This window comes from Coregonus clupeaformis, chromosome 17, assembly GCF_020615455.1.
Source record: "Coregonus clupeaformis isolate EN_2021a chromosome 17, ASM2061545v1, whole genome shotgun sequence".
Lineage (NCBI taxonomy): Eukaryota > Metazoa > Chordata > Actinopteri > Salmoniformes > Salmonidae > Coregonus > Coregonus clupeaformis.
Window position 1 is genome coordinate 66480689 of NC_059208.1, and position 72089 is coordinate 66552777.

Sequence of the window (72089 nt, forward strand, 5' to 3'; positions counted from 1 at the left end):
GTTATTTGGCCACTTTAGTTGTGATACAAACCTTATTAAAAACATATAGGCCTATCGGTCTAGGCTACATGAGGTGTGCGACTATGATTAGAAAAAGTCGCAAAAAAAAGGCATTGTTTCTTATACTGGGCATCATTCACAAGCGATAATATATAATTCACAAGTGATAGACTAATATTCACCCGTCAGACTATTCTTGATTTAATCTTATCTTTACATACAGTGAGGGAAAAAAAGTATTTAATCCCCTGCTGATTTTGTACGTTTGCCCACTGACAAAGAAATGATCAGTCAAAAAAACAAAAAAATCCAGAAACAAGCATGTCAAAAATGGTATAAATTGATTTGCATTTTAAATGAGGGAAATAAGTATTTGACCCCCCCTCAATCAGAAAGATTTCTGGTTCCCAGGTGTCTTTTATACAGGTAACGAGCAGAGATTAGGAGCACACTCTTAAAGGGAGTGCTCCTAATCTCAGCTTGTTACCTGTATAAAAGACACCTGTCCACAGAAGCAATCAATCAATCAGATTCCAAACTCTCCACCATGGCCAAGACCAAAGAGCTCTCCAAGGATGTCAGGGACAAGATTGTAGATCTACAAGACCATCGCCAAGCAGCTTGGTGAGAAGGTGACAACAGCTGGTGCGATTATTCGCAAATGGAAGATACACAGAAGAACTGTCAATCTACCTCGGCCTGGGGCTCCATGCATGATCTCACCTCGTGGAGTTGCAATGTTCATGAGAATGGTGAGAAATCAGCCCAGAACTACACGGGAGGATCTTGTCAATGATCTCAAGGCAACTGGGACCATAGTCACCAAGAAAACAATTGGTAACACACTATGCCGTGAAGAACTGAAATCCTGCAGTGCCCGCAAGGTCCCCCTGCTCAAGAAAGCACATATACAGGCCGGTCTGAAGTTTGCCAACGAACATTTGAATGATTCAGAGGAGAACTGGGTTAAAGTGTTGTGGTCAGATGAGACCAAAATCGAGCTCTTTGGCATCAACTCAACTCGCCGTGTTTGGAAGAGGAGGAATGCTGCCTATGACCCCAAGAACACCATCCCCACCGTCAAACATTGAGGTGGAAACATTATGCTTTAGGGGTGTTTTTCTGCTAAGGGGACAGGACAAATTCACTGCATCAAAGAGACGATGGACGGCGCCATGTACCGTCAAATCTTGGGTGAGAACCTCCTTCCCTCAGCCAGGGCATTGAAAATGGGTCGTGGATGGGTATTCCAGCATGACAATGACCCAAAACACACAGCCAAGGCAACAAAGGAGTGGCTCAAGAAGAAGCACATTAAGGTCCTGGAGTGGCCTAGCCAGTCTCCAGACCTTAATCCCATAGAAAATCTGTGGAGGGAGCTGAAGGTTCGAGTTGCCAAACGTCAGGCTCGAAACCTTAATCACTTGGAGAAGATCTGCAAAGAGGAGTGGGACAAAATCCCTCCTGAGATGTGTGCAAACCTGGTGGCCAACTACAAGAAATGTCTGACCTCTGTGATTGCCAACAAGGCTTTTGCCACCAAGTACTAAGTCATGTTTTGCAGAGGGGACAAATACTTATTTCCCTCATTAAAATGCAAATCAATTTATAACATTTTTGACATGCGTTTTTCTGGATTTTTTTGTTGTTATTCTGTCTCTCACTGTTCAAATAAACCTACCTGTCACGATCGTCTTGAAGCGAAGTAGACCAATGCGCAGCGTGTTGAGCGAACATGATACTTTATTATATTAAAGCACAAAACAAAACAATAAACGATTCGTGAAGTCCACGGTGACAAAGACCGACAAGGAACAAAAACCCACAAACACAAAGTGAAACACAGACAGTTAAATATGGCTCCCAATCAGAGACAACCAGCAAACAGCTGACACTCGTTGCCTCTGATTGGGAGTCACTCAGTCAAACATAGAAAATGACGAACTAGAAACACCCAACATAGAATGAACACACCCTGGCTCAACAAATAGAGTCCCAGAGCCAGGGTGTGACAGTACCCCCCCCCTAAAGGCGCGGACTGCGACCGCGCCTCAAATAAAGCAAAACAGGGGAGGGCTGGGCGGGCATACCTCCTCGGCGGCGGTTCTGCCTCCGGCCTTGACCACCACCCTCCAATAAACCCCCCATAGCGCCCCTGGTCCAGTCTGGCTCCGCTGGCTGGAGCTGACCTGGACGTAGCAGGAGCGGCTAGCTTCAGCTCCGTTGGGGAGCAATAAAGCGGTACCTGATCTGGCACCGATGACCCAGGCACGGGTTGTGCCGGACTGACGACGCGCACCCCAGGCTTGGTGCGTGAGGCAGGAAAGGACCGGACCTGGCTGTCGATGCGCACCCCTGGCTTGGTGCGTGGAGCAGCAACGGGCCGGACCGGGCTGACGATGCGCACCCCTGGCTTGGTGCGTGGAGCCGGAACGGGCCTCACCGGGCTGACGACTCGCACCCCTGGCTTGGTGCGTGGAGCAGCGACGGGCCTTGCCAGGCTGACGACTCGCACCCCTGGCTTGGTGCGAGTAGCAGGAACGGGCTGGACCAGGCTGACGACTCGCACCCCTGGCTTGGTGCGAGTGGCAGGAACGGGCTGGACCAGGCTGACGACTCGCACCCCTGGCTTGGTGCGAGTGGCAGGAACAGGCCGGGCCGGGCTGGCGACGCGCACCGTAGGCTTGGTGCGTGGAGCAGGGACAGGCCGGGCTGGGCTGGCGACGCACACCGTAGGCTTGGTGCGTGGAGCAGGGACAGGCCGGACAGGGCTGGCGACGCACACCGTAGGCTTGGTGCGTGGAGCAGGGACAGGCCGGACAGGGCTGGCGACGCACACCGTAGGCTTGGTGCGTGGAACAGGGACAGGCCGGGCTGGGCTGGCGACGCACACCGTAGGCTTGGTGCGTGGAGCAGGGACAGGCCGGACAGGGCTGGCGACGCACACCGTAGGCTTGGTGCGTGGAACAGGGACAGGCCGGGCTGGGCTGGCGACGCACACCGTAGGCTTGGTGCGTGGAGCAGGGACAGGCCGGACAGGGCTGGCGACGCACACCGTAGGCTTGGTGCGTGGAACAGGGACAGGCCGGGCTGGGCTGGCGACGCACACCGTAGGCTTGGTGCGTGGAGCAGGGACAGGCCGGGCTGGGCTGGCGACGCACACCGTAGGCTTGGTGCGTGGAACAGGGACAGGCCGGACTGGGCTGGCGACGCACATCGTAGGCTTGGTGCGAGGGGCAGGAACATGCCGGGCTGGGCTGGCGGCGTGCACCTTACACTTAGTGCGGGAAGCAGGAACGGGCCGGACCGGACTGGTGACGCACACCACTTGCTTGGTGTGAGGAGCGGGACTGGGTTTCGTCATAACCCCCGCTCCCTCAGCTGCCTACCGAGTTCCTCTCGCCGTGCCTCCTTTCTCACCATTTCCCTTATCGCCTCCAAATGCTCCATCCTCTGCAACACTACCTCCTGCTCCCTCGTCGCCCCTGCCGTGTGCCCCCCCCTAAAAATGTTTTGGGGTTGCCTCTCGCCTGTCCGACGTTGACCCTGCTGACGCCGCTGCTCCTCTCTCCGTCGCCTCTCCACCGTCTCACTCCATGGCCGGCGATCCATCCCGGCCAGGATTTCCTCCCAGGTCCAGGACCCTTTCCCGTCTAATATCTCCTCCCATGACCAGGCTGCCTGCTCCTGGACACGCTGCTTGGTCCTTTTATGGTGGGTTTTTCTGTCACGATCGTCTTGAAGCGAAGTAGACCAATGCGCAGCGTGTTGAGCGAACATGATACTTTATTATATTAAAGCACAAAACAAAACAATAAACGATTCGTGAAGTCCACGGTGACAAAGACCGACAAGGAACAAAAACCCACAAACACAAAGTGAAACACAGACAGTTAAATATGGCTCCCAATCAGAGACAACCAGCAAACAGCTGACACTCGTTGCCTCTGATTGGGAGTCACTCAGTCAAACATAGAAAATGACGAACTAGAAACACCCAACATAGAAACAGAACACATAGAATGAACACACCCTGGCTCAACAAATAGAGTCCCAGAGCCAGGGTGTGACACTACCATTAAAATTATAGACTGATCATGTCTTTGTCAGTGGGCAAACGTACAAAATCAGCAGGGGATCAAATACTTTTTTCCCTCACTGCATACTAAATAATATACAGTATCAGTCAAAAGTTTGGACACAACTAATCATTCAAGGGTTTTTCTTTATTTTTTATATTTTCTACATTGGTTTGGGATGAGTTGGAACGCAGAGTGAAGGAAAAGCAGCCAACAAGTGCTCAGCATATGTTGGAACTCCTTCAAGACTGTTGGAAAAGCATTCCAGGTGACTACCTCATGAAGCTGGTTGAGAGAATGCCAAGAGTGTGCAACGCTGTCATCAAGGCAAAGGGTGGCTACTTTAAAAAATCTCATATGAAATATATTTTGATTTGTTTAACACTTTCTTGGTTACTATATGATTCCATATGTGTTATTTCATAGTTTTGATGTCTTCACAATTATTCTACAATGTAGAAAATAGTACAAATAAAAAAAAAACCTGGAATGAGTAGGTGTGTCCAAACTTTTGACTGGTACTGTATATGTGACATTTGTTTTGATTTAGAATGGACCATTATCATGCACCTGTATCGAAACAGGGGCAGCGGGAAAAAATACATGTCGTCTATGCACTTAAATAGCGAATGGAGGACGCTTTTCCCCATGATTTATTTTCATGCTAGCCAGGTAGGCTATACTCCTGTTTTAAATATAAGCAATGTGCTTAATATTAGGAAAGTTGAGAAATAAATATAGTAGGCCTAGCCTATAGAAAGCTGATGGGATCCTCCTCTTTTTATTAGCGGCCATCACTCTGTTTTCTCCCGCAATTGCATAGCCTATAGAAATGTTGCGCAACATGAGCTCATGGGCTCTCATGAAGTGTTTGATTGGAGTTTTGACAACAGAGTGCTGAGTACCAGGCAGTTAGCAAGTTTGGTAGGCTACTAATGACCAGCAGCAGCATCAGAGCTTGGAGAAGCCTAATTACCGTGACTAAACGGTCATGTGGAATTTGACTGACTTCATGACTTGTGACCGCTGGTGTGGCAGTAATACGGTCACCGCAACAGCCCTACTAGGATCTCTGTGCAGGGGGTCTTGCTTAAATGAGTCAAAAGGTCTTACCAAATCTCTTGATGAAAAGGTTAAATCAATCATTCTAAAATGTATCTCATGTGTTGCAAATGTCAAGGGTTGTATCACTATTACTCTGTATCTGCCATTCCCTTGGGCTACCAATGATATTTCCACAGTATCTGTGACAAAGGCAGGTGTATACGGTGTCCATATTAGGACATAGTAACACATTCATAGAAGTTGTCCTAATATGGACACTGTGCTCATGGAATAAACCTTCAGTTAAAACAATCATTTAAAAATGAATTTAAGGGTACATTTTGTCTTTCACTGTTTCTGCTTTACTCTCTTTTTTCTCCCTCTGGCATTCAGATTTCCATGCCACATTGGTTTAGTCCTATAAATATTTATCAGACCAGAGCTGTTTTCCGACATACCTGACAAGCGTTAAGATTCCCAGTCTGATCCTCTGAAAAGCCCTCTCTCAGACATCTCCTGTGTGGTGAAGAGTTGGAAGTCCAACTAACCTGGGCCTGTGTTGACATTGCACAGACACTACAACCTGGTCCAATGTGCTTAACTCATCTACTTTTTGGGTTCATTGTCAGTGGCGTGTCCAGAAACTGTTTTATGGAGTGGCCAACATGGGGCACAGACCCAGTTTAGGGGGGGGCCATAACATTTTGAACCTTAATTGATGCAAGGTGGATTTTTTCAATATACAGTAATTATGATGGTTCAACGCATTTAATGCTTCAGCTTAGGTTTGGTACATTTCCTTTTCAAATAAATCAATTCCAAAAGCCTTGTTACAGTGTTCGCATTCAACCTGTGGTCCTCTATAGCTCAGCTGGTAGAGCACGGCGCTTGTAACGCTAAGGTAGTGGGTTCGATCCCCGGGACCACCCATACACAAAAAAAAATGTATGCACGCATGACTGTAAGTCGCTTTGGATAAAAGCGTCTGCTAAATGGCATATTATTATTATTATTAAAACCTCAGGATTGTATATAAGGGTATTAGCATACAGCAGTAAATTCATTTGAAAGTGCCACCTGAGTGTAAATTATACCGTGACATTCGGGGGGTCTCTATTTATTTTACGGGACCTCCAATCATTTTTTTAGGGCCTTTATAGTAAAGACATGTAATTTAACTGTCAAAATGTATTACCTTTAAATGTGTCATGAACACAACCAGTCATAATGTTTTCATCTGATTGTCAAACTAATCACTTCAAAAAGTAGGTTAAAGTTGTACTATGCAGAAATCGTTCCGCCATTTCGCCTAATTTCAGTGTATGTGACAAAATGAGATAGTACAGCGTAGAGAATCATTGCACCATCTAAACCGCTGTGAAATATATTTTCCATAACCAAAATTATTGTATTTTCAGCTATGTGAACTGGTGTACAAAACCGAAAGTAAAAGATGCCGAAACAAAACTTAAGAACGGGAAGCATAGAAATAGTGCACATAGAACAGATCTACCGCTTCTTAGACTTTCTTTCAAGTAGAATGATAGATCTTTAACTCACATTTCTATGTGAATTTGGTTGGGTCACCCAAAAAGTTACATATTGCCACTTTAAGTAGGTTCCCAGCGCACATTAATCTACTCCAAATTAAGTCCAGAATCCAAACAGTGCACTGTCCACCCGCCATTTGAATGTAAGTGGTGTGTATTCATGGATGCCAAGGGAAGCCAGGCTTCCCCAAAACAATTTACAACTAAAAAAAATTACAAACGTATAAAATATTTCTCATTCGTGTCTATCCGTGTTTCATAACTTTTCTTCAATTTGCAAGAGGTTGAGCTGAGTTGGCCAATCAGATTTCAGGGGGTGCAGTGGCCACTGCTCATTGTCTCTTCTTCACGTTTGCATTGTTAAAGCAAACTCGTCATTTGAGTCACTTCAAATCAAATCAAATGTTATTTGTCACATGCGCAGAATACAACAGGTGTAGACCTTACCGTGAAATGCTTACTTACAAGCCCTTAACCAACAATGCAGTTCAAGAAATAGAGTTTTCCAAATAAACTAAAGTAAAAAATTAAATAAAAAGTAATACAATAAAATAACAATAACAAGGCTATATACAGGGGGTACCGGTACCGAGTCAATGTGAGGGGGTACAGGTTAGTCGAGGTAATTTGTACATGTAGGTAGGGGTAAAGTGACTATGCATAGATAATAAACAGCGAGTAGCAGCAGTGTAAAAACAAAGGGGAGGGGTGGTCAATGTAAATAGTCCGGGTGGCCATTTGATTCATTGTTCAGCAGTCTTATGGCTTGGGGGTAGAAGCTGTTAAGGAACCTTTTGGACCTAGACTTGGCGCTCCGGTACCGCTTTCCGTGCGGTAGCAGAGAGAACAGTCTATGACTTGGGTGACTGGAGTCTTTGACACCGCCTAGTATATAGGTTCTTGTGATGGCTTTGGTACTGACATAGGTGACATGCAAATGAGGTATAGTTCCTTGCATCCTTATAGGATGGTTCAAATTATCTATGTTGGGGAAAATAAAACACCTGACAACCTCCGATATTCGGATAGGCCTCTATTGGATGTCATAAGCACCATAACGTTTTAGTAGGATCTTGAGGAGTCATGGCGAGACATACAACAAAATAAACAAATCCATAAAACATATTCTTGGAAACCTTTACTGCACTGCTTTTCTGGAGGGTATCTGAAAATGAAACGGGATTTAGAAGTATGAGACCATCTTGGAATCTCGGCTGCGGCCAACTTGTTAGTTCACCAGCCCTATTCGTGTCTGTTTATGATCAATGAGGTCTTGCTGTTATGGTTGTCTGAGCCTTCATCAAAAAAAAATATGTTCCACCAACTAATATAGATCATCCGCTTGTGCCTCTGCCAAGCACTACTGCAGGTTTATGGTACTGGTTTTCAAGGCCGGCTTCACCTTAGGATGCCTTTGCCCTCACGATGGAGGCACTGGTGCAGTGAAATGAGGACAAACACTAACACTGCACTGCATTGCATTCCCAGTGCTTCATACCATGTGAGGTCATTCATCTTCCTCCTTTACTAAACATGTGAATGTGTCAGAAAAGAGAGTCATGACCAACGATCTTACAAACAAATTAATTCCCTTAGAGGCTGATGTTGTGAATGTAACAACACAGTTTAAGGAAAGAACCTCAACCACAACCCTTAATGTGAATTGTCACGTCAGAACCACAAAAACCTGCAGTAGTGCTCGGCTTCTATAATGCAGACCTACACCATATTTAGCCAGACTACACCATCTACTTAGCTGAGGTCAAGGGGAGGTTGCATACAGTGTCTAACCCACTTAAACATCTGGGCCCTATGGACATCTGCTCTGGTCAGGTTCTCTGCCTTGTATGTTCGCTAACCTTAAATACCTTCTGGCTCCCACACTTGTTCCAATATCATGGTTTATGTCTTTGCTGCACTGTACTGTCTTTCACCTGGTCTGGGCTGTAACCTTGGCCTTTGAATCCGAAAATACAACTTAAGCTTTAACTCAATTAAAATGATGTAAATTCGAATTGCTGAAAGGTATTTAGAACCCTTTGTATGGGGAAGATTGAATTTGTACCTAATTGCTTTGAGGTTTTTCAGTTTATACCATGGCATTGTTGAATACTTGTTTCTGATTGGCTTGAAGGGCATTCTAGAGCGTGCATTATTTCCCTATAACGCACAGTATATTTTCACTGTAGAATTCAATGGCTATAGTTAATTCTTACATGTTCTGTTTGAGCTGCTTTTGAAAGCAAAAGTCCAAAGAAAAGATTATTGGCATTGTTGATTTCGATTGTCATAATAGCAAGCTAGGACTGATGGTTTGGTTAGCGAAATTAGCATGTCTGTTTGTTTGATTACCACAGCAACTACTGTAGCTATCTAGTAAACTTGCTAGCAACTTCAGTGGATGTTGAACACATTTCTACCAGCAAATGAACACATTTCTTGCGGCAATGTGTCAAATTATAGCCATGGTATAAAAGGGATAATCAACTCGGGGCTCTATGCATTCTCTGGTAATAATGCACCTCTGTGGAAGGTCACGCCGATCATTATTTTACATAGAATGCATAGCCCCTTGTTGATTATCCCCTTGCATGTCTTGTCTGTCTCTTGTATACTGTCACTCTTCTCCTTAACATCACAATAACACAAAGATTACCTTTTCCCATGCTGGGGATTTTATGAGACAAAGAGCCCTCAGGTGATGAGTGTGAGAGATAGATCACATGCTTTTCGGCAGAGAAGAGGGTGGCGTTTGCCAAAACCTATTGAACTGAATTGATTACCTGTGAGAGACTGTAGATCTCTGTAGAAGGTGTCATACCTATTTAGCGTCTCTGGCACAATTCTGTCTGCGGGTGGTATAGGATAGTCCGCTTCCTACATCCTTATGACGAAACTACTGGCACAGATGCATGAAATTAAGGTGATATTCTGCCTGTTCTTATGAGGACCAATATGGCAAACACATGTTGGCAGCTGCAAATGTTCTGGGCACATTGTTTCCAATGTGATCAATCGTTAGTTTGAAGCAGTGGGAAGAGTTTCAAAGGAAAGCTTCCCATAACATTCTTGTGTTCCACATACATCTATTCAGATGACAGGATAGCTTTTATTTGAGTGTTCTCGATAGAAATGAATAAATTGGCTTGATATTACTGTTTGGGCTTGTGTTCATTGCAGGTGGTTACAGAGTGATTCCTCACGAAACCCATAAACAAAAGACCATGATTTGGGGGATTTTCACAAAATGTAATCCGTAGAATAGTCCTTTGGAGGAATGATTGTTGACATATTTGACATTTGTATCTAAAAGCATAATTGAGAAATAATTTAGCAAAGTTGGCATATTTATGAAATGTTGGCCTTAACCAGGCCTCCTTTAAGACTCCATGTTTAATCTGTAGATGCTACAAAGCAAAAATGTGTATCATATGAAGCTTTACCACTTGCTCTGTAATATGAGTGGTATTTTGATTTCAAATAAAACAATTTTTACTTTAAATTATAAATATTGAAAAATATAAAACATGAATATTGAAAATATTAAATGTTTGATTTGGCAAATGTTTCTATATATTGTTAAATATAATATACTCTATGGTAAGGTTGAAAATCATACCGTCTGTACTTCAAGATACCCCGGTATACGGTATATACAGTATACAGTGAGGGAAAAAAGTATTTGATCCCCTGCTGATTTTGTTTGCCCACTGACAAATAAATTATCAGTCTATAATTTTTATGGTAGGTTTATTTGAACAGTGAGAGACAGAATAACAACAAAAATCCAGAAAAACGCCTCCTTCCCTCAGCCAGGGCATTGAAAATGGGTCGTGGATGGGTATTCCAGCATGACAATGACCCAAAACACACGGCCAAGGTAACAAAGGAGTGGCTCAAGAAGAAGCACATTAAGGTCCTGGAGTGGCCTAGCCAGTCTCCAGACCTTAATCCCATAGAAAATCTGTGGAGGGAGCTGAAGGTTCGAGTTGCCAAACGTCAGCCTCGAAACCTTAATGACGTGGAGAAGATCTGTAAAGAGGAGTGGGACAAAATCCCTCCTGAGATGTGTGCAAACCTGGTGGCCAACTACAAGAAACGTCTGACCTCTGTGATTTCCAACAAGCGTTTTGCCACCAAGTACTAAGTCATGTTTTGCAGAGGGGTCAAATACTTATTTCCCTCATTAAAATGCAAATCAATTTATAAAATTTTTGACATGCGTTTTTCTGGATTTTTTTGTTGTTATTCTGTATCTCACTGTTCAAATAAACCTACCATTAAAATTATAGACTGATCATGTCTGTCAGTGGGCAAACGTACAAAATCAGCAGGGGATCAAATACTTTTTTCCCCTCACTGTACAGGCCAAGCCTACTCTAAGGGCAGAGCAACGTTCCAGAGTGGGATCTCTGCTTGTTTTAAAGTTACGGCCCATTTTATACAGAGGAATTGGCATAGTAAGAAATGTAACCAATCACAGCCCTCCTTTTACTTCTATCATTGCACATCCTGCAAATCACCAGCAGAGGGCGACCATTTTGAATGCCAGCAGTAACATAATGACAGGTATGTTTGGAAAATAATTATCTGGGATATTTTGTACGTTACACATTTTCAGGGAGAATTGGAGCATAGAGATCAATGTATGCCATCTAAATAGCTGAATATGACATATCACAAAAGAATGTGATCATATGTGAATTAGTCACCTTTTGATGGAAGTCATGTAACTTTATACTTGAGATCATGCTAATGTCTTTGGTAAAAACCATAGCGTAATCCCGGCAAGTCTGAGAAACTGATTCATTTGTGGGAAGTGTGGATTGCAGATTAAATACATATGGGTTGAGTCAACATAATACTATTTGTTGATGTCATGCCAAAGGTGTGCACTATATACCATCCATCATAAAGGCTTGGACGTGGGGAATAGGAAGAGATCCATCAACACTAACTCCCTTGAATCATCACCCTCCAACTCTCTCCAGCATTACTAAGTGAAACTTGCCTGTGACCAGATTTTTGTCTCCGTAGCTCTATGAATTAGGTAATGGACCGAAGTGTTCCTGTTTAGGGGGAGGGGGTATGGGAAGAAAAAAAAAGATTAACTTTTCTGCAAATGCTGCAGACCTCGGTTGATCTACTAACGCCACTGTAGACAATGTGCATGCCCCCGGGGGATTAGGGTGTCTGCATCACACCCTGTTTGGGACACTATGCCATTCAGGACAATGTCAGCCCATTCAGGGCTGCAGAAACAGTCAAGGGGGGGCTGGAAGACAGGGCCTGTACTCACAAAGAGTCTCAAGTGCTGATATAGCATCAGTTTTAGCTTTTAGATCAAAATGAATAATATTATATGGACAGGGGGGACCTGATCCTAGATCAGTACTCTTACCCTGAGACACTTTTTGAATATGAGCCCTCGGCCCTGGTCACAGAATCAACGGCAAGCAGTCTTCCACACAGAATGGAAGATGTCCTCTCCATATTCGATTATAGCAGGGTACACTGTGTCAGCACAGACACAATTATTCCTCTCTGTGTCAGATTCAGACATCAAAGCTTTCTGAGCCTGTTGTTTCAAAATAGTAGAGACTGAATTCCATAATAGTATTATTTTTGCAAATCCATAATTATACGACTTCAATTATGTATAATATTCTGGCAAAGTAGTCATGCTGAGATGGCTGCAGAAAAAAAGAACATGACAAAATATAGACCAGCTGATTCATTTTTCATCAGTCACACAACGTTTGTTTTGTCTTTTTTAAGCTCCCCAACATTGTACATGGTGTCCTTCACTCCTTTCTATTCACTTATAGCCCTGCACCTCCTTTCATTCTTTTCATGACCAAATATGATATTGGGCTGTGGAAGGAAGGAAGGAAGGAAGGAAGGAAGGAAGGAAGGAAGGAAGGAAGGAAGGAAGGAAGGAAGGAAGGAAGGAAGGAAGGAAGGAAAGCAACTTTAGGACTCGATAAGATTATGAGGAAGAAGAAAAATACAAACTAATTATGCGGGTACTCGTGAAGATAAACAGACAGCCTAGGAGTCGAGAAGGGGAAAAAGAAACCAATGATACTGTAGCCAAACTGGTCTAGTGCTCGGCTCTAATAAAAAGGCATTTTATGGACTCACTGGAGAGCCATTCAGAGATTCAATTAGATGGATATCTCAATAATTTTTTTGCCTAAAACACCAGTAGTCTGGCTCCCTTTCTATCTCTAGGTAAATCAGATATGCAGGAAGTGCATTGGCATCTCTGACTCACAGACACAAACACTGTGCACCTGTCCAAGTGGACCTGTCTGCTTCAATACACCTAGGCAGGAATTCAATCTGAGGTGCGCTATAGAGCAGCGCACTATAACATACTTTTAAAGGTAATTTATGCTTCAGCAGGAATGCACAGTGTGAATGAAACTCTGCCCTAGTCACAAAGGTCACTGTAGAATTGTTGTTTACTGATCAATGTCGAGATTTGTTTAATCAAATCTATCTAGTCATGTATAAACAAATCCATCACTGAAACCCAATTGATTATATGCTCATTAGTTCATTGCTCAAGCAAACATGTTTTTTTCCCAATCCACACAATAGCCAGCATCTGCCCTGCACAATCACACCTTTCTTTAAAATAGCAAGCGGTGTAAATAGGCTGTACTGTGAGAACGAGAACCTTCTCTCCTACAAAGCCCATGGCAATGCCAGTGTACAGTGCAGAGGTTAAGCCATCCATTAGTGTCTAAACCTGCCAGATTAGCACTGCATCGGTGTAATTCAAAGTGAGCATGGCAACTGAGCTACAGTTTGTGTGCACTCCAGATATGATAACATGGGGTCATGTGGATTTCTGCACAGATGACTGGGCAGATAGCTAGCTAGCTTCACAGTAAGCCTTAGCTGTAGTTTTGTCTGTAAATACGAGACATAAGCAAAACATTTATTACTGACAAAAGAATGTTGATCTCTTGGGAAGAATATAAGGGACCTACATTCATGAAGGTACAGTGCCTTGCAAAAGTATTCATCCCCCTTGGCGTTTTTCCTATTTTGTTGCATTACAACCTGTAAGTTAAATGGATTTTTATTTGGATTTCATGTAATGGACATACACAAAATAGTCCAAATTGGTGCTGAGCTGAGCTTTATGGAAAAGTGGCCAGAAAAAAGCCATTGCTTAAAGAAAAATATAAGCAAACACATTTGGTGTTCGCAAAAAGGCATGTGGGAGACTCCCCAAACATATGGAAGAAGGTACTCTGGTCAGATGAGACTAAAATTGAGCTTTGTGGCCATCAAGGAAAACGCTATGTCTGGCACAAACCAAACACCTCTCATCACCTCGAGAACACCATCCCCACAGTGAAGCATGGTGGTGGCAGCATCATGCTGTGGGGATGTTTTTCATCGGCAGGAACTGGGAAACTGGTCAGAATTGAAGGAATGATGGATGGCGCTAAATACAGGGAAATTCTTGAGGGAAACCTGTTTCAGTCTTCCAGAGATTTGAGACTGGGACAGAGGTTCACCTTCCAGCAGGGCAATGGCCCTAAGCATACTGCTAAAGCAACACTTGAGTGGTTTAAGGGGAAACATTTAAATGTCTTGGAATGGCCTAGTCAAAGCCCAGACCTCAATCCAATTGAGAATCTGTGGTATGACTTAAAGATTGATGTACACCAGCGGAACCCATCCAACTTGAAGGAGCTGGAGCAGTTTTGCCTTGAAGAATGGGCAAAACTCCCAGTGGCTAGATGTGCCAAGCTTATAGAGACATACCCCAAGAGACTTGCAGCTGTAACTGCTGCAAAAGGTGGCTCTACAAAGTATTGACTTTGGGGGGGTGAATAGTTATGCACGTTCAAGTTCTGTTTTTCTGTATTATTTGTTGTTTGTTTCACAATAAAACATATTTTGCATCTTCAAAGTGGTAGGCATGTTGTGTAAATCAAATGATACAAACCCCCAAAAAATCAATTTTAATTCCAGGTTGTAAGGCAACAAAATAGTAAAAATGCCAAGGGGGGTGAATACTTTCGCAAGTCACTGTACATTTAACACTTTGCCAGCCAAATGCAGAAAAACATCACACATGTGGGTAAACCTGTCAAACTCATGTGCCACGTTGGAGGGTACAGTGTAGGCTAAGGTACTATGGCAAAATGGTAGCAGCTCTGAAGGAGTTAAATAATGTATCCAGTCAAGCATACACTCATGTGGATGGATGAGCTACTAGGATATTAAACAGGGTTGGCAAGAAGTGCGAGCTAGAATTAGACTTTTGAAGAGACGTGCATGTTTGCATTACTTATGCTTTAGAATGGTCCCCATTCTCAATAAATTGCCTAGTGCATTGTCTACGATTTTTATCCAAGCTGTCTTTGTCGCAGTTTGATATGTTTCCCAGCCAACACAAACCCTCTAAGCTCCAGCAGCAGTAGGTGTGATGTCACCTACCGTGGGGAGTTGATAGCCCAGTTTGTGTCTGATTGAATGAGAGCTGTGTGTTCATTGCATGCGGTAGTGGAAAAGCACATAACTCATTTCAGAGGGCCTTGAGCAAATTTAAAGTGTCTGCAAGTGTAGTAAGTGTGGCTGACTGAGATAAAAGACTCCACTAAACTGATTAGAAATTCTGGAAGATACCATTTAAGTAAATACTTTATCCAAAAACACTTTTCCCCCCACCCAATTAAAAACCTCACAAGTTCTTCCCAATTATCTTGACTTCCACCTAAATTGTTAACTGCTGAATACAATTGCAGCCAACATAAACTTCAGATGTTCTAACTTATTGAGCAACGTCTCATTCCCAGCTAGTCCCATCTATTCTTTTTAAAGTGCTCATGATCAAGCAAGGCTTTGTCCATGCCCAAAAGGTTAAAGTATTTATGTTAGTACAATAGTCTGAGAACGGCTGTTCTTATATTGTGCATGCTAGGAACTAGGCATGTTTTTGCTATTACGAGGGTGAACAACAGGGATTGTGCTTTATTTCATTTCATTATTTTTTCTCTCTCTTTTTGGCAACTTAAGTTGATATTATTTTCCTTTGTGTGTGATGGATTTGAAGCACACTGATATATTTTATTTTGACATTCACGTCCCGCTGTTCCGAACAGTCCGATTTTGGAGTCATAAACCTATCATTAGACATCATTAATCCCCAGGCCCCTCCTTAAAATGGCCCTGCTGCACTCTACCCTGGAGGTATTACGACGACCTTAACTACCGTTGGCTGATAGACTATGACAGAAATTATGACCTTAATAAAGTCTATTTTGTAATCTTTGCATGCGTAAAAATCTTATATCTGACACCAAAAAGACTGTCTGACTCGGCTTTAGGGCTCCCTCAGGACGTCTCTTGGCAGGCGGAGCGATATGTGGCACTCCAACTTCGAGACGGATTGCTTTGGATGTGCGTATGATTAAACGACCATTACGGTCGTTAACAGCGACTTAGAAAGTGCTTAGGGATCTCCGGTCAAACTGGCCCCATCACACATGGTTTGTGCTACTTGTTATTTGCTCTCTTTTTCTGTTATAATGTGAAAATAACAGTGTTAACTGTCGAAAGTGGTAACATTCCTTCTGATGCTCCAACTGAGATTTTAAACATAGGGCTTATAGAGCCTCTGCGGTCACCAAATGTAGTGTTCAAGCAAAACACTGTGGTCACATCAAGAATCTATAGACATCCGGGTTGGTGGGTTCAAATGATGGCATTAACTTTTTCTAATATTTGACATGTTACAATTTCACATAGAAGGTGCCAAATTATAGTAAAATGAAAAGTTGGCTTTGAATATGTCTGAATAAACAATATGAAGCTGATCAAGATGGTTGTTTCTTATTAGTGCTCTGCTATACAGTGTCAATATGTATGCTTTTGTACATAATAGATTCACCTATTACAAAAACAGGCAAACTAAAATCAAAGGACTTGTGAATAAGGTCCAAAAAGCCATAGGCATTCCATTTAGGACCAAATGTATGTAAATTGAAGAATTATTTAATTTTTCTCCCAAGGCTCCTAATAATGCCCCCAACTTGTGCCTCGGAATGTGTACAGAGTTCTCGTTTTCCAAATTGAGACGTTTAATAGAACAACTGTAAAGAAAGTACAACAATAAAGCTAGGCTATGACGCTGTAAAACAGAACATGAGGGTGCCCCATGCTGTATATTACATTAGAGAAGTTACAGGCAACTGAAGTTGAGTACCAAGCCAAAACAATAGCAATAACAAAAGCACACTTAAATCTGATCTGTCAACAAGTAAATCCATGGACATGCAATCATAAAAAGGGTTATAAACCAAACAAATTGCCCAGCATGTTGTGAAGACACACTACTGTAACTCATATCTAGTCCATGAATTAAACAGACTTGCATCATCTTCAACTAGTGTCTGCATCCAAAACATATAAGTCACGACTCTGAACAAATGTGTGGCAGACAGTACATACAATCAATCTACTTCATGGCCGATCATTGGTCGTCACCACAATGCATATTGTCCCTACCACATGATAATCCCCCTTGTAACTAAAGCTCAGCTCATTATGGTTTATATACTGAGGGAAGGAAGACAAGCCAAGCAGAGGCCCGATGATAAACATGCATAGATGCTCCCTCAAACTCAAACCACATGTCACAAATCACAAATAAGCAAAGCTCACTCTGAATATTAGATTGTGCTCACCGTTTTTGATATTTCAAACTGATTGCCCCAAATGTATTTGCAACTGTACTTTCTATATCATTGACCTGTTGCAATACTACCATGTGCCTCTCCATCTACTTTTGTGTTTACCCTCTTGAAATGATGTGCAGGACACATTAATAAAGCGATGGCTAGTGGGGAAGATGACTGTATTAAAGTTGTCCTTGGGGAGAGTGTTGCTGTTACTTTATAAAGCTGCAATATATAACTTTTTGGGCGACCCGACCAAATTCGCATAGAAATGTGCATTATAGATCTGTCATTCTCATTGAAAGCAAGTCTAAGAAGCGGTAGATCTGTTCTATGTGCACTGTTTCTAGGCTTCCTTTTCTTAAGTTTAGTTTTTGTGTCTTTTACTTTTGGTTTTGTACACCAGCTTCAAATAGCTGAAATTACAATATTTTTGGTTATTGAAAATATATTTCACAGCAGTTTAGATGGTACAATGATTCTCTACACTATTGCTTGTTTTGTCACATTGACTGAAATTAGGTGAACTATTAGAATTCAAGCAACCAGGAAATAGCGGAGCGATTTCTGCATAATGCACCTTTAATGTTTTGTGCAAGGCCTCTTTTATTGGTTATAAAGCAATTATTCTGTTTGGCATCAGTTCAGCTTTTGAACTCCAGTCTTCTCTCAGACAACATGAAGGGTCACTACTATCTGGCAGCAACTGTGAATACCATTAATATGCAAACTCATGCTGTAGGAAAACCATATGTTCCTCAACATAATAATGGCCACTGTTGCTTCCCCTTGAATATATAATGGCTGGGTGACAACACTCTTTTTTCAGAAAGCATTGGATTAAACACCTGGGGGGTGGTTTCAGTAATAACAGGGCGGCAGGTAGCTTAGTGGTTAAGAGCGTTGTGCCAGTAACCGAAAGGTCGCTGGTTCTAATCCCCGAGCCGACTAGGTGAAAAATCTGTCCATGTGCCCTTGAGCAAGGCACTTAACCCTAATTGCTTCTGTAAGTCACTCTGGATAAGAGCGTCTGCTAAATGAGGTAAATGTAAAATAACAGATTATTAATTTCCTAATAACTGAAAAGAACAGCCTGGTCCACTGAGTAAAACTAGAGGAGAAAATGACACTTTCTTCAGATCTGCAAGAGTCATTACCGTGTGCAGTTCTTATACAAAACGGTATTAAAAGAAGATTCCTCTTTTCGAACTGAGACCATTTTTCAAGCACTGTTGTATGAGTTGGAATTGCCTCATAAGAAGTTAAATCACCTCTGTTCGCTTCTTCAAAGACTGCTCCCCTTATTGGGATCTCTCCAGGCTTTATTACTGAATTTTCAGGGATAAAAGTCAGTCTATTCAACAGCATTTATTTATTTATTTCAAACTTTTACCCTCACTTGTCAATACACTGGCCTGTCTGTTAAGCAGGCATTGCTAAGTGAATTTGAACAAGGAAACAACTTACGAAGAACACCTTCTGTCAATGTTTCTCTATACCAAGCTTATCGCTGTTTTAGAGGTCATTGTGTTATGTTTTTTTTTTAGGTCTGCAATAACCTGGTGGTGATTGGAAAATGCTCAAGACAATCTTGCTAAAGTTCATTATCAACATGATATTTTCATTAATAAACATTCCCCTGTAGCTCAGTTGGTAGAGCATGGCGCTTGCAACGCCAGGGTTGTGGGTTTGTTTCCCACGGGGGGGGGCAGTATGAAAAATGTATGCACTCACTAACTGTAAGTCGCTCTGGATAAGAGCGTCTGCTAAATGACTAAAATGTAAATGTAATGATGATGACATGTACTAGTAGTATCCTGCAAAGTTTTAGCAAATTGAAATATTAGGAAAATACAATAAAGGGTCTTTGAAAGTCTGAATTAGAGATATATCTTACAGTTATTTTAATCGCTTTGGTGCAGTTTTCACAAGTATATAGTACATTTTCAAAACTCTTAGTACAAAACTCAAAACAGATAATCAAAAAGGCAGTTGTTTCAAAACTCTAAGCGCATTTTCAATTGATTAAGTACAACACACAAAATCATACAGTCACTTTTTAGCCAAACTTGCACATTGCAATACATGTTTCACATTGCAATACATGTTCATATAAAGTAATTGCCTTTCACAATGCAATGCTCACATTACTTTTGATATGATCCTCTTCTATTTTATTAAAATGCATTTTATTATTACTTAATCCAACTGCTCTTATTGATGATCACTTAAACATTTGGTAAACCTATATATTTTACACGTAAACTTGTTTGTCTACTACAGATTTTGAGAACTACAGTCGTGGTCAAAAGTTGAGAATGACACAAATATTAATTTTCACAAAGTCTGCTGCCTCAGTTTTTATGATGCCAATTTGCATATACTCCAGAATGTTATGAAGAGTGATCAGATTAATTGCAATTAATTGCAAAATGTTGTCATGAAAATGTACTTAATCCCCCAAAAAAACATTTCCACTGCATTTCAGCCCTGCCACAAAAGGACCAGCTGACATCATGTCAGTGATTCTCTCGTTAACACAGGTGAGAGTGTTGACAAGGCTGGAGATCACTCTGTCATGCTGATTGAGTTAGAATAACAGACTGGAAGCTTTAAAAGGAAGGTGAAATCATTGTTCTTCCTCTGTTAACTATGGTTACCGTGCAAGGAAACACGTGCCGTCATCATTGCTTTACACAAAAAGGGCTTCACAGGCAAGGATATTGCTGCTAGTAAGATTGCACCTAAATCAACCATTTATCAGATCATCAAGAACTTCAAGGAAAAAGGTTCAATTGTTGCGAAGAAGGCTTCAGGGCGCCCAAGAAAGTCCAGCAAGCGCCAGGACTGTCTCCTAAAGTTGATTCAGCTGCGGGATCAGGGCACCACCAGTGCAGAGCTTGCTCAGGAATGGCAGCAGGCAGGTGTGAGTGCATCTGCACGCACAGTGAGGCGAAGACTTTTGGAGGATGGCCTGGTGTCAAGAAGGGCAGCGAGGAAGCCACTTCTCTCTATGAAAAACATCAGGGACAGACTGATATTCTGCAAAAGGTACAGGGATTGGACTGCTGAGGACTGGGGTAAAGTCATTTTGTCTGATGAATCCCCTTTCCGATTGTTTGGGGTATCCGGAAAAAAGCTTGTCCGGAGAAGACAAGGTGAGCGCTACCATCAGTCCTGTGCCATGCCAACAGTAAAGCATCCTGAGACCATGCATGTGTGGGGTTGCTTCTCAGCCAAGGGAATGGGCTCACTCACAATTTTGCCTAAGAACACAGCCATGAATAAAGAATGGTACCAACACATCCTCCGAGAGCAACTTCTCCCAACCATCCAAGAACAGTTTGGTGACGAACAATACCTTTTCCAGCATGATGGAGCACCTTGCCATAAGGCAAAAGTGATAACTAAGTGGCTCGGGGAACAAAACATTGACATTTTGGGTCCATGGCCAGGAAACTCCCCAGACCTTAATCCCATTGAGAACTTGTGGTCAATCCTCAAGAGGGGGGTGGACAAACAAAACCCACAAATTCTGACAAACTCCAAGCATTGATTATGCAAGAATGGGCTGCCATCAATCATGATGTGGCCCAGAAGTTAATTGACAGCATGCCAGGTCAACACTGCAAATATTGACTCTTTGCATAAACTTAATGTCATTGTCAATAAAAGCCTTTGACACTTATGGAATGCTTGTATACCATAGTAAGATCCGACAAAAATATCTAAAAACACTGAAGCAGCAAACTTTGTGAAGACCAATACTTGTGTCATTCAAAACTTTTGACCACGACTGTACATAATGAAAATGTATACCTGTAAAGTAGACACAGATTCGCACATTTCACAACAGGTGCAGCTAAATGCTTTTGTTTCTTGCTCCTACAGTGCAGTAATACAATATCAATACAATATGCAAATAATCCAGAAAGTCCAAAACAAGACTAAAATTGCATTGGCTAATACAGTACTGTAATACCGTAATATATATGCAATTTACAGAGCAGACACTTTTATCCAAAGTGACAACAATCCACACATTTTGGTATGTGACCCCAGTGGGAATCAAACCCCCAACTCTGGTGTTGCTAGTGCCATGCTCTTATGAACTGAGCCACGTACAGGACCACTACGATACATAAGTACAATACAATACTGTAAATTACAATACACGATTCTATATCCAATTGTTTGCTCTTTGGGGTTTTAGGCTCGGTTTCTGTATAAACACTGTGACAACTGCTGATGTAAAAAGGGCTGTAAATGTAAAAATGTAACTGTAAAAATGTAAAAAATTTGATTGATTGATTGATTACAATACAGGTGGAAAATGTATGATTGCCATCCCCATGAGCGTACCACCCTCCTTTAGGCCATAGATGAGGCATAAAATGATTTCATTCCAGACCTATGTTAGGCTTGGATGCGCCATGCCAAAAGGTTTTTCGCCAGGTGCATGAACAATGAGGATATTTACTGCAATTTCGATGAGAACCTATGGCCAAACGCTAAAGACAGGCTTGATGCAAACTAGTGCCTGATAATTATTACGCTTCTTTCATTTGATGATAATGTGAAAGATGTCTTCAATGATCACACATTTGATAGAAATTATGGAAATGTGATGTTCAGTCAATTTTTATGGGTAGTGCAAGTGTATTGCCTAATGTGCAATTTTGAAACATAATTTAATTTTTTTGCTATTGGATTAACTGGTTGTTAAAATAGCTACATTGAGAAGATATCATTATGTTGTGTTTTGGTGATTAAACCAATGTACTCATTATATTTCACAGTAAACATATTTTGGATCAATGGTTGTGTGGTGAAAGATGTCTACAAACAAAATGAAAGCACAATGAAAGGTTTTGAATGTAAGACTGGCTGTGTTACAAGTTTGACATTTTGTACTTAGAGTTTTAAAAATTCACCACAATAGTACCAAAGCGATTTATAAACTGCAAGTTGTCTCACATATTGTGGTTTGAGTGCCAACGAAAAGCTAGAGGAGACTGGGAACCTCTCTCCCAAAATTCACAGTTTACAAGGATCACTGCTCTGAAGAATCTCCAGTAATTGCTGTTTATGGCCCCCTGTTGGATTATGAGGAAATGGAAACTGTTTTGAGATTGATGATAATTTAACATACACTGAGTGTACAAAACATTAAGAATACCTGCTCTTTCCATGACATAGACTGACCAGGTGTATCCAGGTGAATGCTATGATCCCTTATTGATCTCACTTGTTAAATTTACTTCAATCATTGTAGATGAAGGGGAGGAGAAAGGTTAAAGAAGGATTTTTAAGCCTTGAGACAATTGAGACATGGATTGTGTGTGCGCCTTTCAGAGGGTGAATGGGCAATTCAAAAGATTGAAGTGCCTTTGAACAGGGTATGGTAGTAGGTGCCAGGCGCATCGGTTTGTGTCAAGAACTGCAACGCTGCTGGGTTATTCACACTCAACAGTTTCCCGTATCAAGAATGGTCCACCACCCAAAGGACATCCAGCCAACTTGACACAACTGTGGGAAACATTGGAGTCAACATGGGGGGCAACTCAATATTTGGAAGGTGTTCTTTATGTTTTCTGTATATAGTCAGTGCAGAAGCTTACTAAGCTTGTCATTTCTCTCTTTATTCTATTGGCACAAATACTCTGGTTGATTTGATGGGTATCTAAACAATTTTGGTATCTAAACATTCTGCAACACTTAAGTAAGAGAAACAAGTGTGCTAACTGTTATTCATCACTGGGAAAGGGAAAGAGAGAGGGAGAACGAGAGAGATTGATGGAACTATGTGTTTGTTATTACTAAACAACACTTTAAGCATGATCATTCCATGTCATGCAAGATTGGTTTATATGAGGCCAGAGCTGGTGTAAATAATACATCATCTCTTTTAGGTTGATTGGTGGACCAAAACTCATTAGAAAACTTTCCTGCTCCTTATTAGTGAACGGCACGCACTCTCGACCTTGCCCCTCTGCAAAATGGAGTGCTGGTAGAAAGGAGATGTGTGGGGAGCGTTAAGAGATACATGACCGAAGTACACCATATTTAGTTTAAAAGGGCCCAGGGTTTATGGGGTAAATATAATATTTGCATATTTTCTGTCAAAATTGTGTTTATTTTGCTCTCTGACTTGATTCATTATTGTTCATGGCAATAAGTGCAACATTTCGGGAATTCAGTGGCTTATACAACAACTTGCCTACACAGCATAGCCTACATTCAATAATGCCCCTTCTGTCACAGTTCTATAACCTTATGCAAAACAGATGGTTTTAAGTAAATTATTGAACATTAGAAAAGGTAGTACTTTTATACCATATAATAAAGGGCAGATAATTTGAATAGTCGATCAATTGAGACAAATGAACTAACCTTGCTCTTCATGCCCATGTAGCAGTTGCTTCCATCCCTCTCCTTGCCTTTGTTTCTACCTAAAGACAAGGCCAGTTTATTTAAAATAATGATTGGCAATCAATATTACTTTAGCAAAACTGGACACTTCAAAACAATCAAACATACTTCGATTTATAAAAGACAACATTTGTTTGGCATTTCTGCCTTGTTCGCACATGGCGCCAAAACGTCCAGTTATCGGGCTCTTCTTTTGCACACCTGGCGGCAAGCACCTGTCAAAGAGAGTTGCGTCAATTAGTGTTATCAGCTACTGCAAATAAAATGACAGATGCACAGCCACCATGGACGATATATTTTGGCTACTATCCTAGATAATAAAGGAAAGGTAACACTCTCGGTAAGTGACAACTTTTGTATCCTGTATAGCCTATAGGCTATGAGTAGAAAACGTTGCCCCTCAAAGTCATACAGTATGTCTAGTAGGATGATACGATAGGATGGTAATGGCATAGCTTACCTAGTAACCAAACGTTTTACCTCAAGTCAATACTATACATGATGGCCGACAGGTAAGGGTATTTTTTTCGTGCTTCATTACAACACAGATTAGAACTAATTATATTTACCAAGACTTGTTGATATAAACAAACAGCACACTCCAACTGTGTTCCACCTCTGGTTTTTCGTCTCGCAGTCTGTGTGCGTTTGAGGGGTGGGGCCAATTTAACTTCATGAATGGCGAGACTGCTGCACTAGATGGGGTTGGATGCAAATACCCCAGGATTGTTAGTGACTTGTCTGAGTTGGAAGGTTTCCGACGCTTAAAAGTGGATTTATGTGGAAATTGCATTAAGAGAGTGACTTACTAGCAAGAGCCTTCTTATAAATACCTGCGCTGACTGAAATAAATATCAAAAGATATTCAAACATTTTTCAGTGGATTGCATTTGAAAGATTAGTTTCTCATTTTATTTTAAATGAGTTGCAGATTTTTGAATTGCCATAAATAATGCTTCCGGAGAGTCCAAATGTCTGATGTTGGCAACATAAATTGCCAACTGATAAAATACAACATAGTGAATGATTTGTCTCTCTATAATGATAGCATTTTTCTATCTCTTTACCATCTCATGTGGAGGTGTCATGTAGGAGGAGTTCTTTGAAACCAAACAAGTTACGAATCTTCCCTTATAAAAAAGGAAATTGAGACCCGACAACTCACTGGATCGCACCATAAGAGGTTCGCAATGCACAGGTAGGTGGAATATTCCAAGCTGTTATTCTGCTGTGGATTATGTATGACTGGAAACTGATCATGAATTTTGGAATAGTTTAGATCTCTGTAATTCTCGTTTTAGTAAAATGGGAAATAAAGTATATCAACATATACATTACTTATTTATTAGGCTAGCCTATTAGCTTACTATGGCTTAATTATATTTTAATTAATTATGAATAATAGGCATACCTCTAATACACAACCCTAATTTAATTGTCAAAATGAAAGTATTTTTGAAGTATTATTATCATTATGTTTTTTCATTATGGCAATCATTTTAGTATTCAACTTTTTAAATGTCAGTGACATTGAATTTGATCTTGTTTTATTTTGTGAAATGCAACACTATGGAATTTTCTGTTATTATGCAGAACCAGGTCAGTGTCAGGAAAAAGTGTGTTTGTCTGAACAATATATTACTGTCATTAACACTAAAAAATGGATGTCGGAAGAAGACTCATCTCATTTTCAGTAACCCATGATATTTAATACAACATATTTATCTCTCTTTTTCTGGAAAAAAACCTGAAATTTGAGACATCCTAAATGCCTCCATTTGTATCCATTAGGGGTGCCCTGATTGTATCAAGGCATGCTTTTGGTTCGGCTGGTCGATTTTCAAGCATATTTAGGGAACAGAGTGCGCAGAAATTGAGCATTTATTTTGGCACTCCACATGTGGCAGCAGCAATTTGGCAGTTAATTAAAACAGCACTGGCTCCATTTATCTCTCCCTCTCTCCTTCTCGCTCACTCTCCTTCTTGCTCTGTCGTTCCCTCTCTCTCTTTCTTTCTCTCCGTCTTTCTGTCTCTGACTTTATCTGTCTGTCTTTGTCTGCTTCTCCACCAGTCTTAAATAAACACTGACCTCTTGAGTTCCGCTTAGGGCTGTGGCTGTCACAATTTCGTCAGCAGGTGATTGTCAAGCAAATAACTGTAGGTCTCACGGTAATTGACGGTTATTTAACATAAACACATTTAGCATCTCCTGGCTTCCACACATAGCCTACAAGCCTAATAAATATTGTAATATAACCTTCACAATAAATCCATGATTTATTTTAGACAGGTCTAAAGAAGCATGATATGAAGAAAATGTAGTCTATTTCAGAAGAAAATAATCGCATACTCTGAGTTGTCCTGATGTGGCTATGCCATATGGCTGTGGGCTACACTAGTTCATTTAGCAGACAAGATTTGCTTATAATTCTGTGGCATTATTTTATATTATTTTATAGTATGAAGAATACAATTAAACAATAAATCTTTTCTCCAAACGATTTGAGGGAGTGCGCACATGCGGCTATTCTGTGTTGAGTGGTTAACAAAGAAATAGGTACTCCTATATGCTTAATTTAGAGTTATTAATGTAACTTTAGTTGTTCTACAAATGTTCGGCTATATGTTTTGATTTTTAATACATTGTAAGGCTGCATGATGAGACTAATGATGTTTTGAAAAAAGTTGCTTGAAAGGCATTAGCTCTGCTTTGTTCTTTGTGCAGGCTGTACACACTCCAATAGTCTCTCATTCTCAATTTGACAAGCATTTCACTGCGGCATCCCCTTTGTGGCCGTAATGCACCCTAAAAAATCCATGCCTTTAGCTGCCCGGAGTGCTGCGTTGTGCCCTTCTCCCTGAGTGTGCTGCATAATCCGACTCGCCTCTCACTCACATGGCTCTCCGTCACATGATCGGGTCTTTCTCACAGGCTACAAGTGAAGACAGACACATCGAGGACGCAACTGCGCGCGTCCTTATCCAATTCCGAGGTGCATATTGAAGATACTGGAAGAACTGTCCACATTTACTTTTCGTCAGCCAACAAGATGAGTAGGCCTAACGAACAGCAAAAGCACTAGCTTATGTCAATCTCCCCCATAGTACAAAAGTTGACCTATTCTGTGCAATAAATAAATATTCCAAACATGTTGTGGGATGCGATAGATCCCAAATTAATACAACCACTAGCATCAAAAAAACTTTTTTATGCAATGTGGCTGATGCAACAGATCAGAACGTTTAGCTTAAAATGTTGATAAACTATTAGGCTATTTCTTCACATTATAAGCGCAGAAATGCGCACATGGTAGTAGGCTATAAGCGCAAATGTTCCATTAGCGGAAAACACCATTATCAAAAGTGACTGCAAATGCAATTATACATGTAATGCTTTTATTATAAAGGTGCATTTTTATGGTGAAAATGATCTTTCCCTAACTTGAAACTAGCCTCTACACCCCTTGTAAAGCGAATGAATGTTTTTAATTTTATAAAGTTATTTGGCCACATAGTTGTGATACAAACCTTATTAAAGCATATAGGGCTATGGGCTAGGCTACATGAGGTGTGCGACAGATTAGAAAAAGTCGCAAAAAAAGGCTTTGTTTCTTATGCTGGGCATCATTCACAAGTGATAATATAGAATTCACAATTGATAGGCTAATATTGTCACCCATCAGACTATTCTTGATTTAATCTTTAAATATACTAAATAATATATGTGACATTTGTTTTGATTTAGAATGGACCATTATCATGCACCTGTATCGAAACATGGGCAGCGGGAAAAAAAATCCATGTCATCTATGCACTTAAATAGTGAATGGAGGACACTTTTCCCCGTCGTTTATTTTCATGCCAGCCAGGTAGGCTATACTCCTGTTGTAAATATAAGCAATGTGCTTAATATTAGGAAAGTTGAGAAATAAATATAGTAGGCCTAGCTTATAGAAAGCTGATGGGATCTACTACAAAACCATGGTGCTTGCCTACGAAGCTGTGAGGGGAACGGCACCTCCTTACCTTTAGGCTCTGATCAGACCCTACACACAAACGAGGGCACTACGTTCATCCACCTCTGGCCTGCTAGCCCCCCTACCTCTACGGAAGCACAGTTCCCGCTCAGCCCAGTCAAAGCTATTCGCTGCTCTGGCACCCCAATGGTGGAACAAGCTCCCCCACGACGCCAGGACAGCGGAGTCACTGACCACCTTCCGGAGACACTTGAAACCCTATCTCTTTAAGGAATACCTGGAATAGTATAATAGCAATCCTTCTACCCCCCCTTTACTACCACTGTCTTTTGTCTAAACTAACACCTGACTTAATTCACCTGCTAGAACTGACTTGTTGAAAGAAATGTAGTTGTCCCTGATTGCACTGACTTTGCTCACAGCTGCTTGTTTGAAGAAGTGTACTTACTGTGATCAAGATGTGGTTGTCCCACTGGCTATCCTAAGTTGAATGCACCAATTTGTAAGTCACTCTGGATAAGAGCGTCTGCTAAATGACTTAAATGTAATCCTTGCCTTTTTATTAGTTTTCTCCCGCAATTGCATAGCCTATAGAAATGTTGCGCCACCTGACCTCAAGTGTTTGACTAGATTTTCGAATACATTTGCATGGATGTCAGAGTGATTTACAGGGACAATAGAGTGCTGAGTATCAGACAGTTAGCAAGTTTGGTAGGCTGCTAATGACCAGCAGCATCAGAGTTTGGAGAAGGCTAATTGGAATGTGGAATTTGACTGCCTTCGTGACTTGTGACCGCTGGTGTGGCAGTTATACGGTCACCGCAACAGCCCTAGTTCCGCTTCAAAAAGAGATTGGGAGACAGACAATTGGAGAGAGATGCTGAAGTGGACTGGGGCAGGTGGAGATCTCCAATAGATTTTCCTTTTCCTTCAGAAGACCAATGTAGGCAGCTGTAAGTCAGCATGGTGTGCTAGCATGTGCAGCATGCAGACACACAGCGTGGCTAACCCTGACTGCTGGCACCCCATAGACTCCAGCTCCAGGGGTGCGTTTCAAAGAGCAGGGTGGTGCTGGTAACACAGAGCAATTCTCCTCCTTGTAGAACCCAGTGGGAGAGACCAGACAAGGAGGTGGAGGAGGAAGGAAGGAAGGAAGGAGAGAGATGTATTGTAGTCTACATCTGTAGCACATTTTACCCAGCTTTCCCTGCACAGGAAGTGATTACCCAAATGGGCTGTGGCGGCTCCTGAAGCATTCCAGTGGCAGAGCCAGGTGTTTTTCGGCACACACAGATGCCCTGCATGGTGCTGCTACTACCTGCTCCTTTAGATTAGAGAGTGAAGATGGTGCTGAGCAGCCTATGGGGCCTAGAACATGAAGGAGAGTGACTACTGATAACACCTTCCTACCACCTATTTCCTTACTGTTATTGCCTCTCTCCCTCTTTCTACCTTTCTCTCTACTTTCCTCACTCACTCACTAACGCTCTCAATTAAATTAAATTCAAAGGGCTTTATTGGCATGGGAAACATATGTTTATATTGCCAAAGCAAGTGAAATAGATAAACAAAAGTGAAATAAACAATCAAAAATGAACAGTAAACATTACACTCACAAGTTTCAAAGGAATAGAGACATTGCAAAGGTAATATTATGGCTATATACAGTGTTGTAATGATGTGCAAATAGTTAAAGTACAAAAGGGAAAATAAATCAACATAAATATGGGTTGTATTTACAATGGTGTTTGTTCTTCACTGGTTGCCCCTTTCTTGTGGCAACAGGTCACAAAGCTTGCTGCTGTGATGGCACACTGTGGTATTTCACCCAATAGATATGGGAGTTTATCAAAATTGGATTAGTTTTTTAATTCTTTGTGGGTCTGTGTAATCTGAGGGAAATATGTGTCTAATATGGTCATACATTTGACAAGTGCAGCTCAGTGTCCACCTCATTTTATGGGCAGTGTGCATTGAGTTCAGGGATTCTGCCACTTTACTCTCTGTTTAGGGCCAAATAGCATTCTAGTTTGCTCTGCTTTTTGGTAAATTCTTTCCAATGTGTCAAGTAATTTTTATTTTTTATTTTTCATGATTCGGTTGGGTTTAATTGTGTTGCTGTCCTGGGGCTCTGTGTGGTCTGTTTGTGAACAGAGCCCCTGGACCAGCTTGCTTAGGGGACTCTTCTCTACATTAATCTCTCTGTAGGTGATGGCTTTGTTATGGAAGGTTTGGGAATCACTTCCTTTTAGGTGGTTGTAGAATTTAATGGCTCTTTCTGGATTTTGATAATTAGCGGTTATTGGCCTAATTCTACTCTGCATGCATTATTTTGTGTTTTATGTTGTACACGGAGGATGTTTCTGGAGAATTTTGCATGCAAAATCTCATTTTGTGAATTCTTGGTTGGTGAGCGGACCCCAGACCTCACAACCATAAAGGGCAATGGGTTCTATAAGTATTTTTTGCCAGATCCTTATTGGGATGTCGAATTGTATGTTCCTTTTGATGGTGTAGAAGGCCCTTCTTGCCTTGTCTCTCAGATCATTCACAGCTTTGTGGAAGTTACCTGTGGTGCTGATGTTTAGGCCGAGGTAGGTATATATTTTTTGTGTGCTCTAGGGCGACGGTCCTCTGTAGCTCAATTGGTAGAGCATGGCGCTTGTAACGCCAGGGTAGTGGGTTCGATCCCCGGGACCACACATACGTAAAAATGTATGCACACATGACTGTAAGTCGCTTTGGATAAAAGCGTCTGCTAAATGGCTTATTATTATTATTATTATTATTATTATTAGATGGAATTTGTATTTGTGGTCCTGGCAATTATTTTTGTCTTACTGAGATTTACTGTCAGAGGCCAGGTCTGACAGAATCTGTGCAGAAGATCTATGTGCTGCTGTAGGCCCTCTTTGGTTGGGGACAGAAGCACCAGATCATCAGCAAACAGTAAACTCTCTTCTCTCTCTCTACCCCCCTCTGTTTATGCTGGGTTGTTGTCTCGTGGCAGCTGGCCATCGTGTTTGTCTCCCCTACCATCGACCTGTGGGCGTGTTTGGCTAACGCGACGAGTGCTTACAGCTCAGAGGCAGAGATGGGAGTATAAGAAAATAAAAGTAAATCAAACATTGATGTATTGTATGCCAGGGTGAAAGTGCACAAAACATCCCTGTTTCTTCGCTGCCTGCAGTTGTTGAACCAAATAATCTGGTTCTGAATCCTAAGAAAAAGGCTGTTAAAAGCCCTTACACTGGTGGTCTAAGGCACTGCATTGCAGTGCTAGCTGTGCCACTAGATATCCTGGTTCGAGTCCAGGCTCTGTTGCAGCTGGCCGCGACTGGGAGACCCATGGGGCGGCGCACAATTGGCCCAGCGTCCTCCAGGTTAGGGGAGGGTTTGGCCAGCAGGGATGTTATTGTCCCATCGCGCACTAGCGACTCCTGTGGCGGGCCGGGCGCAGTGCACGCTGACTCGGTCGCCAGGTGGACGGTGTTTCCTCCGACACATTGGTGCGGCTGGCTTCCGGGTTAAGCGGGCATTGTGTCAAGAAGCAGTGCGGCTCGGTTGGGTTGTGTTTCGGAGGACGCACGGCTCTCGACCTTTGCCTCTCCCGTGTCCGTACGGGTGTTGCAGCGATGGGACAAGACTGTAACTACCAATTGGATACCACAAAATTGGGGAGAAAAAGGGGGTAAAATTCCCTAATTTCAGTTTGTGACAAAACAAGCAAGTATGGTGTAGATAATCATTGTACCATCTAAACATCTGTGAAATATATATTTTCCATAACCAAAAATATTGTATTTTTAGGTATGTGAAGCTGGTGTACAAAACCGAAAGTAAAAGATGCAAAAATGAAACTTAAGAACGGGAAGCATGGAAATGGCGCACATAGAACAGATCCACCGCTTCTTAGACTTGCTTTCAATGAGAATGATCGCTATAACTCATATTTCTATGTGAATTTGGTTGGGTGGCCTAAAAAGTTACATATTGCAGTTTTAAAATGGCAAAATACGATAGAGAGCTAAAGACAGCTTGTTGAAATATTGCTGGATTTAGTTGCAGTTTAGGGAGATATATTTTTTTTACATAGAAGTTGAAAGTGGAGATGGCTGATTTGCCTTAATGATTCTACAGTATAAGCAGTGCTTGATTTGGGCAGGAGCTCACTGCACCTGTTATAGAACAATATTATTAGCTCAAAAGTACTGCTGAGTTCCTGCACCTAATTCAGTCCAATTTATTTGCAAATTATGGTGGAAAATAAGTATTTGGTCACCTACAAACAAGCAAGATTTCTGGCTCTCACAGACCTGTAACTTCTTCTTTAAGAGGCTCCTCTGTCCTCTACTCGTTACCTGTATTAATGGCACCTGTTTGAACTTGTTATCAGTATAAAAGACACCTGTCCACAACCTCAAACAGTCACACTCCAAACTCCACTATGGTCAAGACCAAAGAGCTGTCAAAGGACACCAGAAACAAAATTGTAGACCTGCACCAGGCTGGGAAGACTGAATCTGCAATAGGTAAGCAGCTTGGTTTGAAGAAATCAACTGTGGGAGCAATTATTAGGAAATGGAAGACATACAAGACCACTGATAATCTCCCTCGATCTGGGGCTCCACGCAAGATCTCACCCCGTGGGGTCAAAATGATCACAAGAACGGTGAGCAAAAATCCCAGAACCACACGGGGGGGACCTAGTGAATGACCTGCAGAGAGCTGGGACCAAAGTAACAAAGCCTACCATCAGTAACACACTACGCCGCCAGGGACTCAAATCCTGCATTGCCAGACGTGTCCCCCTGCTTAAGCCAGTACATGTCCAGGCCCGTCTGAAGTTTGCTAGAGTGCATTTGGATGATCCAGAAGAGGATTGGGAGAATGTCATATGGTCAGATGAAACCAAAATAGAACTTTTTGGTAAAAACTCAACTCATCGTGTTTGGAGGACAAAGAATGCTGAGTTGCATCCAAAGAACACCATACCTACTGTGAAGCATGGGGGTGGAAACTTCATGCTTTGGGGCTGTTTTTCTGCAAAGGGACCAGGACGACTGATCCGTGTAAAGGAAAGAATGAATGGGGCCATGTATCGTGAGATTTTGAGTGAAAACCTCCTTCCATCAGCAAGGGCATTGAAGATGAAACGTGGCTGGGTCTTTTAGCATGACAATGATCCCAAACACACCTCCCGGGCAACGAAGGAGTGGCTTCGTAAGAAGCATTTCAAGGTCCTGGAGTGGCCTAGCCAGTCTCCAGATCTCAACCCCATAGAAAATCTTTGGAGGGAGTTGAAAGTCCGTGTTGCCCAGCGACAGCCCCAAAACATCACTGCTCTAGAGGAGATCTGCATGGAGGAATGGGCCAAAATACCAGCAACAGTGTGTGAAAACCTTGTGAAGACTTACAGAAAACGTTTGACCTGTGTCATTGCCAACAAGGGGTATATAACAAAGTATTGAGAAACTTTTTTGTTATTGACCAAATACTTATTTTCCACCATAATTTGCAAATAAATTCATAAAAAATTTGACGTGTACCTATGATGAAAATTACAGGCCTCTCATCTTTTTAAGTGGGAGAACTTGCACAATTGGTGGCTGACTAAATACTTTTTTTCTCCACTGTACATCGGTAGGCTAGGTTTCTGACTCTGAGCGCTGTGTAGTGGCACTTTCTCAGTTTCAACAAATTCCCAGAGCGGGAGCTCCCTTTCACTGGAGCCTGCCTGATTTAATAATTGATACATCAAAAGGACTTACAAAGAGGGGCAATTGAATCTCCTGACTATTTGATGAGGTGATTCAGTTCCATTCAGGTGAATGGAGCCGGCAGTGAAGAAGGGGACACAGTGCTCGTGTCTGTTTTAATGGATGAGGGAAAAGAGACAGAGAACATAGAAAACTGTCAAGAAGTGCCACAGTGGCCCCAGAGTAGCTCAGTGAGATGTTCCTCATATCCAGAGGACAGGTCAGCTGTCATGTGGAAGGATGACACTTATGTTGTGAGTTTTGTGCCCATCAAGGTCTTGATCTGTCTTACCTTCTTATCACTAGACATATTTTCAACAATTTTTTCTTTCTTCATCATATGTCTCTCGCTCTCACTCAATGCACTCTCTTTATATCTCTCTCTCCTCTCTAGCCCCCCCTCTCTCACTATTTGAGTATCAGTAGTCAATAGCCGCTTCTAGTCTTATCTCCACACTGTAATATAAAGGTCAGATATGGATGGATGGGACAGTGTGGGCTACATTGGCAGGTAGTGAGGAGTCGTAGGCAGAGTGTGGTGTGAAACCGTCTCTGACACCTAAATGACTCAGCCCTGGTCTGGACGGGTTGTTCTAGGTTGTTCATTCCCATGGTCCAGGGCGATGGCATGTCCCCCTCACTCTTCAAGCATCCCTGTAAATATAGAGGGAGTTGTTGAAGAAATGTGTCTAATATTCACTTCAAAAGGCAAATAAACCCGGGCAGCAGCAGGGGAGAAAGCTGGTGTGCGGGTGTTTTTGGAGATATTTAAAAAATCCTCTTAAGCTGGTAAACTGAGATCTTTGACATGGCTTGGCAAGGCAGTCTGCCTATAGGAATATTTATCGTGTCAAACTGTTTGTGCGTATGCATGTGGACCACAGTGTACAATAGCCTACATACTGTATGCTGCTGTGGTGTGTTAGTGTGTGTGCTTGTTGTTGTTCTGTTTCAGTTTCTTTACTCTGTGTGTGTGTGTGTGTGTGTGTGTGTGTGTGTGTGTGTGGTTTATTAGTCGTATGCAGTTGTGATCTGTGTGTGTAGCATGAATGTGTGTGTGGATGTGACTTCTTCACATACTAACTCGCCGCAACAGAGGGACCCAGTCACTCCCCTTAAACTCAGGAGAGACTCCCCTCCGAGATACACTCTTATTCAGCATGATGGACGAGAACCCATAATGAAATACTGTCCCTGCTCACATTAATATTCATTTTCTGCCGTGTAGTTAATGACGTTTGGATGTATGCTTTATTATTTTTCATTCCATTCCTTAGTTTATTACAGAGTTCACTGGATTACTCTCTGTTTTTTAAATTCATCTGGATTCTTTGCACAGCCACTTGAGTTTAGGGTCAGATTTGGATGCTGAACTGCTTGGCGGGTTGTGGCAGTAATATAAGAAGAGCATGGTAAGATCTAGCTGGGATTCTTTCAGGTTTGATTCAAGCTTTCTTTAGGGACGCTATAGTGCGTTTTAGGGACATTATAGTGCATTGTAGGGACATTATAGGGCCTTTTGGAATGTTAATGGTTGATTGCACTTCCTGATTTGCCCTCGTTTTAGATTTGGTTCATTAAGAAATGCTAGCGGCCATGACTGAATTAAAACGTGAGTTGGTTTTCGAGGTGTAGTTTGATGTGCATGTCTCGTTTGTTCGCAGGTGGGAAGAGATAGCTAAATTATTTTGCCAATTAGCTTGAGAGGATCTGCAGAGAAGAATGGGAGAAACTCCCCAAATACAGGTGTGCCAAGCTTGTAGTGTCATACCCATGAAGACTCAAGGCTGTAATCGCTGCCAAAGGTGCTTCAACAAAGTACTGAGTAAAGGGTCTGAATACTTATGTAAATGTGATATTTCCGTTTTTATTTTTTAATAAATGTACAAAATAAATGTAAAAAACTGTTTTTGCTTTGTCATTATGTTGTATGGTGTGTAGATTGATGAGGATTATACAGTGAGGGGAAAAAAGTATTTGATCCCCTGCTGATTTTGTACGTTTGCCCACTGACAAAGAAATGATCAGTCTATAATTTTAATGGTAGGTTTATTTGAACAGTGAGAGACAGAATAACAACCAAAAAATCCAGAAAAACGCATGTAAAAAATGTTATATTGATTTGCATTTTAATGAGGGAAATAAGTATTTGACCCCTCTGCAAAACATGACTTAGTACTTGGTGGCAAAACCCTTGTTGGCAATCACAGAGGTCAGACATTTCTTGTAGTTGGCCACCAGGTTTGCACACATCTCAGGAGGGATTTTGTCCCACTCTTCTTTGCAGATCTTCTCCAAGTCATTAAGGTTTCGAGGCTGACTTTTGGCAACTCGAACCTTCAGCTCCCTCCACAGATTTTCTATGGGATTAAGGTCTGGAGACTGGCTAGGCCACTCCAGGACCTTAATGTGCTTCTTCTTGAGCCACTCCTTTGTTGCCTTGGCCGTGTGTTTTGGGTCATTTTCATGCTGGAATACCCATCCACGACCCATTTTCAATGCCCTGGCTGAGGGAAGGAGGTTCTCACCCAAGATCGTCACTTTGATACGGTGAAGTTGTCCTGTCCCCTTAGCAGAAAAACACCCCCAAAGCATAATGTTTCCACCTCCATGTTTGACGGTGGGGATGGTGTTCTTAGGGTCATAGGCAGCATTCCTCCTCCTCCAAACACGGCGAGTTGAGTTGATGCCAAAGAGCTCGATTTTGGTCTCATCTGACCACAACACTTTCACCCAGTTCTCCTCTGAATCATTCAGATGTTCACTGGCAAACTTCAGACGGGCCTGTATATGTGCTTTCTTGAGCAGGGGGACCTTGCGGGCGCTGCAGGATTTCAGTACCTTCACGGCATAGTGTGTTACCAATTGTTTTCTTGGTGACTATGGTCCCAGCTGCCTTGAGATCATTGACAAAATCCTCCCGTGTAGTTCTGGGCTGATTCCTCACCGTTCTCATGATCATTGCAACTCCACGAGGTGAGATCTTGCATGGAGCCGCAGGCCGACGGAGATTGACAGTTATTTTGTGTTTCTTCCATTTGCGAATAATCGCACCAACTGTTGTCACCTTCTCACCAAGCTGCTTGGCGACGGTCTTGTAGCCCATTCCAGCCTTGTGTAGGTCTACAATCTTGTCCCTGACATCCTTGGAGAGCTCTTTGGTCTTGGCCATGGTGGAGAGTTTGGAATCTGATTGATTGCTTCTGTGGACAGGTGTCTTTTATACAGGTAACGAGCTGAGATTAGGAGCACACTCTTAAAGGGAGTGCTCCAAATCTCAGCTTGTTACATGTATAAAAGACACCTGGGAGCCAGAAATCTTTCTGATTGAGAGGGGTTCAAATACGTATTTCCCTCATTAAAATGCAAATCAATTTATAACATTTTTGACATGCGTTTTACTCTGGATTTTTTTGTTGTTATTCTGTCTCTCACTGTTCAAATAAACCTACCATTAAAATTATAGACTGATAATTTCTTTGTCAGTGGGCAAATGTACAAAATCAGCAGGGGATCAAATACTTTTTTTCCCTCACTGTATATATATATATATATATATATATATATATATATATATATATATATATATATATATATATATATATATATATTTAATCCATTTTAGAATAAGGCTGTAACGTAACAAAATGTGGAAAAAGTAAAGGGGTCTGAATATTTTCCGAATGCACTGTACATTGTGTAATTTACCTGATGGTCCCTAACTAGCCCCATAGGGATATCCAAAGTAAACCCAAATTGACCACAGTCATTACGATCGGGTCGCATGCAGTTGCACTCCGAATTGATGAATACTTGTGTGCTGCCAGCTGTCGACATGTGACCAGGATTGAAACAAATCCAACTTTAATTTACATTGTGATGCAGTCACGGCCACAAGTAAAAAAAAAAAAAAACTATGTTTTGGTCGAGACTGACTATGACCAAAGTTATCCTATTTACACTTTGTAGTACATTTTGACGGTATAATAAATGTTTCTGACTCATTTCGATGCCACATTGGCTGTTTTCTAAATGAGAAGTTGTTTTTTAGGGGCAGCTGCTCTTTTAAGAACTCACCCAAATGTCTTTGTAGGCCTACTCTGTATGATTCACAAGCCACAATAAGGACAACAGCCAAATATGGCCCTGTTTTGCTGTTTCACCCTTGGGGTAGGACACCCTGTTTGCACTGTTCCAGACAAGCTATGCCTTATGTCTTCTGTATGCAAGAGCTGTAAATATAGTTTGACAGTATCTGAGAAGATCTCAGCACCAATGTTACACGGCTGTTCATTCCAAGTGTTTGTAGAAGGACTATTATGTGTTTTTTCATAATTTTATTTTAAGAATGGAGCAAACATATTTTTCAAATCAAGTCTCTTCTCCAAAGGCAACTGTAAGTGTAGCAAGCAACCAAAAACTATTTGTGGTATTTTGTTTCATTGTGCCATAGCTGCTAATAATTTGAATGAATCTGCATCGATTTCAAAGCTTGGAAATGACTGAGGTCCATTTAAATCTGGAATGAAAGTGCATTATCTTATGCTTTGATTTCAGGTCAAACGACAAATGGACGCTGATTGCCCTAAACAAGTATTTTACTTATCAGATGTAATACTGTGTACTTTGGAAATGTTTCAATACATTTTCCCTCAAAGTAGTTTAAAAACGGAGGAATCAAGTTACTGTCTTTGAATTCCATTACTTATCATTGGTTCACAGTTGGTTGACATGGTTGGAATTGATATAATTTCCGTTCTTGTTATAAAATCTTGTATCTGTTTCAGTCTTGGCCAAGAAGTGGATTTTCTCTTGACATGCTAACTTAATGGCTTGGTGTTTTAGAGCTTATGTCTCATTGTTTCTCTCTCCCCATCACACACACACCCCTTCCCAACTCCCCTTTTCCTCTCTCTCTGTGTGTGTCTGTGTCTCTTTCTCTCTCTCCAGCAGGTCCTGGCACAGACAGATGCGTTGTCACGCGTAGGAGTCAAGAACCTTTCTCCAGCTTTTTTTAGCAGCCCCACTCCTCCCCCTCCCCTCACGCCTCCTCAGAGCATCTTTAATAAGACACATGCTCCTGGGCTCGGGCGCTCACTCACACCAAACGCTCCTTGGCGATCCCCCAACAGGCTGCCTGCTCCCCTGCTAGCCCCGCCGAGTCTTCATGGGTTGAACCAACAGGAGTGCCACACTCTCCTCTCCTCCTTTTTTCCTCCTCTCCTCTCATATTCCAAGCATCGCTCCTCCACTACACCGTCAACCAACCCCCCCCTACATCACCGTTATGGCTTGTGCCCCGCGCATGTTTGGATTTGCAGCCGCAGCAGCATAATCCTCCGCTGAAGGGAGTTGCGGACGCAGCAGCCCGGAGACAGTGAGAGACAGTGAGAGACAGGGTGAGAGAGAGACCCAGCGGACAGCAGCAGCGGAGGGAGGGAAGCAGCAGGGAGGAGCAGCAACAGCAGCAGCGGCGGCAGAGTGATCCACCTGTCACAGAGTGAAAGGGGCCCCCCGCCTGATCCGTCTGCCTGCAGGGGGGACCCCGCGTGGCCGGGCAGCACCAGGGACTATGCAGCTGGGACTGGTGGCTCTGGTGATGGTCTTTCTTGGATCCATGGGTCACAGCGACAGCGGCCTCAAGCTCTCCAAGGGACGGAGGCAGAGACGGAGTGAGTTACCAAATCCCTTCCTCTCTTTCACTCTCTCTTTCTCTGGTTTCCATGCAGTACATTTCTTATAAACACAACGGCCGCAGTAAAGATGACATGTTGTTTATTTTTCTTCATCCTCATTATTTGGTTTGCCAAGATGGATTATGGTAGCTTCACAGTTTCCTTTGAATGACCCTCTTTTCTTCCTCTTTTTATGATTACGCCTCTCTGGGTTTATGTTGAGCTTTTATGGGTATTAAGAATGTTTATAGTCGGGTTTTAGGCGGATTCACCCTGGGTTTACGGCTAGAGCTTCATCACCACAGTTCTCTCCATGCTTGCCTCTGAGGTACTGAGTGGAACAACTCTCTGACACTTCAGCTCATGGTTGTTGTTGCATTGTTTGGTTTTCAAGCAGTTTTATAAACACTTTTCTGACCTCATGCACCCACAAAGACAGAGCTTACTCTCAGCCTCAGTGTCTGCCCTCAGAGCGGGGTGAATCTCAGGGCAAGGCGTTATCACTGGTTTTAATATAATGCCTTTTCCCTCAGAAGAGCTTTTAGAGGATACCAGCCTTTGCCCCCCTACACCCCCACCTCAGAAAACATCCAAGCAGTCAGGAGAGGTCAGAATTTTATTGAGCTTGGCTTTGGTAAATAGAGGTTGGCTTCGGCATGGCAATAGATGTCCAGAGGAAAGGCTACAGGCTTATCAGATGGGTCTTGTTTGAATTTTAGTATGTATTTTCATTACACAATAAATACATATTTCTGATGAGCAAAGTGTGTTTTACTATACCATAAAAGACGAGTTGGCAATGACCTATGACTCGTGTCAATTATCATGTAATAGCTTTATCCCAGGTGAACAGTGTTCCCCCTGAATTTTGAAGCGATTTTTCAAGTTTCTTTTGTGGGTTATGTAAAATATACTAGAGCGCCCTCAATAGAGACTGAGGCACAAAGTGAGATTGACATGGCATGGAACCTTCAGTTGGTTTAACCCACAGACTATGTTACCCACTGCTGTTGGCTGGCAGTGAGTGGGGGGTAGATAATCATGTTGTTGAAGTGTAGGATTTAGTGTAATTCATCTTGTAGGAGTTAGGCTAAGGGAAACAGGTGCTCAAACTTTGCCATGCGCAACAGCCTTTATATGTTAGGACCGAAGCTGTTTATAGACTAGAAATGATAAATTGTCATATCTGCATTGAATTTACAGAACATATTTTCATCACATCATCTCTGTATGTTTTGTGCCAGTCTTTCCTGGTTGACAACATCTCATCCAGAGGAGTAATATTGCCTCTCCCGCTCTACTACATGACCTCCATCAGCAGGGTCAAAAACTGTCCCAACATACATGGCATTCCATTCCCAGACAACACTGTCACAACCGAAAACACTTTACACCCCCTCAACTTTGGTTAGCTATTACATGGTGTGATTTACTTGTATCATTATTAAAGTGTTAAGAGTCTGGCTGTATAACAGCTACAGTGGCTTGCGAAAGTATTCACCCCTCTTGGTCCTATTTTGTTGCCTCACAACCTGGAATTAAAATGGATTTTTTGGGGGGTTTGTATCATTTAATTTACACAACATGCCTACCACTTTGAAGATGCAATTTTTTTTATTGTGAAACAAACAAGAAATAAGACAAAAAAAACAGAACTTGAGCGTGCATAACTATTCACCCCCCCAATGTCAATACTTTATAGAGCCACCTTTTGCAGCAATTACAGCTGCAAGTCTCTTGGGGTATGTCTCTATAAGCTTGGCACATCTAGCCACTGGGATTTTTGCCCATTCTTCAAGGCAAAACTGCTCCAGCACCTTCAAGTTGGATGGGTTCCGCTGGTGTACAGCAATCTTTAAGTCATACCACAGATTCTCAATTGGATTGAGGTCTGGGCTTTGACTAGGTCATTCCAAGACATTTAAATGTTTCCCCTTAAACCACTCAAGTGTTGCTTTAGCAGTTTGCTTAGGGTCATTGTCCTGCTGGAAGGTGACCCTCCTTCCCAGTCTCAAATCTCTGGAAGACTGAAACAGGTTTCCCTCAAGAATTTCCCTGTATTTAGCGCCATCCATCATTCCTTCAATTCTAACCAGTTTCCCAGTCCCTGCCGAGGAAAAACATCCCCACAGCATGATGCTGCCACCACCATGCTTCACTGTGGGGATGGTGTTCTCGGGGTGATGAGAGGTGTTTGGTTTGCGCCAGACATAGCGTTTTCCTTGATGGCCAAAAAACTCAATTTTAGTCTCATCTGACCAGAGTACCTTCTTCCATATGTTTGGGGAGTCTCCCACATGCCTTTTGGCGAACACCAAACATGTTTGCTTATTTTTTTCTTTAAGCAATGGCTTTTTTCTGGCCACTCTTCCGTAAAGCCCAGCTCTGTGGAGTGTACGACTTAAAGTGGTTGCACCAGATCTTATTTAGGGGCTTCATAGCAAAGGGGGTGAATACACATGCACGCACCACTTTTCCGTTATTTTTGTAAAGATTTTTTTTAAACATGTTATTTTTTTCATTTCACTTCACCAATTTGGACTATATTGTGTATGTTCCTTACATGAAATCCAAATAAAATCAATTTAAATTACAGGTTGTAATGCAACAAAATAGAAAAAAACGTCAATGGGGGATGAATACTTTTGCAAGGCACTGTACTTTGGCTGCATCCCCATGCGAGGTTACCATGACTCAGGCATGGCGTAATCGATTTGTGGGTGAAATTTTTTAAAGCTTTTACCATCCCAACTTATCTCTGGGAGACAGAGCTGGCAGATTGATTACAGTGTGAGTGTGTATATATTTAGATGCTGATACCTCATAGGCCTGTAAATCAACCGTGATGACCGCCATTTTGGCACCAAATGGCCCCTAGAAACAGGATGTGCATATTGACACGCTTTCCAAGCAATCATTTAAATTACTGGCTGCAGTAGAGCAGAGTCTCCGAGTTCTAGCCTTTTTGGAAGATGAGGGAATAGGGATATGAAGTATGATCATGGGCTTATATGTGGATGAGACCCAAATGCAGATGGGGTGCTTTGAGACAGTTTTGTGGCTTAGTTAAATTCTTAGATTGTTATATTCAGTTTCGTGGGCGGATGGTTAAAACACCAAAAGACATTCGGCTCTGTATAGAAGTGTTGGGAAGAGACAACGCATTTGTGCACATTTCCCTTTTTGGCCGGCATGCTTGTGTAATTGGCGAAATCCCGATGGCTGAGTCGCTCTTCGTTGACCCCAGGGGGGCCCCTGCTGTGTGATGTCATGGCATGATGTGGAATCGATCATCGCGGGATGTCAGTCCCAAACACCCGGGCTTCTCCAACTAAAATCTGTTTAGGATCTCCGGCGAGCAGTTTCAAGTAAACAGTGAGAAAACTGTTCAAACAAAGATGTTTGGCATGGCCCCTGGTTTGATTAGCTGCAACATGAACTACTGCCAGGATTATGGCTATGTGGTGCAAAAATAGACAAGGGCCATGTCCTCACTGATACTGCCAGTGTTGAATCTAGTGTTTGTATCCAACAGATAAATACTTCTCTTTATTCACTTAATTTCTCTATAAACTTGATATCAGGCTGAAGATGTATTTACTTTGTGGTAACCGGACCATATATGCTGGTTTTTAATGACTGTTCTCTTTCTCCTTCTCTTTCTCTCTTTCCCCTTATCTTTCCACAGTTAGCACTGAGGGGCCACCATCTTGCTCGAATGGCTGTGAGCGATGTTCCGAATACAATGGCTGTATAAAATGTAAGCCCAAACTCTTCATTCTCCTGGAGCGCAACGACATCCGCCAGATAGGCGTGTGCCTCGCCTCGTGCCCACAGGGATACTTCGGCATGCGGACTCCCGATACCAACAGATGCATCCGTGAGTTTGGATTCTTGGACTTCATTGTTTGTTTTTTAAATGCATTGTGTCATAAGTAGGGTGAGGAGTTCTTCGTGACTATGATGTGAACTGACCAGGAAAGCCCCAGTAAGAAGGTTTTCTATATTTGTATTGACATTTTTCTGTGTTGGACAAAACAAACCACATTCAATGATATTCAAGATATTCCGCAGTACAACATGGAAATCATCACAATGTGTCACCATAATAGTAAACACACAATGGGCACTAATGTGGTCCAGTGGTAAGTGAGGTGTAATGGCCACTTTGAACTGCTGTGCCATGTGTGGAAGGAGCTGTCTTCACCACATGACCACAGTCACAGCAATGACATGCAACACAACAACACACTCATAAAGACCAGCAAATAGTATCTGTCAAGCTGGAGATGGGCCTTGAACTGAGACATGGCAGGAGCATTATTGTTCTGTTGCAGTAACGTTCAGACAGTTTAAAGGTAGACTCAGCGGTATGACATACAGGGGGGAGAACAAGTATTTGATACACTGCCGATTTTGCAGGTTTTCCTACTTACAAAGCATGTAGAGGTCTGTAATTTTTATCAAAGGTACACTTCAACTGTGAGAGGCGGAATCTAAAACAAAAATCCAGAAAATCACATTGTATGATTTTTAAATAATTAATTTGCGTTTTATTGCATGACATAAGTATTTGATCACCTACCAACCAGTAAGAATTCCGGCTCTCACAGACCTGTTAGTTTTTCTTTAAGAAGCCCTCCTGTTCTCCACTCATTACCTGTATTAACTGCACCTGTTTGAACTCGTTTTCCTGTATAAAAGACACCTGTCCACACACTCAATCAAACAGACTCCAACCTCTCCACAATGGCCAAGACCAGAGAGCTGTGTAGGGACATCAGGGATACAATTGTAGACCTGCACAAGGCTGGGATGGGCTACAGGACAATAGGCAAGCAGCTTGGTGAGAAGGCAACAACTGTTGGCGCAATTATTAGAAAATGGAAGAAGTTCAAGATGACGGTCAATCACCCTCGGTCTGGGGCTCCATGCAAGATCTCACCTCGTGGGGCATCAATGATCATGAGGAAGGTGAGGGATCAGCCCAGAACTACACGGCAGGACCTGGTCAATGACCTGAAGAGAGCTGAACCACAGTCTCAAAGAAAACCATTAGTAACACACTACGCCGTCATGGATTAAAATCCTGCAGCGCACGCAAGGTCCCCCTGCTCAAGCCAGCGCATGTCCAGGCCCGTCTGAAGTTTGCCAATGACCATCTGGATGATCCAGAGGAGGAATGGAAGAAGGTTATGTGGTCTGATGAGACAGAAATATAGCTTTTTGGTCTAAACTCCACCCGCCGTGTTTGGAGGAAGAAGAAGGATGAGTACAACCCCAAAAACACCATCCCAACCGTGAAGCATGGAGGTGGAAACATCATTCTTTGGGGATGCTTTTCTGCAAAGGGGACAGGACGACTGCACCGTATTGAGGGGAGGATGGATGGGGCCATGTATCGCAAGATCTTGGCCAACAACCTCCTTCCCTCAGTAAGAGCATTGAAGATGGGTCGTGGCTGGGTCTTCCAGCATGACAACGACCCGAAATACACAGCCAGGGCAACTAAGGAGTGGCTCCGTAAGAAGCATCTCAAGGTCCTGGAGTGGCCTAGCCAGTCTCCAGACCTGAACCCAATAGAAAATCTTTGGAGGGGAGCTGAAAGTCCGTATTGCCCAGCGACAGCCCCAAAACCTGAAGGATCTGGAGAAGGTCTGTATGGAGGAGTGGGCCAAAATCCCTGCTGCAGTGTGTGCAAACCTGGTCAAGACCTACAGGAAACGTATGATCTCTGTAATTGCAAACAAAGGTTTCTGTACCAAATATTAAGTTCTGCTTTTCTGATGTATCAAATACTTATGTCACGCAATAAAATGCAAATTAATTACTTAAAAATCATACAATGTGATTTTCTGGATTTTTGTTTTAGATTCCGTCTCTCACAGTTGAAGTGTACCTTTTGATAAAAAGTACAGACCTCTACATGCTTTGTAAGTAGGAAAACCTGCAAAATCGGCAGTGTATCAAATACTTGTTCTCCCCACTGTAGATGCAGAAAGTAAACAGCAAAGTGGGTAAATTTCTGCAACAACTAAGAGCGTTGAATCATGAGGCTCAACCTCTGCTGTTTTGGTGGCCTGGCTACCATGCTGTGAACAGCGTGAAGCGAACCCGTGCACATGCGCAGATACGGTGTGTGACTGTGTGAGAGCGATCATCATCTCAATATCTGCAGTGCTGCTCATGGTCATTTTGCTGAGTCTGCCTTTAAAGACCAACTGAACCAAAAAAGGACCTTCTAGTGTCAAAATTGACTACAAAGTGTAAATAGGATAATTTTGGTCATAAAGTCAGTCTCGACCAATACAGAGATTTGCGAGATGATTAGGGGAAAAAATTTATGTCACGGAATTAAGCTGTAATTCCCATGGTAAATTTGGTTTGACTTTGGATATCCCTATCAGTAAATTACACAATGTATTTTGAACATTTCAATAGCTCGAAATGTCAATGACTTAAAAACCTCAAACCGACTTTAAATTGTAGAAATTCATATACAAATATTGAAAACATTTAATGAGAACTAAAAGTTGTGCAACATGAAAATATTGTCCCATTTACATTGTGTAATTTATTGATGATCCCTAACTAGCCCATGACATAGACTATCCAGTCAAACCACTTTTTCAACGGTCGCACACCAGCCGGCTGAAGCTAATTGGCGAAAGAAGTTGGCTAGCACTAGCTAGCCTAGGCTAATTCCAGACACAAGACCTGGTTAGACTGTTTCAAGTTATCTAGAAGGGTGAGTGACTGTAACTGTGTACTGTTTTGATAGAGTAAATGTACTAACACACCCACATTAAACCACACCCACAAGACAACTCTCGTTTGGCTTCAGTCATGGCAGCTGCATTTCTTAATGAGCAAGCTAAAAAACTGAGAACAAATCAGTAAGTCCAGCCCCCCTTTAAGTGGTGTGGGGTGAAAGAGGGTGGAATAGGGTTGGTATACATGTGTAATGTTTACAAAACTCCCCCATGCTGGTTCTGGTGGCACAAACACCTTTTTTCTGAACCAGGGGTGCCAAGAGCCTGGCTCGTGGTCAGTTTTCTCTTACTTGTGGGTGGAAAACAGGAATGGAAGAAACTCCAAACAAAAACATTTCTAATGCACTGTTGTTTGTCTGTTTTTTCAAGGATGTCTATGTTTTTATTTGGCTCGCTAGCCAGGGGTTCATGCCAGTTCACAGTCCATATTCGTTGAGTTTTACCATTTATGTATCAAAACATCCATAAAAAAAAAAATTGTGAATTAATATTTTCTGGACACAACTGAGTTATTCATTTTGTAAGTTCCCCTGTGAATCATACAACTAAACTTGGCTCTCCAATGGTAAATTATATCAACTTCTCATTTTTGAGGAAAGTGCGTATGATGAAAGGCAATTAGAGCGCAAGGCAGCTTGTAGTCATTATATTCTGTTACAGGAAGAACATGCAGGCTGTTTTGGTGTATGCAAGTTGTTGTTTTGTTAGATATGCTGTTGCAACATCATTTAATACCAGATGTCTGTAATGTTTTTTTCATAAGGTACATGTCTTTGAAAACAGAATCATAAGTCATGTTCATTAGTCACCAAACTGAAGAAATCTGACTGAAAATGGGAGGGAATACCTGGACATAATAAACATTTTAGTTTTCTGTTGCAAAACATTTTAAAACGTTGTCCGTTGCATGCCCTAATGAACATGACCAAGATTTGCTAGTAGTCTCGACACAAACAGTAGTGTCTTGTGGTTCTCCATACATACTGAAGCGTAAGAAGCACTTATTGATTTCTTTTGAACAGTGTTTCCCTACTGCTTAACCCCGGTATTTTATAGCCCTTATATTGAGAGGAAGATGAGATAGCATACAGATTTACACAGCTCCGCCTGGAGGAGTTGTAAATGTCCAAATGCCTTCGCAGCAGAGAAGCTTATTGTCAATCTGCAGAAGAAGTTTGGGGTTGGAATAAGTGGGGCTGGTATGTGTGATACTCCTCATTCGAGCAACATGGACTGATATAGGGGCCTGTTCAATAAAACAAGAGTTATTACCCCACATAGCGTTGTTTACACATGTAGCTACCTGAAATCACATTACAAGATACACCATGAGGATCCACCTGAATATATTGGCCTCAGTGCAACTTTGTAATATAATGAAACATTGAGCATACTGTGCTTCAAGACATGTATAGTGAACTACAGTATTTGAAATAGCCTGACAAACATTTGTACATGTACTGTATGTGAACATAAACACAGGGCCATAACCTCAGAGCATGTCTGTTTGCTAGGTACTCAGGAAGAAGGTTTGGGAGAAGAGTCCAATTTGGATAAAAACAACAACAGTTTTGTCTCACTCTAATCCCCACATTTTTGTTAATGTTTTACTGTCACTTGAAATTAACTTTACCTTAGCCGTTATTGTTTCAATGTTGTCCACTGCATCCTGAAAGGCCGCTGTGCATGCTGGTTAGTCTCCTCCACCTCCTCCTCAAGCCTCTCCGTGGCTAACCTGCTGTTATTATCCAGTCAGCCGCTTCCATTTAGGACATATCGAAATCCCCAAGATATCTTGTTAGCAACATTTGTTTTACATTAGGGCTACATTTGTAAAAGTATTTGCTCCAAACATCACTAACGTCAAATTTAGCTGTCAAGAGTTTAAAGTAATAATTGAGGTTAGGGCATTAAAATCCCAACAAGGATTCTTCCCTTTAGCTCGTTTCCAACTCCTGGCAAGACTCCAGCCGACTAGACATTCTTTATTTTAGTTGTTTATGGGAAAGGTGTCTAGTGTTTTGTGACTGGATTTTCACAGATATTCCAACCCAGAGATGTAAGGATTACATCTTTGACCTTCGCTTAGCGTGCCTCTGTTTCTACACTCTGGTTTTGGCAGAGAAAGTGTTAGCATTTCAGAATAAGATAATGATGGTAATGAAAATGGGGGGCTAGGAGAAGGGTTGGGATGAGAAAAGGGGGTTATTAGTAGTCCTCTAAGGTGTCTGTTTTTCATTCTCCCGCGCCCATAATTACCCCCAATTTAAAGTAGTTGTTTGTTTGACTGGATAAGCTGAGTTTTTAACGAGACAAAGGTGCGTGGAGAACTCTGGAAATCCGCTGACGTGCTCTCTACTCTTGGCCCGTACCCGGCCACCCGCTTTCCAAAAAATATAGCCGTGGTATGCATATGCTTTTAAGTCATGGGTGTTATTCATGCAAAATTCCCCCGAAGAGTCTCTCCCCATTGTTTTATCACTAATAAATCTCTCATAGGAAATAAAAATCAGGCAACATTCTTGTCCTCCCCCGAGGAGAAGAGGATCCTTTAGTGCAGCAGAAATGCTTCACATTTTTTAAAACATACTTTGCTGTTTTTGTATAGTAATACTGTATTATTCTGTATTAACACTGAAGCTTGAAGCCAGAACAATGAACAGTGATGTGTTATGCTGTCTGTTAATGCAAACTGTACATGTATACTATGTTAACACAATGAATATGAACTAAACTAAGTATGCTTTGATTTTCTCATTCTCTCCTCTGTTTGACTCATGTTTCTTTTCCCCTTTTCCTTTCAGAATGTAAAATAGAGAATTGTGAGGAGTGTTTCAATCGAAATTTTTGCACAAAATGCAAGGAGGGTTTATATTCACACAGAGGGCGATGTTACCCCAGCTGCCCTGAAGGCCTCAGCACCACCAACGGGACCATGGAGTGCGTAGGTGCGTGACCTCTCACCTCTGACCTCTCTTCCTTTCACTCCCTGCCACAGCTTCACTCACAGCTGACACTGAACTGGATTATGAACTATGTGTTTAAGGGCATATTGCCTTTTGGCACATATTAGCTTTTGAATAAGATGGCTAAAATGTTAGTTCACAATCTTAATGGCTAAGAGAATATTACTGTACGTCCCACACTACCCATACATTGAGTATTAAGCATATTAAGTTAAGTGTTAGGCTACCTTTCAGAATTGAATGGTGATGAATTTGAGTGGTGAGAGCCTGTCACAAAGTCTTAAATGTTTCTCAGGTGTGGGCTGCATATTTGACCCCATAACATACCCCGTTCACCCTAACTCATCACACATGGTATCCTAAATACCCTTCAGCTATCAGAAGCCAAGTATGTTCTGCCTGTCAGATTAATATTGCCTGCCATATGATAGTTCAGATCAAGACTTCCTTGGAGAAGAATTCCGTGTTTTGTTGAGCTCTCCTCCTCCTCTGTTCTTTTTCTTCTTTCTCTTTCTGCTGTTTCTCAATCACCAGCGAGCGAGCTGAACTTCGGAGGGAGGGCTGCTGGATGATAAGGAGATTTTTATTGATTTCTTTTGAAGTTATTTCTGTCACACAGCAAATTGAGCACAAATGGCATTACTCTGCAGGGCTAGTGCTAGCCACTTGACTCCTCAGAGAGGAGCTCTCAACCCCCAGGTTGACATTCTGGTATTGCCTCTGCTCCCTTACCTTTCACCAAGCGCTCATTCCAGCCGCTCTTATCATATATTCTCTAATTTCCGTCATTGTTTTTGGCAGCATCAAGTTTGCTTGCTTCACCCCCTCCCACCCCCCAAACTTTCACAAAAAAGTCCATATATTTTCCCAAAAAAGGTTGAAATTCTCCCCACGATTGAAACCAGCTCTTGACAGATGGAGTCATGACTTAAGCTCAACAGCATGTTACTAGGGGTAAAACAGTTGAGGTCTCCAGATAAACTGGACAGACTTGGTAACATAGAGGCTTTGGGCTTGACAAGGCCAAATTAGTGATGTCTGATTTGGGCAAGATATGTTCCTCTGCATTAGTTTCTCACTGTGAACATGAAGACCTGTTGAAATCTAAAGCTTACTGGGTTTCACTTGGGGCTTGTTGCATGTGTGTTCTATGTGTGTGCATCTATAACTGTATCTAACTTCTTTCCTCTTTTGTATCCCTCCTGTAGAATGTGAACTGGGCGAATGGAGCCCATGGGGTCCCTGTATGAAGAAGAACAAGACTTGTGGCTTTAAGAAAGGCACACAGACCAGAGTGCAAGAGCTTCTTCAGGCCCCCAGCCCTGACACAGTCTCTGCATCCTCCCCCCGGCCCTGTGCTCCACAGACTGAGAGACAGAAGTGCACAGTGCAGAGGACACCATGTGGAAAAGCAGGTAAGGACTAAAACATACCTACAGTAGGAGAGTGGTAATGAGAGGAAATAGAGTGAAACAGATAATGAATATATGGATGGATAAAAGACAGGAATGAGACCGTAGATTAAAGATTACAAAAGAATAGTTCAACACAACTGCAGAGTCAATAATATTGTGATTAGCACTCCCTGCTCTAAATAAGATTTTTTTTCTAGTCAATATTATAAATGTCCAAGGCAGTACACAACACTGCCTTGGACCTCAAAAGTGTTGGTTCAGTAAGGACACTGAGGCTCTGACTGGGAACCATGTAAACAAACAGTCCTAAAGAGCCAAACAGGCAAGGCAGATGGGAGGGAGCTATGCAGTGCACTACGGTGTTGGACAAAGATTAGAGCTGGAGTTGGACTGTTTGTTTTGAAGCCCAGCGAGGCGCGAGGTTTACACGGCTCTGACATGTTTGCTCTAGCTCTTATCATTCATCTGCCATCTTGTTTCAGAGCTGGCTAATGTTGCTAAGCTAGCAATCTGCCTGGTAACACTCAATTTGATAACAGCTTAATCATGCTCTCATTAGTAGTAGTTGGTATTGTAAGATGGAGTTTATTCAAGTAGTCGAGAAACCAAAAGGCCTCTCCTTTGGTCAGTAAGTTTTAATGAACTCTGCCTTATAAAATAAAATGGACCAGTCAAAACTTTATTGACCAGCATGGCTGGGATGCTTAGCTTTGTGATTGACCCAATAAAAAGGTAGAGAAAGGTTTGGAGTCGATTTGTTAATGTTGATTTGAAGTGAAAGGAGTTGTTTTGTATGGCTTGGATCGGCTGACAACGGTGGGCCTATTTGGCCGCTGTTTCTATTTCCTAGTTTTCCCACTGTAATTCCTGGTTTTAATCCACGTGAATATTTTATTTGGCAGCTAATTAATGTACATGTTGAATCAAAGTTGGAAGCTTCCATTTCTTTACAAGGACTTAGTGTGCAGTAAACAAGCACTATTCCCAAACTTTATGAGCGGGTGGTACGCTTATGGGATTTCAGGGCTGATACTATTTTGAGGAACAGCTTTCAACAAACGTCAGTTTACCCATTGTAAAGAATCAATGAAGAATCATGTCGGTTATGCAATATGTAACAGATGGAATGCCTAAAAATGCACACAGAAACAGCATTATACAACATTAGATGTAGAAATCCTTAGAGGGAGGATATATACGAGCTCTTGCTTGTAATTCTTCAGGGAGGAGTGGGCTTGCTTCACACTGGACAGGACCAGGACAGCACTGTTTGAGAAATGAGAGGCAAATTTACACTGCATGACGCCTGCATCCTGGAAAGAATTTCCACCATGGATTGAGAAGAGTGAAATATTATAAACTGCCCCATTAAAAGTGTAGTGCCGCATGCCAAATTTCTGAACTTAGCGAGCGCTGTTGTGAAAGGAGGGAAAATGAGGGCAAGGGATGCCGTGTTAGAACGACAGAGTGTGGTATGTCAGGACTCAGGAGTCACCCGTATCTTGAAGAGATTGAGACGTATGATGTGACTCCAGTTGTGACTGACAGTTTGACATTGAGAGATGTTAGCCATTAGTGTCAACTTGTTTTCCTTATTCTGGTGTCACAATACACTGTTGTGAAAATGAGTAAGGCTCTCCCGTCAAGGCGCATAACAAATTAATGTTCTTCTCATGTGAATTAACTCATAGGCGATGGGTATCATGACCTTGACTAAGCCCTTTTTCATGTACATAAAAAAACTTGCCATGTGCTAAATTAGCGTGGCCGCGAATCCATCTGCAAGACTTGGCCGACGGGGCCGCTGTAAAAAAACACAGGGGGCAGTGCTTGTATAACACCAGTGATTTACTGGTCTGCAGATCTCACGCTTTGTGTCGATTTGGCCACGCTCTCGCCTTTTCCTTCCTGTAGCTTTTTACAAATGGGCCCGCACGAAAACAGAATTAGCTAAATGCGTGATTGCCTTTGTCAGGCCACAGTTGTTTAGCTTGGATGGAGTGGAGCTGCAATCATGGCTGTCATAAATTGATGGAGTCCCCCTCCATTAGCGGGCTTGTCAGGGGTCTAATTAAGACCTTACACAGTGAGAGCATCAGCCCAGGTCCTGCTCTGCACACTCACACTATGTAGAACGGCCCTTACTGTAACGGCCCTTAGAACGGCCCTTACTCCAAAGGTTCACTGACTATAGCACATTACTCTAAACAGAAACGAATGTCTTCCAAATTCAAATTGTCTCCATTTTGTTTTCATTAGTGGGAGAAATGAATCTCCCAGCAATTGTTTATTTACTCAAGGCAGGCAACACACGCATACTTTACAAAGCTAGTAATCAAGTCTTGTCAACACTCCCCTAAGAAATGTGACACAGCCCCCAATGTCAGGAGCCAACTGGCCAATGGGGCCCTACAGTGACAGATGCTTTAATGACTTTGGCCCCTCGTGTCTCGAAAAGTAACATCAACTACTTCTAGTTAGTAGACTACTGTATTGGGTCTGCCTCTGCCTGTTTTCTATTGAACAAAGGGAAAGAAACTGCACACCTGTGCTCCTGCCAGGTCCTCATTAAATAAATGATAGGAATGATTATAATAATAATAATATGGCATTTAGCAGACGCTTTTATCCGAAGCGACTTACAGTCATGTGCGCATACATTTTTACGTATGGGTGGTCCCGGGGATCGAACCCACTACCCTGGCGTTAGAAGCGCCATGCTCTACCAATTGAGCTACAGAGGACCACCTTATTGAAACTCATTTATTTTCAGGGGTCTCTTTATTCAAAATATGCGCCATTAAATACGTAAATGTTTGCAGGTCTACTACCAAATAGGGATTTTCATTGGTTTATACCGAGATACGTGTCTGGAGCAAATTTGAGTAATATCGAGGCATTTTGTCTTTGCGTACTTTCAAATACACTCAAATAATAAACAAATGACTTAGAAAACAAGTTAACAAAGCACGTGGTGCAGAATGGAGGAAATAGGCGAAGGCCTATTACAACAATAGTTATATAATGTGTAATATAATTAAAGCAAACGAACAAGAATGCGCCATGAGCCTCCTGTTGTCAAACAGTTATCTATAGCGAATGCTGTCCAGCCCCCTTAGTGAGTGTTTTGAGTCTCTGTTTCTAAGGAACATGGAGACTCAACACACAAGTTCATAGCAAACATCCCTCAGCCTAACTGGCCAGTTTCCTCTCATCGTGGGAGTACTCATCAGCCCAGTATAAACAACCACTGTCTGACACCTGACACAAACATCCATTCCCGTTTATGTGCGTGAAAGGTTGTTCATACCCACGCCTGCGCGGACACACGAGCAAGCCACATACACGCACACACGCTATCATTAGAGCTCCAACATGTTAACCTCATTGTGGTGTAGTGGCGTAGCACAATTTACATCAACAATGTCAAGAGGATGTCAATGAGTGCTCGTATATTGAACAATCTATAGCTGTATGTACAGGACATGAAGGACTCTTGCACTCCACTTCAACAGTGTTGATTTACTTTAATTCCTCTGTTTTATCCTCTCCTGAACGTTTTTTTCCATCCCGAGTTCCTGGAAAGCTACTCTTAATGGATGTTTGTATTTAGGGAGCAATTATGCACTTAAAATGTGTGACAGGTGGGAGTCCAGACACAACAGCCTGCAGCGAGAGTGAGAGAAAGAGGAGGGGAAGACGAGGTAGAGTAGAGGGAAGGCAGACATTGAGAAACGTGCTCACCTCGACCGGTTCCCAACTGTTTACATTAACTATTATGTTCCATCAGCCATTGTCTCTGCGAGTGTTAAGACGTACTCCTCACAAAGGATTATTGTTTTCCGGCCTGTCGTTATGGCGCTGCTGTGTGTTACCTGTCAGCCCGATGCAGCACTGTGTTGCGTCATGGTGGCATTTACGAATGGCTCTGGATCCTGAGCTGAGCCATGGGGCGGCGCACAATTGGCCCAGCGTCGTCCAGGGTAGGGGAGGGAATGGCCGGCAGGGATGTAGCTCAGTTGGTAGAACATGGCGTTTGCAACGCCAGGGTTGTGGGTTCGATTCCCACGGGGGGCCAGTATGAAAAATAAAAAATCATGTATGCACTCACTAACTGTAAGTCGCTCTGGATAAGAGCGTCTGCTAAATGACTAAAATGTAAAAAATGTAATGTCTGGGGCTTAGCGGTGATTAGCTAGTATTAAAAGGGCCTAATAGGAAGCCAGGAACTGGGGTATTCACACAATGCCCCTTGTCTTCCACTGTTGTGCCACTGAGCACCATGTTGTGAATATGGGCTAATGTCAAGGTCTACCAAGCTCATTCTGACTCTACTGTACTTAAAACACACACCAAAACCATCAAAGGCCTGTTTATAAAAGCTGAGACCAGCTATCCTGTTATTTTGGTGTCGTAGTCGTGTTATAATGCATTTTAATCTGTTTTATTTCTCTCTCTATCCAGATGGGAATAAGAATAAGGGCGAGCGACGCGACCAGCAGAGAAGGCGAGACAAAGAAAACGTCAGAGGCCATGGCCACGAGGGCAAAGAGGGTGGCAAAGAGGGTGGCAAGAAGGGTGGCAAAGAGGGAGGAAAAGAAGGAGGCAGAGAGGGTGGCAAGGCAAGCGGCAGGAGGAAAAAGGGCCAAAACCAGGCCACCACCGCCCCTAGCCTTACCCCTAGCACTGTAACCTAGGCCTTATACACGTTGGGACTTGGTGGGGACAAGGAGGAACAAAAACTAGGCAACACCCACCTGCATTGGCCATTATTAAGAGACAGACAGTGGACAGAGGAGACCACAATATCAAACTGATGAAGAAAAGGATTAATGCTGCTATGCATTCTAGAAGATGCTTTGAGAGAACTGGAGGATTGCTGCAATAAATGAGGAACAGGACTTGGACTTATCAAATTTGGAGGGAAGAGGGTGGTTGGAAGGTACTTTGAGAGACATGGAGGGTTCCATTGTAAGCCTTGCAGTAGGGTCAACATGTTTCATTTCACCACTCCCAAGTTTATCATGGACTTGGCAGATGGAGATCCCAGTGGCTGAACAGTGGAAGACACTGAATATGAATATGAGCATTTCAAGATGGAGGCTTCACAATGATCAAGGATCTCTTCAATCCATTAGAATCCCTGATGTGCTTTTTAAAATCTATTTTTCATTGTTGACTTGCCTCATGTTTTGTGAACGGTAACAAGTAGATATTTCTAAGGAGATGTTGTAAGTGATGTAGAGAAAATGAACAGTATTAAGACTCTTTATATTTTAATTATATTTTATGATGAAACTAAAGAAAGGCACTGGAACAAATTTGTGGTTTTGAAGGAAAATACATTTTAATGAATTGTTTTGGTTTGTAGAGAATCCGCTCCAAAACAAACCAGCAACAATATAGAGAAAGTTTATATGGCTTTAGTTCAAATCCTGATCTGATGTTAGACAAAGGTTACCCATTTAATAGCTTAGTTCTTAATTTCAAATAGAATAATGTTTTGGTATCTTCAGCATAAAAAGTTTAGGATTGAAAACTGTGTGAGTTGTGTATGTGTGTTGTGAGTGTATGTGTGCGTGTGTCTGTATGTTTACAAAATTTCAACAAAATGTTTTTGTGAAGTAGTGATCACACAAGTGTATGTATATTTGTGTGGGTGTGGGTATATTGTATGTGTTTCTGCACGTAAGCTTAATGTGTGTGTGTGTACATATCAATCTGGTAGAATGGGAAATTTGATATAGATGATGAGAGAGACCATTGTAAAGGCACAGTTATATATCAACGCATCAATAATTCCATTATCATACGCCTCTGGTTACATGTAAACCATCTACAGCTGCTCAGTAATCATGTATGTTTGCAACAGGGTCCGACATATTGCACAGCCTCTGTGTTCCTTAATATAAACAGCTCTGTCAGTGGAAATAATCATTGCATTATACAACTACTGTCAGCCCGATATGACAGAGCAACTAAAGTTTTTGTACCGTTTGACACTCTATGAGCAATCATTGTCATGTTTTGTTTAGCTTTCCCTGGGTCTATTTGCTTTACACAAAAATATTAGCTTCATGAGAAGGTATACGTTAAATACGCGTTCATATTTTGGATAGTGGTACTGAAAATGTCAACATCAGTATATCATTGATCATAACGACAATTAGTATCATTATGATATCTTATTACTTCTGTGAAAGCTTGAATAAAATTCAGATGCAGTAAACATAGCAGACACACTAGCATGATCATTGTATATTTTACAGTAGTCGTTCTCCTCCTGTGCAATCAAATATTATTGTAAACTTTCCATTTCCATGTTTTCCATTTCCTTTTTGTTCTCCGTGGTCTCTCAATGGTTTTTCCTTGTCACACATACAGTAGTTGGCCTGTATATGCCATAGATATACAGTATGGTATCCTACATGTATACCAATGATCTGTATTTGTGTACTGTACCAGTAAGTATACAGTCACCATAATAATTGACACACATATTAAGACTCCCTTTCACAGGCTCTTTACATTTATAATGACAGCAACTGAGGAACTCAACATTCAGTAAACATAGGGATCAATTTCCCTAAATGTTTTGGAGGAAATCAAGTCGAGTCTCAATTTACTGTTGAGTTAGAATATGTGGTTGTGTATCAGCATTTTTTCTCTTGTTATGTCAGTCTCTGACAGTCACTCAATTAATCCATGTCAGCTAAAATGTTTTAGATTTCTAAGTTAGTCTAGACGGCTATCTAAACTTGTAATAATCATGGTCGAACTACCGATCGGGAGCCCCCATTGATTTTCTTAGTCACTCTCACTCAGATATATTAAAGAATGCAAACACACCCTATGGCAAAATGAGTAGAATTGCATGAAATTGGTTATAAAATTGCAAAATCTTCTCCGCCCAATGGCTACATTTGTAGAATTGGCAAACTTACTTTAAAACTGCAACGTTTTCTCTACGCCCCAGGCAAAATGTGTAGAATTGCAGGAAATTAACTCTAAAACAATGTTTTTTTTCTTCTGTCAAGAAGGAGACCCCCAACAAAATATCACTTAGGGCCCCCAAAAGGCTGGGGCCGGCTCTGACTGCATGTGTGGGTATGCAGCCCCTCATGATGAGTTCTGATTTTTTGTGGCCCCCATCCCCATCAAAGCTTCCCATCCCTGACATAGAGTATAATCATGCTGGGCCATGGAGGGCTGTGTTGGTGGTACATTCAGAGCTGGACTGTTAACATAGGCTGTATAAAATGGCTGTGAATGGCCATATGGAGACAATACTGTATTTCTTCCATTGAAGCATGGGAAAACTGCTTGACATATGGGGCAGGTTGGGGAATTTCAGTTAATCCAGGTGATGGCGGTTAGGGGCAACAGTGTGGGAAGCCAGCTTCCGCGCTGCATGCCGCTCGGAGCGACGGGAGGTGGCAAGGGAACTGCCCAGCTGGTGCAAGCAGGGCGGTGTTCTCCGAGCGCTGGGCCAAATGCTGGCGCCTGGGCAGGGGCTGTAAAAGTAGGGACAGAAATAAAAACTAATGATGTGTCATAGCCAGGGGGATGGGTCTACTCTGGTCTACTCCACCAGGCCTTCGCCCTGTGCAACAAAAACAGCCGTTTCTCATTACAAGAGGGGAGGGCAGGGGAACGGTAGAGTTTGGACTGTAAATTACACTTTCATCCCTCTTCCTGACTATAAATTCTGAACACCGGCTCCATGGGACTGAGCTCTCCGTCACATTCAAGCTCCCACTCTCTTTTTTCTCTCTCCCTCCGTCCTTTCCAGGGAGAGAAATTGATGGTAAGTCTCAAGAGTATATAGGTGCCCTCGCTTTGCCAGGATCATAAACACTTGATGATCTCATTACTTTTGCTTGGCTTTTAGGACACTATGTGTCTATGTGTGTGAAACACCTCATCGCCACATCTGTGCTTGCTCACTTTCCCTTGTTTGTACTGTACCTGTCACCCCTATTAGGCCCTGCTAGCCAAGCCAACCCCCTGCAGATTATAGAGACGTGAATCCTTCATGTTGTCATTTTCATAATTCACTGAAAAATAGGCCCCGGGGCCCTGGTTAGTTCCCATAGACTGAAGCAAGAGACCGGGGGCCTTTCTGAGCCAATGCCGCCCCCCTCCCCCTATTGCGGCAACACATTCACCAGTGGGGGTGAATAAAGGGTTGGGGCCACATGAGGCCACTGCACTGCTAGAGTCACAGGCTCAGTCACAGCAGCAACACCAACAGCGGTGGATTACATTAGGGTTTACACTGTTATTACCAATTACCCATTGCTGACCTCCCTTCAAAGCCTCTCCCCAAATCCAGTGGAGCTAGCGGCTTCCATCCAGCTCTCCTAAGATGAACCCATTGAGACTTCCCCCCAGAGACTACACTGATCCATGGTTTCCATCTCTGGAGCACAGCAGTCTCTCTCTCTCATGGCTACAGATCTGAGAGGTAGACCAGTAGGGGCCAGAGGGAACGTTGAAAGGGAGGCCTCGATTACTCCAAGAGATATAGTGGGAAATGTGTCAAGCCAGAAAGAGACTGACAGGCCACACTTTTGATTTTGAGATAGCCATCCATCGATAGGGAATCCATGCCATTGGAGCTGAGGAACAGTATCACATAGAGAACATAATGTCTATGATGGGTGGTCCTCTGTAGCTCAGCTGGTAGAGCACGGCGCTTGTAACGCCAAGGTAGTGGGTTCGATCCCCGGGACCACCCATACACAAAAATGTATGCACGCACGACTGTAAGTCGCTTTGGATAAAAGCGTCTGCTAAATGGCATATTATTAATATTATTATATGATCATTAAAGGACATCAATGCCAAAGCCCTACTCACAGCGAGTAGTCTCTTTGATTGAAGAAACTGACTGACAACATTACATCGTACACATATGTATCTAATGTCAATTACAATTGAGACTACAAGGCCAGTTGGACTGTATCCTTGATGAGTCACTTATCCTAAGGGATAAAGACTGAAAACCCCAAAGTCTTGAATACATCCTCATTGCTTTATGTACTGTACTGCCCCCCTTTGGGGTAAACCAATATTGCATCAATATTGATACAGTAGACAATACTACAGGTAACTGCCAAAATAAAGGAAACACCAACATAAAGTGTCTTAATGGGGCGTTGGGCCACCATGAGCTGCCAGAACAGCTTCAATGCGCCTTGGCATAGAATCTACAAGTGTCTGGAACTCTATTGGAGGGATGCGACACCTTTCTTCCATGAGAAATTCCATAAATTGGTGTTTTGTTGATGGTCGTGGAAAACGCTGCTTTAGAATTGAAAGTGTTCAATTGGGTTGAGATCTGGTAACTGAGAGACACACACACACACACTTTAAACCCTCTATGCCCCTTTGAGACCCCTCTTTCAAAGTCACTTTTGGTGGCCCCAAAAAATGTGAAACTTTTTATACATTAACCTATAGATGGTGGGCCGAAGCCTTAAAATCGAACCCCATCGAGGGAGTAGCTGATTTTCTGTATATAACAGTAAAACATTCTTATGATGACTATAAAATGTGTTGGCCCCTTCAGTTTTTGCAAATTTTCTCATAAAAAGTATATTTCAAAACCGTTCAGGCAAACTTGCCAAACTACTACATTTGAAACCAATCAGAACTCCCGTACATACCCCTCGTGATGAAGGCAGCCAATGGCCTGCTTCTATCTTCGACATAAACACAGCCTCATAAAAACGCGAGCCGCTGTCTGATTGAAGGGAACAGATACAGCTAGCTAGCTCCCAGACTGAAATAAGATAAATATCTGTTTTCGAGTTCACTTTAAATATGCATCATGCAATACGAATTGTCTTGATCATATGAAGAGGTAACTCCATTGACCATTTACCCAATTTATTGAAAGTTAGCCAATGTTTGTGTTTCATTAGCCATCTCTGTCAGTGAATTCAATTGTTGAATCTTGTTTTGGCATGATTATATGTCTCATTTAAAGTAACTAGCTGCAGGCTTAAAGAAACATTCAATCATATACAGTACCAGTCAAAAGTTTGGACACACCTACTCATACCAGTGTTTTTCTTTATTTTTATACTGTTTTCTACATTGTAGAATAATAGTGAAGACATCAAAACTATGAAATAACACATTTGGAATCATGTAGTAACCAAAAAAGTGTTAAACAAATTGAGATTCTTCAAACAAATTGAGATTCTTCAAAGTAGCCATCCTTTGCTTTGATGACAGCTTTGCACACTCTTGGCATTCTCTCAACCAGCTTCATGAGGTACTTACCTGGAATGCATTTCAATTAACAGTTGTGCCTTGTTAAAAGTTTTTAAAAATGTTTTATCAGTGGCGCATATAAAAAAAAATGGACATAAAAAAAACTATTTATCTTTCATCTCTCTGTGTTTCATAATTTTCATTCAATTCGCAAGAAGCTGAATGTATCTCACAGGAGAAAGCATCCGAGCGAGCGAAACGGCGCCCCTCTGTCTCTCTATGTGTAGGCCATCTATATGATGCTGTCTGGGCCAAATGAGTATGACATTGTTGCCGCCCGTAGCATTGAAGGCAAGGGAAGCCAGCGAGCATCTGGTCTCCCGTGACAAAAAAAGTATACAAAATTTGCCAATCAGCGTTGGCTAATCTAAGTGAGATCAACTGTGAATGGTCCTGGCGCACCAAAAAAAAGTGTCAAGGGAAGCCAGCATGGATTTGGCGTCACTCCTTTCAAATCCCATTGAAAGCATACGTCATTGACAGAAAAACTTGAATTGTTGAATCTCACTGTGTTGTTGTCTTCCGGTGGCTAGCTAGCCAACTAGCTGAAATTGGCCCTTTCCTAAATTTGCCATGGATGGAGATAGCGATTTGGACTTGTGGTTTTTCTTAATTCTCCGTACTAGCCAATGATTATAACGGTGATTCTGATCCAACCATTAATTAATATATTGTTGTGCCCCTTGCCTGAGAGGATGGAAGTTCAATATGTACAGTGGCTTGCGAAAGGATTCACCCCCCTTGACATTTTTACCATTTTGTTGCCTTACAACCTGGAATTAAAATTTATTTTAGGGGGGTTTGTATAATTTGATTTACACAACATGCCTACCACTTTGAAGATGCAAAATATTTTTTCTTGTGAAACAAACAAGAAATAAGACAAAAAAACAGAAAACTTGAACGTGCATAACTATATGGAGGGAGGTGTTTAGTCCCAGGATCCTTAGCTTAGTGATGAGCTTTGAGGGCACTATGGTGTTGAACGCTGAGCTGTAGTTCATGAATAGAATTATCACGTAGGTGTTCCTCTTGTCCAGGTGGGAAAGGGCAGTGTGGAGCGCAATAGAGATTGCATCATCTGTGGATCTGTTGGGGCGGTATGCAAATTGAAGTGGGTCTAGGGTTTCTGGGATAATGGTGTTGATGTGAGCCATGACCAGCCTTTCAAAGCACTTCATGGCTACAGACGTGATTGCATCGGGTCGGTAGTCATTTAGGCAGGTTATCTTAGTGTTCTATTGTGGTCTGCTTGAAACATGTTGGTATTACAGACTCAGTCAGGGACATGTTGAAAATGTCAGTGAAGACACTTGCCAGTTGGTCAGCGCATGCTCAGAGTACACGTCCTGGTAATCCGTCTGGCCCTGCGGCCTTGTGAATGTTGACCTGCTTAAAAGTCTAACTCACATTGGCTACGGAGAGCGTGATCACATAGTCATCCGGGACAGTTGATGCTCTCATGCATGCTTCAGTGTTGCTTGCCTCGAAGCAAGCATAGAAGTGATTTAGCTCGTCTGGTAGGCTTGTGTCACTGGGCAGCTCGCGGCTGTGCTTCCCTTTGTAGTCTGTAATAGTTTGCAAGCCCTGCCACATCCAACGAGCGTCGGAGCCGGTGTAGTACGATTCAATCTTAGTCCTGTATTGACTCTTTTTTCCCCTTCTTTCTTTAGGGGGTAGATCAGCTTAATATTGCAGATAGATTGTAAATTCCATCAATGTAATTGTCTGCATCACTTCCAATCCCCCATGTTTTTTATTTATATATATATATATATACATACACACACACACACACACACACACACACATTCACCTACCTACATATACATACATACACATACATACCCTTTAAAAAATATATATTCCCCTTTATTACTTTCCAACCCCACCACCCTTTCCCTAATTGGAGTAAACTAGTGAACAACAATGCTTAGGCCTCTACTTCCAGCTTATACTTACTATATACATTTTATGGACACAGTCAATTTTACAATAATTATATTTTGTTTGTTTTTTCTCCTGAACTTCTTCTACTCTCACCCTCTCCGATCATTTTCATGATGTCCATCCGGTTTGCTTCTATATGCCATAGCTTTCTAACTGTGCTCTTTCACAAAAGCTCCCAACCTACAACCTATATACTTATTATGGACACAGTATGCTTGCATTATTAGTTATCTTGTTATTAGTTGTTGTTAGTTGTTATTAGTCCCATCCTTCAACTCCATTCAACACCACCCATCTATCTCTTAACACCATCCATATAGGATTTCTATTTGCCATATATTTTTCAACTGTACTGTGGTGTTTTACAAAAATTCTGAACCTTTCTATTCTCATTGTTTCTACAGATTGTAAATTGAAAATAAACATTTTTGCTAAAAGTATTATTATATTATTGATCGATTGACTATGACTTTTAAGATCACCCAGTAATGCTATCTGCAAGGTTAGCTCCAGGTAAATATTGCAATCCTTTAGCCATTCCTGGACCTGTGTCCAAAAACAAGCTACAAATGGACAGTACCAAAACAAATGATCTAATGATTCTGTCTCTTCGCAGCAAAATCTGCAGAGCTGGGAAGATTGTATCCCCCATATAAATAACATTCTATTGGTAGCAAGAATTTAATATAATAATTTAAATTGAAAGATTCTACGTTTTGAATCCGGTGTCGTTTTGCGTATCAGTTCATAAACACTATGCCATGGGATCGGTTCGTCAAAAATCTTTTCCCAACTATTTTTCAATCTATATGGGACGGCTGTCAATCCTTTGGTCCATTGACTCTGTATTGACTCTTTGCCTGTTTGATGGTTCGTCGGAGGGCAGAGCGGGATTTCTTATAAGCGTCCGGGTTAGAGTCCTGCTCCTTGAAAGCGGCAGCTCTACCCTTTAGCTCAGTGCCGATGTGGCTGTAATCCATGGCTTCTGGTTGGGGTACGTACGGTCACTGTGGGGACGACATCATCGATGCACTTATTGATGAAGCCAGTGACTGATGTGGTGTACTCCTCTATGCCATCGGAAGAATCCCGGAACATATTCCAGTCTGTGCTAGCAAAACAGTCATGTAGCTTAGCATCTGCTTCATCTGACCACTTCCTTATTAACCGAGTCACTGGTGCTTCCTGCTTTAGTTTTTGCTTATAAGCAGGAATCAGAAGGATAGAATTATGGTCTAGAGTTTTTTTTTCCTCTGGTTGCACATTTAACATGCTGGTAGAAATGAGGTAGAACGGATTTAAGTTTCCCTGCATTAATGTTCCCGGCCACTAGGAGCGCTGCCTCTGGATGAGCGTTTTCATTTGCTTATGGCCTTATACAGCTCATTGAGTGCAATCTTAGTGCCAGCATCGGTTTGTGGTGGTAAATAGACAGCTATGAAAAATATAAAAGAAAACTCTCTTGGTAAATAGTGTGGTCTACAGCTATAGTGTGGTGTACATCCTTAGTATTAGATTTTATGCACCAGCTGTTGTTTACAAATACACACAGAACGCCACCCCTTGTCTTACCGGAGTCAGCCATTCTATCCTGCCGATGTAACATATATCCCGCCAGCTGTATGTTATCCATGTCGTCGTTCAGCCACGACTCGGTGAAACATAAGATATTACAGTTCTTAATGTCCCGTTGGTAGGATATCCTTGATTTAGGTCGTCCATTTTGTTTTCAAATGATTATACGTTGGCTAATAGGATTGATGGAAGAGGCAGATTACTCGCTCGCTGTCGGATCCTTACAAGGCACCCCGACCTACGTCCACGATATCTCCGTCACTTTCTCATGCGAATGACAGGGATTTGGGCCTTGTCGGGTGTCTGTAGAATATCCTTTGCATCCGACTCGTTGAAGAAAAAATCTTCGTCCAATACGAGGTGAGTAATCGCTGTCCTGATATCCAGAAGCTCTTTTTGGTCATAAGAGATGGTGGCAGAAACATTATGTACATAATAAATTACAAATAACGCGAAAAAACACACATAATAGCACAATTGGTTAGAGGGTCGTAAAACAGCAGCCACCCGGACTATTTGCACTGCCCCCACCCCATCTTTTTACGCTGCTGCTACTCTGTTAATTATTTATGCATAGTCACTTTAACTCTACCCACATGTACATATTACTTCAACTACCTCAACTAGCCGGTGCCCCCGCACATTGACTCTGCACCGGTACCCCCCTGTATATATAGCCTCCCTACTGTTATTTTATTTTACTTCTGCTCTTTTTTTCTCAACACTTTTTTTGTTTTATTCTACTTTTTTATTAAAAATAAATGCACTGTTGATTAAGGGCTGTAAGTAAGCATTTCACTGTAATGTCTGCACCTGTTATATTCGGCGCATGTGGCCAATAAAATTTGATTTGGATCTCCTCTGGAGATTTCACTGCCTATTCAAATGGTAAGGTCCCTTGCACCATAGGGACACTTGACCTCCACCACTGCTATGGTGCCACCAGACCATCCGGTGAGGCACCCAGGATCCCAGACCCCGTGACCCAAAGCCCTGACTCCTGCAGTTCCATGCCTGTAGCCATTTTGAATGCCTTGATGCCCTCCTCTTCGTTATCTGTGCCCCACTTTACTGACAACACCCCATCCAACGACTGATCTGAGGATCCTTTTTGGCAGCGATGGAGTAACGCACTTGGCCCTAACCACTGCTCCATAATTACTGGCCGTCAACCTCCCTATGTGCGCTGTCCAACTGTTGCCTGCCGTATAGCCTCCTGCTGCTCCACCGACAGCGCCATGCCAGCCAGGATGCCTGCATGCCCCAGGTGCCCTTGTCTTTTATCAACGTCCGGTAAAGTCAGGGATGGTAGCGGTTGTTCTGGCTCAATTTCAAGGAGACATGCCATTCCACTGAACCTGCCCCGTAGATGGTTCCTTAGCCACTGAAGATCCTCCTCTGTGGGCTCTCAGGACTGCGGATTGTAGTCTTCGGCCGGGTACAGGTCCTCCACTGACTGCACCTGGTTGGGCACGGCTGGTTTTCTCCACTCGCAACCCATATCCATATGGCCGATATTGTGAACCGCGAAAGTAGGCTGCATGGCTACAGTTATGAGCTCCATGGAGGCATTTGCATGTGGTAGAGAGAATCCCCTTGTCACCTATAGAGACCTGCCAAGAGGAAGGATGTTAAGTGCCACATGCCTTTCAATGCATGACTTTGAACTCCTTGAAATGCATTTATTGTAAGAAATGTGCTTTATAAAATTTGATTTGATTGATGACATTACATTTGTATAATATTTAATCAACTGTAATTTTCACAAGGACAAAGTGCAGTTTTTCCATAAAAACTTTTAAATTGATAATTTGGGATTTCATCACATGACATATCAATCATATAGTGGGAAGGATCCTATAAATCAAGACTGTGTGAATGCATGTACCACTCTGAATAAATAAATACTGTGCCTTTGAAGATTTGTCTCTGGTCATGCAACTACAGTACAGGATGGATGTCTAAAAAAAGTCAATTTTGAATGTCAATAGATTCTCATACAAGGACAACATTCTAGAACTGAGTTATCACTCATCTAAATCTGGTATCTGTGGTAATCTGGTAAATGATTATATAATTGATTAAGTGGCTCTTTCCTTGTAGAATGTTGACAGCGGTATAGAACACATTGTATTGCTAAGATGCTCAAACTTAACTTAATAGCTACAATCACAGACACAGGATAAACTGTATCCCTCATGCTGGCCCTGACCAAGCCAGTAAATTGCCCCTCACTATAGCTGCATGACCAGACTTCTAGTAGTCTTCTCCCCTTTTAATGTGCTTATGCTCATCCTTGAAAAATGCCATAAGGTCTGAAATAGGCACCAAAGTCGACATACTGTACAAACAATTATCTAGACTATTTTTTCATCTACAGCTCTGCTAATTAGCTAGCTAAAGTGTAGTCTGTGGCTAGCTAAAACAGAAAGGGGACCGAATAAGTTCAACGCTATTCAATTAATTTCAATACAGCACATGGATTAATCATGGATTGGGCACAGGTCTCTGATCGCGCAGGTGAAACGTAGTTGACAGTGTCGGCTAGAGATGACGTGCAGGAGCGTCCTGCTGGAATTTGTAGTCTTACTGAGGACTTCTCTGTTGCTAATTAGCGTTTAGAATTTTTTTGAGTAAAATGAGGCAAATATATTGATAAAACTCACCTTGTCCGAGAGAGAATAACATGGTTATCGAAACGTCACGGTAAGGTAAGCCTTGCAATTGACATTGCCAACAAACGGAAATGTGTTCATAATAAATAAATATACACAATATGTAAAAACCAGCTGCTCCATCGACAGAGATCGATTATTTAAAAATTAAAAATAAAGCAGATAGCTTGCGATGGCCCATCACCTACTAAGCATGAAGGGATGTTAATTGCATAATTAACTCAGGAAGCACCGGCTTTCAACATACTTTGTATCCCTCATTTACTCAAGCATTTTCTTTATTTTGGCAGTTACCTGTATAAGAAGTAATGTTGGCCTCTCAAGTATGCATAGGAAACCCTATGATAGATACATAATCTGTCTACAGGCAAATTATAGGCAAACAAGTTATATTCAGAAAAACTAACAAGAAAACACACCCAATTGTATCACTTTGATGGCCTGGCATAAATTATTGAAATTACACAGGCCTATAGCACCCCCTGGGGAATAATCCTTTACTTACATACAGAAGACTACATCACTGTGGCTTTGTTTATGTTTTGCTTTGTGCTTTACCGTGGCATTAGCCCTATACTTTCTCTGTAAATTGTTATGCATAGGCCTTGGCATAATTGCATTAATTATACAAAACGTCGGCATGCATTGCCTACTGTAGGCCTATTATCCGCGATATAGCCTTCCAGAGAGGAAGAGGCCCAATGCGTTTCTATAGGCTTATTTTGTACCTATGCTTGTCGCCTGCCTTCACGCCTTTGGGACAACGACTCCCAATGTTAGGGTGGAGTCATGAGCATCTATCTCATCATAACATACAGATCTCTGAGCCTACCCATGCCGACGACTACAATTCCCAGTGCTGCTGGTCTATAGGCTGCCGTACATAGGATCCATACCGTTGTGCTCCATGTGACTCTGCGACATCACCCTGCAATCTGGGGAAGAGAATGATAGTGCGCTCTAGTGGCCAAAAGGCCGTATTCGCAAGGGCATTGCCATTGAGGGCTTCCACCATTTTAATGTAGTCAACTGGGTGGGACTTCCGACTTCATTGGCTGATCCCTCCTGGTGACCCTTGGAGTCATGTTGAACGGGGTCATCAGGAGGGATCAACCAATCGTAAAGAAGAAAATGGACTACTTCAAAATTGAATATTTTTTCACCTACTTTTAAGAGAAAAAAAAACAATGAACAATTGCATTCGTAATTTGCGCGCATGAATTATTGCCAAGATTCAATCAGATCAAGTGTTAACTGGCGATAGTCGACACCCGCCTAGTTGATGTTTTGGGGGTGTCGAAGGTGTAACTGTGTTTGAGCTATCAAATCGGTGAGCAGCTGCTCTTGATCATTGTCACGAAGCCACACCCGTCCCACTCTGTTAATAGTTCAGAACAAGAAAGTGTAGGCTATATTGAAATAATGACGGTTAAATTACAAAATAATAAAGATTTCTATCAGCCTAATTGAGGTGTTCCACATTCCAGTGTTCAAACTTGTAAACAAGGCTGCATGTGATTTCTCTGAAAGCCAGGGCACAACAGGCAAAAATTACATTTTTTCATGTATTTATCAATTTTGGTCTGTTAATTAGTAATTTCTAAAAATTAAAATACACATTTCAAAAAGTTGATGAACATTTTTATTTTAGTTAGTTTATCATACTATCGACATCAACATATCATGAATTCTAACCACTTTTAAATGGACATACATAATTTAAAAGCCCATTTCATAGAGAATGTTACAAACTGGACTATTATGTAGTAACTTACTTTGAAGAGATCTAACTAAATAGGTGTTTGGCGTTTTGTGTCTAAATTCAGTGTACAGTGGGGGAAAAAAGTATTTAGTCAGCCACCAATTGTGCATGTTCTCCCACTTAAAAACAGGAGAGAGGCCTGTAATTTTCATCATAGGTACACGTCAACTATGACAGACAAATTGAGAAAAAAAAATCCAGAAAATCACATTGTAGGATTTTTAATGAATTTATTTGCAAATTATGGTGGAAAATAAGTATTTGGTCACCTACAAACAAGCAAGATTTCTGGCTATCACAGACCTGTAACTTCTTCTTTAAGAGGCTCCTCTGTCCTCCACTCGTTACCTGTATTAATGGCACCTGTTTGAACTTGTTATCAGTATAAAAGACACCTGTCCACAACCTCAAACAGTCACACTCCAAACTCCACAATGGCCAAGACCAAAGAGCTGTCAAACGAAACCAGAAACAAAATTGTAGACCTGCACCAGGCTGGGAAGACTGAATCTGCAATAGGTAAGCAGCTTGGTTTGAAGAAATCAACTGTGGGAGCAATTATTAGGAAATGGAAGACATACAAGACCACTGATAATCTCCCTCGATCTGGGGCTCCACGCAAGATCTCACCCCGTGGGGTCAAAATGATCACAAGAACGGTGAGCAAAAATCCCAGAACCACACGGGGGGACCTAGTGAATGACCTGCAGAGAGCTGGGACCAAAGTAACAAAGCCTACCATCAGTAACACACTACGCCGCCAGGGACTCAAATCCTGCAGTGCCAGACGTGTCCCCCTGCCAGTACATGTCCAGGCCCGTCTGAAGTTTGCTAGAGTGCATTTGGATGATCCAGAAGAGGATTGGGAGAATGTCATATGGTCAGATGAAACCAAAATAGAACTTTTTGGTAAAAACTCAACTCGTTGTGTTTGGAGGACAAAGAATGCTGAGTTGCATCCAAAGAACACCATACCTACTGTGAAGCATGGGGGTGGAAACATCATGCTTTGGGGCTGTTTTTCTGCAAAGGGACCAGGACGACTGATCCGTGTAAAGGAAAGAATGAATGGGGCCATGTATTGTGAGATTTTGAGGGAAAACCTCCTTCCATCAGCAAGGGCATTGAAGATGAAACGTGGCTGGGTCTTTCAGCATGACAATGATCCCAAACACACCGCCCGGGCAACGAAGGTGTGGCTTCGTAAGAAGCATTTCAAGGTCCTGGAGTGGCCTAGCCAGTCTCCAGATCTCAACCCCATAGAAAATCTTTGGAGGGAGTTGAAAGTCCGTGTTGCCCAGCGACAGCCCCAAAACATCACTACTCTAGAGGAGATCTGCATGGAGGAATGGGCCAAAATACCAGCAACAGTGTGTGAAAACCTTGTGAAGACTTACAGAAAACGTTTGACCTGTGTCATTGCCAACAAAGGGTAAATAACAAAGTATTGAGAAACTTTTGTTATTGACCAAATACTTATTTTCCACCATAATTTGCAAATAAATTCATAACAAATCCTACAATGTGATTTTCTGGATTTTTTTTCCTCATTTTGTCTGTCATAGTTGACGTGTACCTATGATGAAAATTACAAGCCTCTCTCATCTTTTTAAGTGGGAGAACTTGCACAATTGGTGGCTGACTAAATACTTTTTTTCCCCACTGTACTTGTCTTTTTGACTCAATATGAATTTAAATTTAAAATATCTCTAACATGTTTAAAGTCATGCCCCCCTCCGTCCTTGACTTTTCACAAATAAGTGTATTTAACACACATACAGTACCAGTCAAAAGTTTGGACACACCTACTCATTCAAGGGTTTATCTTAATTTTTACTATTTTCTACATTGTATAATAATAGTGAAGACATCAAAACTATGAAATAACACATATGGAATCATGTAGTAACCCAAAAAAGTTTTAAAAACAAATAAAAATATTTTGAATATTTTAGATTCTTCAAAGTAGCCACCCTTTGCCTTGATGACAGCTGTGGACACTCTTGGCATTCTCTCAACCAGCTTCACCTGGAATGCTTTTCCAACAGTCTTGAAGGAGGTCCCACATATGCTGAGCACTTGCTGGCTGCATTTCCTTCACTCTGCGGTCCAACTCATCCCAAACCATCTCAATTGGGTTGAGGTCGGGGGATTGTGGAGGCCAGGTCATCTGATGCAGCACTCCATCACGCTCCTTCTTGGTCAAATAGCCCTTACACAGCCTGGAGGTGTGTTTTGGGTCATTGACCTGTTGAAAAACAAATTATAGTCCCACTAAGCACAAACCAGATGGGCTGGCGTATCGCTGCAGAATGCTGTGGTAGCCATGCTGGTTAAGTGTGCCTTGAATTCGACATAAATCTCAGACAGTGTCACCAGCAAAGCACCATCACACCTCCTCCATGCTTCACGGTGGGAACCACACATGCAGAGATCATCCGTTCACCTACTCTGCGTCTCACAAAGACAAGACAGTTGGAACCAAAAATCTCAAATTTGGACTCCAGACCAAAGGACAGATTTCCATCGTTCTAATGTCTATTGCTCGTGTTTCTTGGCCCAAACAAGTCTCTTCTTCTTATTGGTGTCCTATAGTAGTGGTTTCTTTGCAGCAATTCTACCATGAAGGCCTGATTCACACAGTCTCCCTTGAACAGTTGATGTTGAGATGTGTCTGTTACTTGAACTCTGTGAAGCATTTATTTGGGCTGCAATTTCTGAGGCTGGTAACTCTAATGAACTTATCCTCTGCAGCAGAGGTAACTCTGGGTCTTCCATTCCTGTGGCGGTCCTCATGAGAGCCAGTTTCATCATAGCGCTTGATGGTTTTTGCGACTGCACTTGAAGAAACTTTCAATGTTCTTGAAAAGTTCCGTATTGACTGACCTTATTTTCTTAAAGTAATGATGGACTGTCGTTTCTCTTTACTTATTTAAGCTGTTCTTGCCATAATATGGACTTGGTCTTTTACCAAATAGGGCTATCTTTTGTATACCCCCCCGTACCTTGTCACAACACAACTGATTGGCTCAAACACATTAAGAAGGAAATAAATCCCACAAATTAACTTTTAAGGAGGCACAACTGTTAATTGAAATGCATTCCAGGTGAAGCTCATGAAGCTGGTTGAGAGAATGCCAAGAGTGTGCAAAGCTGTCATCAAGGCAAAGGGTGGCTACTTTGAAGAATCACAAATATAAAATATATTTTGATTTGTTTAACACGTTTTTGGTTACTACATGATTCCATATGTGTTATTTCATAGTTTTGATGTCTTCACTATCATTCTACAATGTAGAAAATAGTAAAAATAAAGAAAAACCTTTGAATGAGTAGGTGTTCTAAAACTTTTGACCGGTAGTGTATGTCCAGCCTTGCTATAGGCTCTGAGATTAAATTGTCACAGTCCTATCTCACAGCAATACTATAGCCTACCCATGCTGTAAAATATTTTACATAAGCTACCG

The 72089-nt window shown here is 42.0% G+C and overlaps 1 protein-coding gene across 1 annotated transcript; it reads left to right on the forward strand.

The window, feature by feature from the left end:
• Positions 1–24529: 24529 nt before the first annotated feature.
• On the forward strand, positions 24530–56922 carry LOC121586880 (R-spondin-1). Its single transcript, XM_041903901.2, has 6 exons — positions 24530–25009; positions 38498–39219; positions 42911–43102; positions 48800–48943; positions 50170–50376; positions 54841–56922. The coding sequence occupies exons 2-6, from the start codon at positions 39120–39122 to the stop codon at positions 55071–55073; spliced, it is 876 nt and encodes a 291-aa protein (XP_041759835.1). The 5' UTR covers positions 24530–25009; positions 38498–39119; the 3' UTR covers positions 55074–56922.
• Positions 56923–72089: the final 15167 nt, after the last annotated feature.

Coding starts and splice junctions, on each gene's coding strand:
- LOC121586880 (XM_041903901.2), top strand. CDS start 39,120: ATGCAGCTGGGACTGGTGGCTCTGGTGATGGTCTTTCTTGGATCCATG. Junction 39,220..42,910: donor GGGACGGAGGCAGAGACGGA/GTGAGTTACCAA, acceptor ATCTTTCCACAG/TTAGCACTGAGGGGCCACCA. Junction 43,103..48,799: donor CGATACCAACAGATGCATCC/GTGAGTTTGGAT, acceptor TTTTCCTTTCAG/AATGTAAAATAGAGAATTGT.